The sequence below is a fragment of the Solanum lycopersicum genome, chromosome 3, assembly GCF_036512215.1.
Source record: "Solanum lycopersicum chromosome 3, SLM_r2.1".
Taxonomy (NCBI): domain Eukaryota; kingdom Viridiplantae; phylum Streptophyta; class Magnoliopsida; order Solanales; family Solanaceae; genus Solanum; species Solanum lycopersicum.
Window position 1 is genome coordinate 32,385,915 of NC_090802.1, and position 72,089 is coordinate 32,458,003.

Sequence of the window (72,089 nt, forward strand, 5' to 3'; positions counted from 1 at the left end):
CCCGTGCTATTTTCATTTCTTCATCAGTCTCAATATCTGTATCTACAGTTTCTTTCTCTTTTGGTCTCATCAAGTCATTGAAGTCAACTTACTTTAGAGAATCTACATATGTCCACAGATTTACAACCTCGACTTGTAAAGCTGAGATTTCAGATGGCCTATTATGTCTAGTTTTGCATGTTGTAACTGTCAGGGTTAAGGCGAGTACTGAGGCTTGAACTGGAGTAATTCCAGCAGCTATCTCTCTCTCGACCATTTCTGGGACTGACTTCTCCATCTTAGATGCCCTTATCTTAGCTGATTTGGCTAAACGCCCCATTTTCAAGATCATTCGTTGAGTGATTCAGATTTGCTCGCTGGGTGTGGAAGACCCTGGATCTTGTGAAGAGGAAGAAGGAGCAGAGGTAACCCAACAAAGGGTTAGGATAATTTTCGCAAGGAGTGGTTTTGAAAATTAATCGAAAAATAAAATTTAGTTCTAATTAGTCATAGTAATAATCATCATTGAAACTAAACATGCTAGTCTAAAGGGGTGAAGCAAGCGTCAATTATCAATGGGGGTGTTTGGAATCGAAATTTATAGCTAAAAACAGTAAAAAAAAACACGAGATACTACTAGGAGACGGGATTTTTGGAATGTGATAGGAATACGGGACATACTAAATTATTGGGTACATGCTTTTGATGATGAATTTGTTGAAACATTTGTGACTAGGCTAGACTATAACGGAGGTAAATTCTCTCTCGGGCAACTTACCCCGAATAAAATGGGTTTCTCTCTAACACTCATTTTCCACATTAAACATAGCCTCCGCCTTGGCCTATTCACTCTCTCGAGCAGTGTGTGTGGAAAATGACTAGGGTTCTCTCTCTCGAGCTGAATCTCATGCCGACATGATACCACCTACTGTCAATTTAGTAGTCCTATTTTTACGACCTCTCTCTCGAGCAGACTAAAAACACGATGGTGAAATTGTATTTGAAACTACAACCCCATTAATTTTAGGCATAACTACTAAACGAAATCACATTTAAAAAACAAATAAACCATCAACAAGCAAGACCCAACAGATAATCTAACCATATTCACAAAATCACACCCAAAGAATTGGGGTTTTATCTTGACATGTAAAAGAGATGGAAATTTATACCAAAATGAGTTTGCATTCAAATGGGGAAAGAATATTTAAGTCTTGTTACAAACCAAAAGTGAAGAATCTAAGAGACCCAAGCCCAAATTCTTAGAGATGAAACCCTTTGAATCTTCAAGTTCTTCAAAACCCTCTTCAAATATAGAATTCAAAAATAAAAGCAAAGTTTGAAAATAACTGTTCAATACTATGAAAAACTATATTAAGCTAAAAATAATAATAGGTATTTATAGTTTACAAAAGTTGTGTTGCGAAGGACCATTCGGTGCAGTTAGTTGGGATCGCCGATCAACTTAGTGATCCGCCCTTTGATAGCTTCATCGTCATCTTGTGCTAGCCTACAACATCTTCGTGTTTGGATCATTGGGCAACAAAGTACTGCTTTGCGGAACTACTCGGCGACATATCGGTTGCTTCTTTTGCTCCACTGATTTGCTCCTTTCCTTCAGGTTTCAGCTCACTGGAACAAAAGGCAAGGATGGGACCTTTTGGCGACACACCGAATGGGTTCGACGATCCTCAGGTCTTCACTTCTTCATTTTGTCAACTGCCTTCATTCCTTTTAGCTCGATTGTGTCCATGTTTTGTCTCCAAGTTTATATACCTAAAACTTAAGGTATTTTATCAGTTTTTGAGACAAACTATGCACTTAAAAGACACTAAACCTATCAAAATAGAGTCCTAAATGAGTTTAAATTGGGGACTCATCATGATCACTATTATCTACCTTCTTATGTGTTTACTTTACCCACAGCATTCTATATAAATTGGCGGTGCCGAAATGGGACTTTTTTGCGTTCAGGTGGAAGTTGATCTTAGTTAGTTCTTAAGTATATTTAATTGCTTATACATAGTCGGTCTAACGTACTGATTACTTTGGTTTGTACTCACCTTTTACTTCTATTGTCCCTTTGATGTAGATCCTAGTCAGGGTGAGCCTCGTACTGGTTGATTGGATTCCAGCGGGGTTTCTTCTTTCGAAGTTGTGGTGAGGCCCTGTTTCCGGATCATTGTTAGTCTCCCTCTTTTTTTTGAAGTCTTTAACGTACTTTTCAAAGGCTTGAGATGTATTTCATATTTGATATGTATTTAGATGTTCTTTGTACTTATGCTACTAGGTTTAGGGACATCCTTTGTTACTTTTTATCATTTATAGTCTTACTTCCCTTTAGAAGTCTAGTATGCGTATTTCTTTAGGCTACACTCCTTTCTTTGGGGTTCTAGGGGTGTGTGTCTTCATGGACTCAACTTTTAGATCGTGACGATTCACACCTCAGCGACATGTGTATACAGATAATATTGCAAAAGGTGAGACTGACAAGTCCATTTGCACAGATTTTGTTGTTGAGATAAGCCTTAGCATTTTCATGGAGGTTGTCATTCCTACACTATCTATTTTATAACATATTTATTCCTTTTTAAAATTTACTAATCTGACAGCTAAACTCATGTAAATCTAATCAATACTCCACAATATTATTATAAAATTTAGACGAGAAAATTAATATTTGAGTGATCATTGAACTAATAGAATGATCATGGATTCTCATTGGAGTATTCCTCTCAAGTTATTCATTGTTATTTAATTCCTTTAGAGTACACATAATTGCATTGTGCTTATATAACTGGGTTAGGGAATAGATAATTGGTTCCCCCGACAGGTGATATTAGTGGTGTCAATCACATCTAGGGGTATCATGGTTTGTCAAAAAATCCACCCCTTCTTTACATGTAATTCAATCATATGATTGAAGTACAACCATACGTGACAAAAGAACACAAAAGATATAATCAATTTTATATGCATCTCAATCAAAAGGGAAAGACATAAATTCCCCTTGAACTTGTTCAGAAAAGTCATTTATCCACTTAAAGTATGATGATGAACTATTACACAATGAATCTTGTTTAAAGTAAAATTATCATCCTCTTTCAAAGACAATGTCAGTTTGTGTGAAAATGTGTTATACACACGTTTTAAAACGTAAATAACTTTAATATTTTTTAAACCATTTTTGTTAATATTTTCTTAAACTTTTGCAGAAAGTAGAAACCTTGGCTTTCTTCCTCCTCTCACCTTACATTTCTTTCTTTTTAAGATTCACTTCTTCTTTCTTCTTCATTATTCAAAAATTAAAGGGAAAACAAGAAATTTGAAGAGAGAACATGAAACGATAAGAAAATTATGAAGTATAGCAATGTTGGCATCGACGATAGGCGGTGGGCAACACCATTGTTGCCGGTGGGACAAATAAAATCTTTCAGATTTGTAGAAGTTATTTTGAAATCTTGATAAGTATGAATGAAAAATCATCATTTCATTAGTATTCTATGTGTAAAATCAAATATGCTATTGATCGCTTGAGACAAAAATAACATTATGATGGTTATAGTTAGTGCCCTGACAAGAACAAAGAAGACAAAGGTAGAAAATTATTCTTCGACAGATTTTTGAAAAAATGTAGGCAATGTAGTCAGGAATTTTATGCATAAATGTCATAGGATTTTCAATAGAAGTCATTGTCTTTCTCATATATTTTTCCCAGCCCAATGAATCCTTCGATAAGTTCAAATAAAAATCATGAATTTAAGTTAAAATTATTAACTTTTCGATGAAAATCAACATCCTACCTACTATTTTTTACTGTTTTTAAGAGTTCCTTCTTAAGATGGAGTGATGGAAATTTGAAGAAACCATTAATGACAGATTTTGTGAAGAACTTCAAAGAATAATAATTTAAAAATGTAAAAGCTTTAAAGAAATTGAATCACCAATAAAAAGAACAAAAATGACATAATTGGCATATTAGAAATTATAGTACTTAATTATATAATGACCAATAAAATATCATCACGTGTTTAATTGTCATTTAACATAAGTTTTCTTCTTCTTACTTATGAAAGGTGAGGACACTTTCTAGTCATGTCAGCTTCTAAAGGGTATTAATATCACTTTGAATAAGATTAAATGTGTAATAGATCATCACAATAATTTAAGCATATAACTGACTTTTCGAAACAAGTTCAGAAGGAAATTCATGTCTTTCCTCCAATAAAAATGACCGAACTTTTATATTTGCAAGTATACAAACATATCATGTAAAAACATCTTCAGCCAAGACCATACGTTCAAACACAAATGTCTGAAGTTATCAAACTTTACCAGACATTTTTCCCGAAAAAGGTAAACTAGCAAAAAGTTATGAAGCCAGTATCAGCTAAACGGCAACACTAAAAGTGGATATTTGTGCACTTCTCCCAAGAAATTTGTCTCGCACTGACAATGAATGGGCCAAATAGTTGAGGTAAAACAGTAAAATCACATCTTTCAACTAATAAAGATAAAAAAGAAAAATAGTCAAGATGGTGATCATGTATAGTCAATTTGTACGGTCAAGTCCTGTATTCCTAATTCATGGTATAGGTCATGCACATATTGCAAAACAGGCCAATCGTCAACTCCCTCCTTTACCTGTTCAACAATTTAACCATAATAGAGTGAGCTTTGGGAAGGCATAAAGTAGACAAGCAAGCACATCTTTCAAATTAGCATAAAACAAGTAATTTGTTCAGTATAATGGGAGTGTATGCAGGTTGGGATGTGGCACACAATAAAGTTAAGTGATCACCTGCAATGCAATTGATCCAATAACATGACCAGGCACAAGTTCCCAGAAACGAGCTTGAGATACTTCTGAAACGTCTTCACGAGATGAAACCTGAGCACATGAGAAACTAAAATATCAATGAGAAATGATGCATAATGTGAAGAAGATAATGGTGTATCATTGTGTCCTCAGCCACGACCCTAAAGCCATTACACCATTGTTTTCTTTTTGAAAAAAAATAATGTTAACAATTCATTAAAGTATCAGCACAAGAAAAACAAAAGCCTGTCAAGAAGAGTTATAAAAATCACCCTAATCAACAAAACCTTGCAGGAATTCTATGATTTGGAGTATGGATTCACTATCATTTACAGGATATCCAATCATATATATATATATATATATATATATATAAAAGAGAACCCTTGGCCCGCCTACGTGGCGCCACCACAAACAAGGATTCCCCTTTAAATTTATCTATTACCAAAAGTAGTCTTCTCCTTTCACGAAAAGTTGTGACTTTTATGAAAAGTTGCGACCTTCAGGAAGAGTTGGGACTTTTATGAAAAGTTGCGACTTTTATGAAAAATTGTGACTTCTATGTAAGGTCGCGACCTTTCCCAAGAGTTGTTAACTTTTCCAACGAGTTGTGACTTGCACTTTGTGTAGTATAAATTGAGGGATTTTCTGTCACTATTTTTTGTAGGTTTTTTTCATTGTAAGGTAGTCGAATTTAAATATATTACTTATGCTTCTTACGAAGTTTGTTTCATTCCTTAAATTTTTCTTCCTACTACTTCATGGAGATTAGTCTTTACTACAAGTCATAGTTATTCATGTAACCGTGACAATTTCTTTTTACCATTTTTGTGACCTTTTTTAAACTCTGTTAAAAATTTCAGCAAGGATAATTGAAAATCGATCATCTCTTTCTTCCTTTCCTACAGATTTCTTCATATAAACAAAAAAAAGGGTTCTAATCGCAATGTCACATTTCTACTCTAGCACCTCTCAATCCACAACTCATAAAGTTGCTGAAATGGTTCAATTCATTATATTTGGTTCTTTAATAACAACTTTTATTTCTACCACTATTATTTGTAGGTTTTTTTGGCTATAGGTGAGTCGAATTTAAATACATTAATTAAGCTTCTTATGAAGTATGTTTCATTCCAAAAAATTTTATTCCTCCTATTTAATGAAGCTTAATTTTTTACTGTAAGTCATAGAAATTCATGTATCTATTGCAATTTCTTTTTTTTTAATTTGGTGACTGTTTTTTGAACTCTGTTAAAAATACCAATGAGAATGATTGAAAATTTATCTTCTATTTTGTCTCTTTCTATAGTTTTATTCGTATACTTTTTTGAAAAATTTGTAGTGGATTGTGTTATATTTGATAGCACAAAACAATAAATATATGATAACTATTACGCAACCAAAGTTGAAGTTTGTTAAAAGAACCAAACAAATTGTTCTCTTCTTTGCCACATTTAGTAAATTATTTTGATTTCTCATTCTTAGGTGTAAACATTTTATATGCCATTGCACCCTTCCTAGAATATTAGTATAGAGATAATTAGTTCACTTCTTTTATTGCAAGTTAACTAATTTGTCGTATTCCTTTGTCTCTTCTTTTTAGGCATAATAAGAGATCAAGTTTTCTTGAAACTAACAAATGTCTAAAATACACTATAACAAAAATATTTTTTATCGGCAATGAATATGCACAGTAACGAAGAGTACTAGAGTCTTTACCTACATAATTAATTGTTATTAGATTCAATGTTGTTATGGACTTTTTCTAAGGGACATTTGTAATTGTCGCTAAAGATCATTTTTGTCGTAGTGACAACTCTTTCTTTTGATAAAGTTTTTTTTTTTGTTTTTTTTAATAAAGAAGTAATAACTCTTTCTTTTGGCTTCTTTCAATTAAATTTTTGAACGGTAAACTTGGATACATACAGACAGATATACTAATTGTTCACTTGTCATCTGAACCCCTGAACTCATCAAAACACAATATTTTAAACACTATTTTTGACTTGGCATCCTATGTGGCAGTTAAATACCAAAGAGCATGTAACACACACCTAGTGGGAGCGTGAGGTCCTTGGAAAAGGGTCTAACAGTCACAATATGGGATTTATGAAGCCATTATCTTCCTATTTGCATCTAACACCATTGTTGCACAAAATTTAAGGTTTTCTTGACCTCTTTTTCGATCTTTTTCCCCCAAATTTCTTCTCTACTGTTTCGTGTTATTATACAACTCTCTTTCTTATGAAACACGCCATGGAAGGCATAACACTACTACCAAAATATCTTCCACTAACATTAGGCACAAAAATGCAAAATCCCCCAAAAAAATTCAACAAAATCAATGAAATCGATTAAAACCCAAAACCAAACAAAGACACAAATAGAGATCAAATCCAAACTAAACAACAAATAAATTTGAAAATAAATTGAAAAAACTACCTAGATATATTGAAAATCAAACAAAAAAAACTCAAATAATTTTTGACATTGACCCCGTGTTTCCATTCTAAACCAAACCCAAACTTATTGCCTTCTTTTCATCGTCCTCACCTTCTCCGACCAAAGTGTCTTCGTTCTCACCATCTCTGACAAGCTTCAACCAACAACTATAAATGAGAACCAACCAAAACAACAACAAAAACCCAAAACCAACTCCGCCAGTTGTGAAAATTAGAAGCAATTAGACCACCCAATAGACACCCACTTTTTCTTAGCGCCACCGATCACCACCAAAATCTCAATCCAACATAACCCAAAATTAACTCTAAATCACCAACGAAATTGTGAATAATCAAAAATCGTGTCAATATTTTTTACTTCGATCAAAAGAGTAGAGATTGGAAAAAGGAAAAAGGTAAGTGAATAGAAAATTCCTTTTGTCACTTTCACCCAACCTAGCTACATATTCTCCTTGCGGCACTAGAAGTAGCATGTCACCGTGTGTTAGGCCTGATATTATGTATTCTATGTAGCTTGATATTTCCCAGTTGGTTATGAAGATAAGAAAAAGTGAGATTGTAGGGATAGAGACAGCGATGACAAAGAGAAACAAAAATTGGAAAGAGAAAGTGTAGATATATTAATCAAATATAATAAAAGAAAAAATGACATAGAGTGACCATATATACACGTGTCATTTTATAATCATACATGTCATTTTTTAATTATTTTTAAAATTATGTGTCAGGCGTTTGTGATACACACAGTTGAGTAGTCAAAGACGTGTTAAAAATACTGTGTTTTACTGAGTTCAGGGGTTCAAATAACAAAAGAGCAAGTATATAGCAGTTTAAGATTTTGGATTTCTTTAAGATAAAATGATCTTGACAATGTAGTGTATATATCGAAAATCCAAATATTACCGAATGATCAATGCAAGCTTATGAACATAGTTCAATCTCGTGCGGAGCACGGGAAATTTTCCTAGTACTCTATTAAAAGAAAAAGACAAACTAATATACACTTCAATTTTATTCTCTATGTGGAGTTCTTTGTATTCTCAAAACACCAGTGTATAGGCTCTTTTCCACCTTAGTTGGTAGAGGAAATAGGGAGATCACTTAAGTTGGAAGAGAATCCAACACTTTGTTTAGTAAGACCACTCTGCCTCCAAGCGAAATGTATTGTCTTTCATTTAGTCAGTCTCTCAACACGTCATTCAGTCACCCCATCACATATCTCCAAAGCTAGGCCAAGATACTTAGTTGGCAGACTGCCAATTTCACACGCCAAAGTACCTGCCAACCTATACAATTGAGGCATCACAGTGACAAAAAAGAGTTGACTTTTCCTCTGATGGACAAGAAGACGTGACACTGCTTCAAAAACAGTGAGATCAGTCTGATGTCTCAGTTACTCAACTTCAGCGTCACAAAAGATAAGACAGTCATGCATATAGCAAATGAGAAACATCCATCCCACATCCAGCTCTGTTGGATGTCATAAAACTCCTAATCTGTCCATTTGCCTTAGGCCTCTTCATCTTGTCATGGAGTCTTTGAGTTTGAGCCCCACGAGCATCGTTAATTATTTTTTGTAATAATACGCACAAAGGCTTAGGTTAGTCGAGCTGGTTGGTCTTAAGGCTTATTTTGCTACTTCCATTGTTAGGATTAAAAAAAAGCGAGGGCATATCCAAGCCTTAGTCCCCTCCTTGAAAGAAAGAATCCTTCAGGTGAGTAATTTATCAACACTGAAAACCTTACGAAAATGATGCAGAACATTACCCATTTCAGCCACTTACTCTCAATCCGCATCACACCATTGTTAAAGCCAGTAATCCAGCTAACTCCATCTCACACCAAAACTCATAATGTTTGTCTTTTTTTTATTTTACAAGAGAGCTAACACATCGAATAAGATTTATTCGCAAGACAATACTGCCTGACAATGTCAAAAGTTCCCTTGCATTCCAAGGCATAATAGCCACCACACCAAAAACTTACAAGCCATACTCCCGTCTCAAACATTGTTAGCTAATAACATTGGGGGTGTCAAAAATGAACCAAAGCATATATAACCTGCCCAACCCGCCCAGAATAAGGGTTGGGCTCAAGATAATTTTAATTGGATTCAATCTCAACTCATTCAGGCCTAACCTTTAAGAGAATCCTCAAGCAAATTTGGAGGATCAAAGTGCCACACAAAGTGGCGTGCTTTAAATGGCTACTAGCCAATGAAGCAGTTTTGACATTGAATAATGTAGCCAAGAGAGGGATCTCTCTTTGCAACAGATGTTCCTTATGTGGTAAGGCTAATGAGACAGTGAGACATCTCTTCTTACATTGCAACTTTATTGAGCAATCTCAGAGGCATATCTTGGTGTATGCCTAGCAAGATTGATGAGACTCTATTCAGTTGGGAGATGGATGGAGTTGGGGCTACAAACAGAGAAAGATGGAGGATGATCCCTGCTAGTATTTGGTGGAATATATGGAGGGAGAGAAACAAGAGATGTTTTGAGAATAGGAAAAACCTACAGGAAGTAAAGCTTAAGTGTAATTTGTTGTTCTGCTTTTGGTGTGCAAATGTCTACTCCAATGAAACTGAGTCAATCATAGATGTTTTAGGATCCATTTAGATTTGGTTAAGTTTTTGGATAGATTATACTTCCTTTCTGCATTTGTGAATGTGGTTTTTCAGTACTACCTAAGTACTAATTGAAATACAAACGTCACCACTTTCAAAAAAAATTCTCAATTGAGCCCAATTCAATCTCCAATTTCCACCCATTTTAAAACTTTTTACTAAGATATGTTCCTATAATAAAGGTATGAAGTATTATCTATTTAACATCTTTTAAGATTTATCTATCCATTTGTTACTTTTCTTAGAAAAAGATCTTGAGCTAAAATTCGAATTGTGATTATAAAAGTTAAATATCACTATGTTAAAATTGAGATTAATCGGATCAAATTGGGCGTGGGAAGACCCAACCCGTTTTTTTAGCCCATTTGAACCCAACCCATTTGAGCCCAAAGTAAACTTGGGCGGGTCAAAGACCCAACCCGATTTTATTTCAATCCATTTTAATATCTTCAATTTCAACCCAACCCGCCCATTTGACACCCCTAAATATCACAAAGAAGTACACATCGCGGGTGGGGGGGAAGAATGGGGGGCTACACAGCATGTTGCCCATCTTCACCAGTGTTGCCAAAGCCTCAATTGCACCACAATTGAGCCCTTTAGAGCATAGCATGCACACTTACAAGCCAGCTTTATCTTGAAAAGAGCAATGTTAACCAATAAATAAGGTAACTAGTTAATTTTTAAATCCTTTTGTCCACATTTTATTTGGGCTTGTGGTAGCTCCTTTTAGTACATATATATTTTCTTTATTTGCATCTTACTCCGTTGAAACCTGCACTTGATTTGTGTTTTTCACTTGAACTCCAACATACTTTAGTGTTTTCCCTTTTCTGCTTTGAGAACACTGAACTTCACAACCAACACTATAACCAGTCACCTCAAACATGAGATGATTACCTGCCTGATTCTATACAATCAACAACCCCAACCATAACATGAGGAGCTTACAGGGTTTGGCAAAATTTTCATATTCAATTGAAATGGTTTGTGCATCAAACACAAAATTAATAATTTTCAAAAATAATATTTTAAGAAAAAATCGATAATGATACCACATAAATTACCTGCCTCCAGCATTTGCTCCAGGCTGAAGATGGGATCCTTGGTGGAGCCATTTGGAGCAAGATGCCACCAGTAGTTCTAAAAAGTGGCATGACGAGGAAAAAGACAGTGGCAGAAACCAGTCCCAAACATAAGACTTCGGCATTCTTTACTCTGAAAGAAAAAAAAAACAAGAAGCCAGCCAGTAAACAAGTTTGCTTCTTTATTGAGGCCACGCCATGAATTTTCATAAAGCAAAGAATTTTTTTACCCAAGTGTTAACAACCAGGAAGCCAGGATGAGGCCTGCACTGATAAATAAAAAGGAAGAACTGTGTAAGATCTAAGAATCCGGGAGAAACAGTTAAATAGTGAGAAGCAAAACAGGTGATAAGATAGCATCTGAATCAAGGACCCAGTTCATCTAACGAGCTAAACGAAGGTAATCACTTACCTGCGAATGGAATCAGCTAGCACATGCAAGCAGACAGAGTGATAATTCATATCTTCAGCTTTCCGATAGACTGCTGACAAAATAGCATATCAGGAATCTTCAACAAACCCCAACAAAAGTAAAGACAGTTTAAGTAGCTCAACTAGCAAAGGCTTCTTAAATCATAATATATAAAATTGAATCAAGCAATATCAGCAGACACATTGTGGAACATGAAAGGGTTCAATCCCAGTTTGTATTGAACCATTGCAGAGCTACCCACTACCTGTGTCAGTGAGAGGTAGCAGGTATCCCCGTATATTACTCAAATTGCATGCAAATACGTAACAGCACCGTTGTAAAAAAAAAAACATGGGCAGATTGAAACGAGTGAATCTTGAAATTTCTCCCAATATGCTTGCTCAACGGATTATCACATTATTGTTAATCATACACTACTACTATATTTTTGGAATTTTATAATTATGACATTTCAGATAATAATGAAGTGTAAAACTGTTAAAAAAAAAACTCAACCATAAGTTAAAATCAAATTAAAAAAATAGATGTTAGACGCCCATTTTCTTCCTCCTACAACCTAAAATAGGTAATGAAGTCTTCAACAATGATTTCTTCTATCTCTCCTGAATATTGCGTCAAGGACTAACCTAAATCTAGTAATGGGCCATTAACTACATCAGGCAGTAAGGACTGAGGAATTTTCCACTATTCACCTTTTTTTTTATATATTTTTATCAGTAAAAGATTTTTAATCCTTTATCCTAAGCTTGCCTGGTGAAGCTTCTGGATATTTGTACAAGGAAAAGGGGGAACCCCCATCCTAATCACAAAATAGGTTACCAGGAAGCTTAAGCTATCGGTGACAGAAGTATCACTCTGTTTATGCGGACCGTGTGAATCAAATATTGTATTGATGATTCACACGGTTTTCTACTATATGTAGTTCAATTTCATTGTTTTTACTTAATTCGTAAGTTAAAAGAGAAGAAAAAAAGTCTTCTTTTTTCATTGTCCAAGAATGTTTTTAATGTATTGAACAATAATTTGTTGAATTGAGAAAAGGAGTATTTGGTTTCCTGTAGTCATTCATTCTGGTGTTGGTTTTCTTTTATGGCAAGTACAGTTTTATATGATTTAGACATCTCGAGTCAAAAAGGATTTGAAACTTGACTTTCAAGTTGTACTCCATTTAACCATGCCTTGCCTTTCCTCATAGAATACCATCATCTGCACGGACTCTTCACTTTTGATGCCACACTCGTGTTGGATTCTCCAAAAATACACTACATTTGGAGAATCCGCCATGCACGCGTTGACATTTTGAAGAGTCCGAGCAACATAGAGCATCATTAAAAGTGCTCCCTGGGTCTTTATTAATAGAGATTTCATTAGGTACTTCAAGAAGAGCCCTAGATAACAAATGTAATCCCAAAAGGTGGGTCCCTACCTTGTGAAGTTAGAGAGATTGTTTACGATAGACGCACTGCTCAAGTGAAGCATAATAAAATCAAGTAGGTAAAGGAAGATACAGTAGTGAAGCCATCATGCTGAACATAATGGAGCAGAGAACAATAGCAACAACACATAATACAAATAATCGAAGCAGAGGAAACAACAATTAATAATAAAATCGAGGGACAAGATAGTATAAGAGTAATAATAACATATATTTCTAAGAGAAACTAGAAAAAATTCAATTACCTACAAATCTTCTGTCCTAATCCTTGACATCCATATACTCTTAGCTATGGTCATGACCTGACAAGCAGCAATTCCTTTCTATTTACATCTCCCCAATATTTCTTAGCAAGGGTCATGATCTTGACAAGCAGTGTGTCAGATCGTCTAATTACATCTTCCCAATATACCTCTACCTCTCATCATAGCCTTCATAGCCAACCTCTCGCACCTCCTCACTAAGACATTAGTGCATTTCCTTCACACGCCTCTCCTCTTCACACGCCTAAACCATCTTAGTCTCACCTCCCAATCTTGTCCACCACAGGGGACCACTCCTACTTTGTCCCAAAAATCTTTGTTCCTAATCCAATCTCTCCAAGTATACCCACACATCCATCTCAATATACTCATTTCTACTTCTTCCATCTTCTTGACGTGTGAGTTCTTTATAGGTCAACATTCACCCCATACAACATAGTGGGTCTAATAACCAACTTTATAAAACTTACCTTTAAGATAAGGTAACACACTCTTATCACAAAAGGCATGGATGTGACCCTCCATTTCAACCACTTTGCTCCAATACAGTATGTAACATCATCGTTGATCTCCCTATTTTCTTGGATTATAGACCCAAAATACTTGAACTTCCTCTCTAGGAGATTACTTGTGTATGAATCCTCACTTCCACATCTTCTAGTGAGCTATGCCACTGAACATGTACTCTATTTTGTACCTGCTCAACCTGAACCCTTTAGAATCCATGGTCTGTCAAAAAACCTCCAGCCGATTGTTAGCTCTGCTGTGAGTTCCATTAATCAATACTATGTCATCTGCAAATGGCATACACTATGGCACCTTCCCCTGGATATGGCGCATTAATTCATCCATCACCAAAGCAAATAGAAACGGGCTAAGAATTGATCCTGGTGCAACCACATCAGGAGTGGGAAGTGCTTTGGGTGTCCGCACTGTCCACACTCCAGTCTTGGCTCCATCATGCATGTCCTAAATCGTCCAAATGTAAATTTTAGGTATACCAGCCTCCAAAGATCTCAATAGAACCCCTCGGGGACTGTCATATGCTTTTCGAGGTTAATAAATACCATATGCAAGTCTCTCTTCCTCTCCCTATACTGTTGAGAGTATTTTAGAATTTTGGCATCCTTGATCTTATCTTTCCAATCAACTTATATACTTTTTGCTATATAGATAAGATCTTAAATTGAGACAAGTGCTACCTTTATCCTTTAGGCATCTTTGAAGCTTGGTCAAAGGATCTTGTATTGTGGCCAGAGTGAAGCAAACAAATGTTCATACCTTATCTGCTCCTTGCAATGAGTAACAACCATGCTCGACTTCCAAAAGTAAATGAAAACTTGTGTTACATGAGCTCTTGTTTGATAGGAGTATTTGTGTCCAATAGGTGTATTAAATGGGCATGGAAAGACACTAAAAGTTGAAGGTACCATACAGAACTTATCCCAGACACATTGTAGCATGGAGGGTAGGAAATGGTTAAAGGAGCAGCATGACTAGTGTCAAAACTCAAAACTAGGTCATGTCACTAACTGAACCTACTAAGCAAATAAAGATGACATTCATAATCCAATCACAACAGCCAAAGCACAGCAGCAACAGGATGGCCACTTCAATAAATAGAATGATGGTGTTAACACGTCGACTTTGCTCTCCCTCTCTCTCACACACACACACATTAAGGAGGAGAGACCAAAAGAATTGATTTTGACTGTAATGAAGATGCTTACCAAGATTAATACGTGCATAATTCCGGAAGAACCAAACACCGATGAGATTCACCAGCAAGTTAGTGACAGCTGAGACGATCAAGTAATGCCTACATGCAGACTTCATTCAGGCACGGTACAATAAAATTAACAGTGATAATGTATAGAAACCTTCAAAAAGCAGCAAAAAGTCTGCCATAAAATGCAGAGTGATACAAGAACTTAATTTGCTGAGCTATCATTTGGCTCTTTGAACTTATAAACCAAAGATCAACATTGAGATTATGCATGTCATTCATATTCACTAAGAAAGAGACTTAGTTCAAGAGTGACTGTAGATTTTTTCATATCCAGAAAATATCTTATTTTTTAAGGCTCATTCAAAAAAAAAACCCGAGTACAGAAATATAAGCTAACAAACAAGAAGGGTGACCATCTCAATATAGCTTGCTTTTTCTAAGTTTTGAAGGATTCAGACAGACGCAAGCCCTATGAATCAAGTAAAAAGCCTATCCCTTAAAGAGTATAGAACAGTAATTGATCAAACTTAAACCACCATCCTCAATCAAACAACAATAGAACCTAATTATTTGACAAGTGTGATGATTTTGCATCAAAGGACACCTACTTATTTTCATTAAATAAGCTGATAATATTGGCACAAAGGTCATGATCTCACAAAAGATGGTAATCAACTAAATCTCAGGCAACTCTAATTTTTTTTTGATGAGGACAACTACTAAAAAATTTTCCTAACACTTTTGGGACACTTACTTGTGCTCGGATTCATCTTGTATAAAGGCATGAAGTGCTTCCACAGCCAAGGAGAATGACATGAACAATAGAAACAGCTGCCTACATACGCAATACATGAAGAGCATGCCATGTTAACCCAGATAAATGCAATTGAGTGAAAGCACCCACAAGCACACAATCAGCACCAAACCAAACAATCTAAAGAAGCAGTGCACATTTCGGAGATGACAAATGAAAATGGTCATTATGTCTCTCTCCTTATGGGTGGGTAGGTGTGACAATATAAGAAATATCATAATGGTTTATTGTCTACTTGAATAAGGTTTTAGAAGTACGCAAATAGATTAGACTATGAAATTTTTTCCTAAAACAAATATACAAACACATGCATATATGTAATGTGTGTGTGTGTGTCTAAACACGGTCACCATCTTTCATGTGGCACAATTTGATTGTTTTTAAGATACTACAGAAAAATAAGATCAGAGCTATACTTTGGAACATCAAATCTCTATAAAATCTAACAAGTCTAGCACATCTAGGAAATTAAAAACACAGTTTCCATTCTTCCAATAGTATAAATTAACACTTCCCAGCATAGATTGACTTCCAGCACCCAAATACACCTCTAAACTTCTCAGACATCACACATTGAAAAACAAAAACATAAACAAGGTCCAAATCTGAAAGGTATATGACAATGCAGAAAAAGATGATCAACAGCTTCAAAGGAGTTTTCACATAGATAGAATCTGCTACAAATACTAAAGCATCTCCTTATCAATTTATCCTGAGCCAAGCATGCTTCATAAGCCACCACCCAACCAAAGTAGGTCACTTTAGCTGGTGCAAAAGCCTTCCTAATTAGCTTCCAAGGCCAATTAGTTCCCAACTCAGAAACAATTTTTATGAGTTCTCTGTAGTAAGAATTCAAAATGACCACTCCATTCTTATTAACATTATAACATAATTCATCTTCCTCTTCTGATTAATCTAAACTGAATGCATTTATTAAAAAAATAAGCCCACTTCTTGCATTTCTCAATCAAAGAAAAAATTTTCTAAGCAGGAGGCTCCAACCAGTTCGATTGAATACATCAGAAATTAGAACATGTGATAGTTACCATACTATAGAGACAAGGATCTTGCTCCTAAGAAAGTCCTAAGCCATCCCAATTCTCTTCTAACACCCTAATGTTTTGCCACATTCTAATCCCAATATTGCTATTTGTAGAACTCCCCCAAAGACTAGTTGGTCGTCTCCATACATTTACCATAAGGAGTTTCCACATACGAGAGCCCAGAACCCCTCTTCCATATTTAATCTCCATCAGTCTTGCGTGGAGCTATCTTCCTATCATTGAATCAACATAGTCATTTGCATAACAGATTTTGGTTGTAGACATTTATATTTACTTACTCCTAAACCTACTTCCTCCTTATGCCTTATCATTGTACTACTCCAATCTGACCAAATAAAACCTCTTCTTATCTGCATTTCCTTCCACAAGAACTGCCTTTTAATATTATCAATTTTCTTCTCTACACTGAAAGAAATGCATATTATTTTTTATTTTTTTTGATGAAGTAATTAGTTCTATTGCAGACATCAAGTAGATGCATAATAGTTAAAAAAGCTTAGTAGCAAAAGGTCAGCTCTCCTTTACATTGTTAATTGAGAATCAGAGAGCATGACATGGTTCAGAAATGAATCAGGGCAATCTAGAGGGGATAAATAAACCCAACTGTACAAAAACATGAGGCAGTTAGCTTTTAAAGATGTAGGTAGTTGATATTCCATCAAAGCATCTTCTATTCCTTTCGTTCCAGATACTCCAAAAAATGGCTGCAGGTATCATCTTCCAGATTCTCTTGACGGTGCTATCAACTTTCCAGCAACCCCAGCTTATCATAAAATCCCTGATATTCTGAGGCATGACCCATTTGATGCGAAAAAGAGCTAAAAACATACTCCACAAGTTTGCTGCTATTTGACATTGAATAGGTGGTTGTGTGTTTCTGCTTCCTTCATGCACATATAACATCTGGTAGCCATCTGAAACTTCCCTCTACTCAAGTTGTCTTGGGTCAAGGAAGCTCCATGGAGTGCAGTCCAACTGAAGCAACTAATCTTAGGAGGCAATTTGATCTTCCATATAAGTTTCCAAGGTCAGTGGTCTGATTGCATTTCGTGGGCCTAGAAGCTTGAAAGTTGCTTTAACTGAGAACTTCCCACCCCTTTTTTCTCCCTAGTTGAGGTGTTTCACTGTTAATTGCAACACTGTGAAGTGCTGCTAATAGGCTGACCAACTCTTCCATTTCCCTGTTCCTTCTGAGGATGATGTTCAAAGAATTCCCTTCTCTGTATTGCTGAATAGTAGAGTTAAGCTCCCTTGCTATCTGGAACATGTTAGGATAAGCAACCATTAAGGAGGAGTTGCCTATCCATTTGTCTCTCCAAAAATTGATATGTTGTCCATTCCCTGCAATTAAGTGTTTGTGTTGAGAGAACTCCCATAATTTGCTTATACTACTCCAAACACCAACTCCATATGGCGCTGTTGAAACATTAGAACACCAGTGGTTTAGTGCTCCATGTTTAGCAATAATCACATCCTTCCAAAGGCTATGCTCCTCCTGAGTGTATCTCCACAACCACTTCATAAGTAGGCATTTGTTGTGAGTGCTAAGTCTCTAATGCCCAAACCGCCTAACGTTTTTGGTAACAAGACTATTGGCCACTTGACCAAATGGAATTTATGGCTTTTGTTATTCCCTTCCATAGAAAATTCCTTCTGGTTTTGTCCAGTTGCTTCAAAGCCTTACTAGATATGGGATGTAGTGACATACTATATGTTGGGATACTATCAAGTACACTGTTTATCAATGTAAGTCTGCCACCCATAGAGGGGTAGCAAGCCTTTTTTCAAACTTTTCAATCATTCCACTCCAGATGCCTTCCGCCTTGTATTTAGCCCCCAATGGAAGGCCTACGTAAGTGGTTAGGAAAATTCCAATTCTACAACCCAATATGTCTCCTCAAAGTCCGCACCTCATTAACAGGATAGATCACACTCTTGAGCATGTTCATATGGAGACCTGAAACAACTACAAATATGAGTAGCGTAATGTTTAGGTATAGGATCTGCTCTCTGTCAGCCCCACAAAAGTTCAATGTATCATCAGCCTAAAGCAAATGTGAGATGTTAACTACTCTATCCCTTCCTATATCAAAATCTTTGAGCCAGCAGTTGTTTGGCTTTGTTCAACATCCTACTCAACCCTTCCACAACTAGGATGAACAAAAAAGGTGAAAGAGGATCACCTTGCCTTAGGCCTCTCTGTGCAGAGAAAAAGCCTACTGGGCTTCTGTTGATTAGAATTGAATACTTCACTGTGGAAATGTTGAACTTAATCCATTTAATCCACCTATCACCAAACCCTATCTGCCTGAGAATAGATATGAGATAAGACCAATTCAAATGGTCAAAGGCTTTCTCAACATCTAATTTGCAAAGTAGTCCAGCATTCCCCTGTTTCAATTGCCAATCAAGCACCTCATTTGCTATGAGTGAGTCATCAATGATTTGCCTCCCTTTGATGAAGGCATTTTGTTGGTTTGAGACTAGTTTCCCCATGATTGTCTTCAATCTATTTGCGAGGACTTTTGCAATGATCTTGTATATGCTTCCAATTAGACTGATAGGTCTATAATCCCTTAGTTCGCTTGCCCCCCCCCCCCCCCCCCACTTTTTTTAGGAATAAGTGATATGAATGAAGCATTTCAAGACTTAATATCCAGCAATGTTGATGGTAGTGTTGCATAGCTGCTAATATATCTGTCTTGATAAACTCCCAAGAGCTCTGGAAGAAAGCCATAGTAAAACCATCAGGCACGGGGGCTTTATCAAAGGCACTTGATTTAATGGTTGCTAGTACTTCCTCCTCTCCGAAAGCTGCTTCTAAGTTACTGCTTTCCTCCACTGTGATGGAGGCAATTCCTTCTAATATGATTGTAGGCCTTCACTCTTCTTGTTCAGTGTACACTCCTTCAAAGAACTCTAGTGTCTCCTTTTTAATTGTCTCCTTATCTTCAATGACCACATAGTCTACCAGAAGTTTGTCTATGCAATTCGATCTTCTATTAGAATTAGCAATCTTCTGAAAGTATTTGGTGTTCCTATCCCCTTCCTTGAGCCAGAGGCACCTGGATTTTTGCCTCCATGAGGTCTCCTCTATCTTGGCTAACTGTTGTATCTCAGCTAGCAGGCTTGTCATTTGACTAGCCTCTACAGTGCTCAATTGTTTGCCTTCAGTGTTTTGTTCCAAGATCATACATATCAGGGGGCATGATTTCTTTATATATATATTAGTTTTGTTATGTTCTTTTTTATTTAGTTATTTTACTTATCGGTGCAAGGTTTATTTTGATACTTTTCAACAATACTGCTTCACTTCTTGTTGTTTTTCTGTGCTTCTTGCTCTCAAGAAAAATGGGTGTAACTCAATAGTTACAAACAATATGCATGCCATCTCCATGATTTTATCTATATCTATATCTATCTATCTAGAATATCCCCAACTTAAAACACCTAATGTTGTATATTTTTTTATATTATATTATATTTATTTATTTATATTTTATTACATTATATAAAAATTAGGCACTTTAGCACATTAAAGGGTTGTGACTTTTCAAAAGAGTTGCTACTTTTACGAAGAGTTGTGACCTATCCAAGGATATGTGACTTTTCTGATACGGCATAATAAGCACATGTTCACACTACCCTTTGTTGGCTATAAATAGAGGGGTTCCTCACATTTTTGAACTACAATTTTTTTCTAAATTTTCTGTTCTTAAAAAACCCAATTTAATACATCTTTTCTATTTCAAATTCACATTATATTTATTTATGTATTTATATTATATTATATATAAAACATACACCTTTTTACATTGAAGGGTTGTGACTTTTCCAAAGGGTTAGTGATTTTTAAAAGAGTTGTGACTTTTCTAATAAGGCATAATAAGCACATGTTCATTCCATCTTTTGTTGGCTATAAATAGAAGGATTCCCTCACATTTTTAAACTACAAATTTTCTATTTTTTCTAATCTTCTTCTTAAAACACCCAATTTAGTACATATACTATATTTCATTTTGTACTTATTTATTTATATCAATATAATATTATATTAAAAACAGACACCTTTTTACATTGAAGGGTTGTGAATTTTTTTATTATATTTCTAATGAATTGTGACATTTCCGAAAGATTATGACTTTTTTGAAGAGTTATGACTCATCTGATAAGGTGCAATAAGCACGTGTTCATACTACCTTTGTTGGCTATAAATGAAAGGGTTTCCTCACATTTTAAAACAACAAATTTTCTAATTTTCTGTTCTTCTCTTCTTAAAAATTCAAGTGTGATTTGCAGTTGTTGAGTGAGTTTGAAGTTCAATGGAAGTTGAACATCCCTAATTTGAATGTTAAATTACTATACCCACAACTAAAAAAACTCAATTTAGTAAATCTGTTATATTTTATATTTATATCACATCATAAGTAGGAATTCCAACAATAACTAAGCAATGAATTATGGAAGGTATATTTAAAAGGTGCAGAAATTTTACGAGTGACTTTATTTATTTTTACACATCACAATTAATTTTGGAAAAAGAAAAAAGTTTTCTTTTAAAAAAAAAAAGATAAATGTAATTGGAGGTCATACAGAGGTGTCATGTCACCTTATCTAAATCTAAGTTTTATATTATAAAAAATAGATATAGATATTTTGGGATATTGATTTCACCACTTTCAGCGTGCACACACTTAGTAATCATTGCTTACATTCATTATTCATGGAAACGTATACTTGATTATTTCATTTATAATCTTTTACTTAATGTTGGTTAATAATATTGACATTATTTTTAAAAATAGAGTACTACGTGGTTTGACATTCACTAGCAATGCATGTGCATCAAAACTAGTTACCTTAAAAGCACAAAGGTCCTTAGAGATGTTGATTGAACTTTTTGCCCTTCATTAAAAGTCTATACAATAGACATACTTGTCATTTACTATTTTCCTCAAATTATTATCTATATCTATAAAATTTAATTCAAACTCTTGACCTAATAAATTTTAGTAACTAATGCTTTCGTTATTTGACAGATCATAAAATTAAGGATTTCAATCAATTTAGAAATTTGTAGAAATGCTTTCCTTGCTTGAATTAAATATCACGACTTAAATACCTATGTCGTCTTCTTCTTCACTCATGTTATTTCATTGCTTCTTTTCTATTCTTTTTTATTTTTTTATTTGAATCAACAAGTTTAATAGATAAGCTCTCACAATTTGATGCTTTTCTCCTAACTAAAATACCTCACATACTACTTAATTTTTTTCAACTAGAAATAAATTTTATTTGATATTTACTTTATGTAAAATAAATTATTATCATTTTTCTTTAATTCTAATATGTTTGCTTTCAATTTTACATATACATATACTTTCGGAAGCTGACCACTTCATTTATGTATTAATTAAAGCATTGTAGATGACAAAAATGCATGCAAAATTAATTAAATGAAAAGAGTACATTAGTAAAGGCAACTTGTAGACAATAATAAAACTGTAATAATGATAATGTAATCAAAATGACAGAAGAGAACATAAACCAACACTATTATTTGTAAGAAGCTGCCAGTGAGATACAAATACTAAAAGAATTCATCACAATTGCATCTTCAGAAGTTATGTAATAATATTTATTCCATCATTTAGACGAATATAACATCAATTTTAATGTTAGTTATTATTTTCAAGAATTTTTATACATTCATTGCTTGACGTGGATAGTATGTGACTTTGTTGCTCGGAGTCTTTCAAATAGTCGACGGGTGCCTGTCAAATCTTCAAAAAGTACTGTATTTTTAAAGGATTTGATAGGGGTGCAGCATCACTTTTGGAGAGTCCGAGCAACTTAGGTATGTGATACACATGTTCTACACGCGTACACAGAACTAGTAATATAAAATCTCTCTCAATAATAGCTCCTTTATGTCCTTCAATGTAGAGAGCTAAGCAATACGAGAGCTACAATTTATGTGATTCTAAAAATATCTACTGCAGCTATCATATAAAGGTGCCGAAAGACACTTTTCATGGAAGAAGTGGAAGTACAATGTATAAGGAAAAAAAGTTGAGATTGTTCCATGTACTTACAGCATTGGTGAATGCAGACAAAACCTCTAACCTTCTATACCTGAGAACAATAGCAACAACAACATAATTAAACTTAGTAAAACTAAATGTTCAACTGAACATACTAGTTATGAGGGGTTGGAAAATTAGACTAATTGTGAACAATTTTCTTAATTGTGGAAGTTGGACAAACTACAGAAATATACTTAATTGGCTTAACCTATAAATTTTGATTGTGTTTCAAATTTTTCCAGAAGCTATTGAATTCACAAACTGATAAAAACAAGAGGTACTTTTTGCCCTTCCTATTTTACTTTTTCTTTTGTATGATTCTTTAATGACTAAACCTAAATTGCTTTTCCCTTGATAACCACCGAAACTCCTTTAACAAATTTTTCGTTAAAATACTTCCCCATCACATAAGAAATGTATGTATCTGCCCATTTGACAAATGCACTGACAAGTCACAAACTTCAATCACGAACAAGAAAAAAGAGTAATAAACAGGTAAGGAGAAAATGTTTAACCAAAAAAAACAAAGAATTTCCTAGGAGATTAGAGTTTAAACCTCACCCATAAGTGTAAACACGATCAGGCTTTTCTCTAGAAGCATCCATTGCAAATAAGGAAAATGTCAAAAGGCCACAACCAAAGGTCAAATGAAATGCGTCTGATACCAACCCTGATATTAATCAAGAGTCAAATTAAATTTCATAAGAGAAAACAAACAAGAAGTGAATAAGCAGAAAAAAAAAGAAATACAGATTGATAGAATTAGGATAATCAGGTGTCATTCGATGTTCTTAGGATAAGTGGGAAAAAGTAATTTAATTTGGTGAAGCAATTTGATATGCAACAATTTGATTTCACATTGCATGTCCAAACGGGCCCTTAGAATAACTCAATTTAGCACTCACTTGAAGACTCATAAAATCAGAAGTAGCTTTAGACAATAATCCAAACATCTTTTGCCAGAACAATCAATTCCATGAGCTTATCCTACTATGAGATAGCAACATATGAGCGGTTAATAGTGGAACAAGAGGTTGATTGTGTTCTATGTCAACTTTAGTAATATGAAACTTTCCGGATGGTTGACAAATAACAACAATGTTAGCATGATATCCAATTCTATTTTCTATCTGTGCATCGTCTCCACGAAAACATTCTTCGAAACATAACTTCTTTTTTACGTCACATAAATCAATTTTCTTTTCATATTTATGTACTCTTTAGAAGTACTGAGTACTAAAACCATTTCCTCTTGCATAATCATTATAAAAGTTAACTCTATCCTCATCATTGCCTAATTCAAGTCCAAGATTAGGCTCAAAATCAATATGCTCTTTTCAAAGAAAAAGAATCAATATGCTCTTAGACTTATTTTGTAGAACTTTTCTTTGGGTGCAGTATCATACATGCTTATCAAAGTTATATATTAAACATCAAAGAAACACAGATTGATACTTTGTACTGTATAGTACCAAAAGAATAAGAACTGTTTTGGGTGCAGTATCATACATGCTTCTCAAGGCTATCCATTAATCATCAAAAAAAGCATCAAAGAAACACAGATTAATACTTTGTACTGTATAGTACCAAAATAAAAATATAAAAAAAAATACATATTGAACAATCAAACTAAGTTCAAAAACAAAAAATAATTATTACTCACTTAATGAATACACACATTCACCCTATGTCCAAAAACAAGCTTAGAAATAAATCATGACTTCATATCACATGTCCAAACGCAAGCTAAGAAATATTAAAAGAATTATCATTGCACTGAACAACAAAAAGCTATGAAGAAAGAAGGAGAAGCAGTGTAGGTTCTCTACTTTTTGGTCAACTATTCGAATACAGGTTTGTCCATCATTAATAAGATTATTTACCTTGTCTAAGAAAAAAATGAAACAGAGAGAAGCAGATAATATATTTCCACAATTTAATTCGGATAAGGAGCATACAAGGACATAATGACAAAGAAAATGTGCGATGCCACATGCCAAAATCATGGAAAAAGAAGATGGGTTATGTCATACAAAAAGAAGATGAAAAGTCCCCTTGACTGAACATAAAGCACAAGAAAGCTCAAGAACAAAATTTGAACTCAACTAACCAAATTGGTTCAACAAGCTTATTATAGCACTACTGATAATGCAAATCATTTCAATCAGGTATATCTCATTTGATTTTTCAATTCAATTGTACAATAACATATAAACAATTATTTAGTTATTTAACAAATTATTTGCTTAATTTACTTTTTTGATTGTTTTATTTCGCTTGTTTGTTTATTCATTTGTTGCAAGGTTTCAGCATGTCAAAGAAACATTATTGACCATTCTGATTAAAGTGCCCCCCCCCCCAAATCATAGAGGTATCTTCTCTTTTGATGGCTTATTTAGCCTTACCCAAATGTTGACGGTAATACTAAGGCATTCATTTGATAGGTACTCTGCCATCAGTATACTTGGGCATGCCTTTGGGGGCAAAGTCTGGAGCCATATACATTTGGAACCCAATAGTGGAGAAATGTGAAAAGAAACTAGTCAGATGGAGATCACAATACCTCTCCTTGGGAGGTAGATTAACACTGATAAACTCTGTTCTGGATGCTCTACCTACATTATGCTATCTATCTTCCATATTCCCCAGTCAGTTGTTCAGAGGTTGGACAAAATTAGAAGAAACTTCTTGTGGTAAGGAAATAAGGAAAGAAAAGGTTTTCACTTAGTCAAGTGGAAGAACATCATCATAAGTAAGATGCAAGGTGGATTAGGTATCAAGAATCTCAAAAACCATAGCAAAGCTCTTAAGGTGAAATGGTTATGGAGGTATCATCAGGAGGACCAAGCACTATGGTATAGGGTGATCAACCACAAGTATGAGGAGCTAAATAAATGGGTAACCAAAGAGGTAAATACCCACTATGGGATTAGTCTTTGAAAATCCATCCGAATATTTTGGCCCTTTCTCAGTAACCAGTCAACTGTCAAGGTACAAAATGGCAGAAAAAACAGTTTCTGGTTGGATAAATGGTTGGGTGGTATGAGCCTCAAAGATCGTTACCCTGACATCTTTACACTGGCTCAACACCAACAGAAAATTGTCGCTGAAATGTGGACACAAGGCTGGGATCTGATTTTCAGAAGAAATTTGAATGACTGGGAAATTCCCAGAATACTTGAATTGCTTAAGGTTCTGGAGAGTTTTCAAGGTACACAAACAGGCGAGGATTATTTATGGTGGCAGGGGCACAACAAAGGTAGTTACAAGGTGAAAGAAGGATACAAACAGATAATTACTAGTTGCATCAAGACTTCAAATGGCCTTGGAAGCAAATTTGGAGGATCAAAGTGTCACACAAAGTGGCATGCTTTACATGACTACTAGCCAAGGAGGCAATCTTGACATTGGATAATGTGACCAAGAGAGGAATCTCTCTATGTAATAGATGTTCCTTGTGTGGGAAGGCTAATGAGACAGTGAGACATCTCTTCTTACATTGCAACTTTGCTGGGCAACTGTGGCAGATTCCTTAATCTCAAAGGCATATCTTGGCGTATACCTAGCAAGATTGATGAAACTCTATTCGGTTGGGAGATGGCTGGAGTTGGGGCTACAAAAAGAGAAAGATGGCAGATGACCCCTGCTAGTATTTGGTGGACTATATGGAGGGAGAGAAACGAGAGATGTTTTGAGAATAAGAACAACAACCTGCAGGAAGTTAAGCTTAAGTGTATTTTATTGTTCTGCTTTTGGTGTACAAATGTCCACTCCAATGAAACTGAGTCAATCATAAATGTTTTAATATCCATTTAAATTTGGTTCAGTTGGATAGATTATACTTACTTTCTGCTTTTGTAAATGTGGTTTTTCAATACTACCTAAGTACTCTATGAAATACAAATGTTACAGTTTCAAAAAAAATTAAGGCATTCATTCATAAAGAAAATTGTTGACAAGACAATTAGTCATTGACTATTATTTGCTACATTTACAGGAACCTATTGGTTTATGTGCTTTTCAACATTTACAAAAAATCTTATTCTCTTACTCATGCCCAGGTTAATATTAAGTGAAATTTCATTACTAATTTTTACAAGGAGCTTCATTTTATCATTATTGTAGACAGTATCAGTTCAAGGGGTCAAGAACTGCTTTTTCTTCAAGATAATAATGTGTTTTGATCTATTCCAAAAGTTAACTTGTCGAACTTTTTTGTCTTTATGCTTGATATTTTGGTATATGATCTTACGAATATTATGGTATATACTTTACTCCTGTCACCAGCCATAACTATTTCTTTAAGTAGGACAAAACAAACATGCACATAGTCCGCTGATTCTCTATTTTATTAATTCAGACTATTACTTAAATTCTCCATAACTCAACTTCAATATAAATACTATTTACATTTCAAACACTGCTCTCGTCATTGCTAGATATATATATATACTGCTTAGTTGTTATTGCTCAAAGATATATATTGTTGCATCACGTAAACACTATCCTGTTGCTGTGGCATGCTACGTTAATGGGCTTAAAGCACATCTCAGTTATCTAAGGCTGTTGATGATCACTGGAGCAAAAAGCAAAGTCCCTGGTAAAGGAACTTCTTTTCTACCCTATTACTATCTCTTTCCTTTGATCAAATTAAGTTTTGGAGTAAGACAAAAAAACACATTGTTCAACATATACAAAAAAAAAAAAAAAAAAACAGATTTCAACACATTCAGAGAATCAGCTAGGATACTAAACAAGAAACTAAAGGTTCCATACCTACTCGGCCAGATAAAAGGCCAATACACAACTCGGCGGTAGAATAAGCTACATTTAGTGAAATCAACATAAACAATCTCCTCATCTGCTTATTCCCAGACATAACACCTCGGAAAACCGATGACAGAGACGAGGAATCCCTAAATTTAATATCGGAACCATGGGATGCATAGATATTAGGAGGAATATTAATGCTGGAAACAGTTCGAGAGAGCAAAGGTTTTTTAGAGTCATTGGAGATTATTGATATAGGCGTATGTGACTCGGCCGATTGGTGAAAGGAACTTTGCCGTGAAAATGCAAATCTACGATCGCTGCCGTCGAAATCAAAATCGCCACTCCACGGATTAGGAGAGTCGGGTTCCAATTTCCGGTGATGGAACGACTGCGTATTCATGTCCTTCCTCTTCTATTGCAAAAAAAGGCAATCCATTTTCATTATTCCAAAAGATAATATAGGGTTTTATTATGATGGCACAGATGATGAAGATGGTCAATACACATTTTAAAAGAAATATATATATATCAAGAATATTTATGACAAAATTAGTCAAATGACATTTAATTTAACTACACATTTTAATTTCAAGAATATATATTTCTATCATGATCAAACTACAGAAATCACATATTTTTAAGGTAAAATTACTATTTATTTCTTAAAAGTTTATAATTACAAAAATTTGTCAAACGGATATAATAATATAAGCGTTGATACATTAAAAATAGGATCTGATACATTAATAGCGAAAAATCAAAACGCTAATACATTAAAAAGAAGGTCGGATACATTACTGGAGGGTTCGGATACATTTATGGCCAAAAAAATCCAAACGTTAATACATTAAAAAGAGGATGGATACATTAGTGGAGGATCGGATACATTAATTTCATTTTTTACTTATATTTTAGAAATTTATAAAATTTATAGGACATAATGATGATAAATAAATTAAACGATGAGATTTTTGTAATTATTCAAAGTTATATATACCTCTTAATTGACATAGTTCTTTTAACATTAAAGTGAATTTTTTTTATGAACCTATTAAGCATAATGACTTCCAAATTTATGTCATAAAAAATAACAAAAGTTTTCTTGTTTCATGAAAAGAATATTATGCAATTGAATTTTAAGAAAATTGCATTCTGTATTTACTTAAATTGGATATATTTATAATCAAAAATATCTTTGAGAAAAATGAATCTCTAAGGAAAGGTGAAAAGTTAGTTCTGTCTTGTACGATGTATGCTCTTTAACTGATTCATACGGGAAGAATGGATGGCTTAGAAGTATCACTTCTTATCTTTATATAATTTTTTAATTGATATTATTTGTGCTTCTCTTACCCGTATTAATTAATTTATCTACATTTAATTAGTTAATGAGCTATTGAATTCTATAGTTTATTTGTATTTGTATTAGCTAAGAGATTGGCTATTGAAAGAAATAAGTTACAACTTATATAAAAGATGAAATGTGAAAATAACTTTTAAAAGAAATTGGCGAGCATGGCATGCCATTTGAGAAGAAAGGGGTTATAATGTATCAAATGTAGTATTAAAAGTTAAAAGGTTTAATGGATGTAAATAAGATGTAAGTGATAATTGTTTGAGTAACCATGAGTGTTTATACTTAAAAATGAAAGCAAATGTCTCATCATAAATAAATAAATAATTTAAGAAGAAAAAAGACGTACAAAAATAATGAAAAATTATGTTCTTCCGATGAGAACTTGATCATGCCATCTCGCAAAGATTTGCATTTGTCTTGATTTTCAGATTTTAAAGTTAGAAAAAAGGTCCAAAAAATTGAAAAAAGAAATAAAAGATAAATAAGGTTTTGAGTCTAAGGTCTTATTTGTTTGCACTTAATGGAGGTTTAAGTCTTAATAGTTTGGATATTAGGCATTAAGTGTCCGTTTGGATTGACTTAAAAAATGTAGCTTTTAAAAAGTAACTTCTAAAATGCTAAAACACATTTTTAAAATAAGTAGTTATGTGTTTGGATTTAAGGGTTACAGTTTAAAAAAAGTTGTTGATGTGTTCGACAAATAAATGTTGGTAAACATTTTTTTTATCATAATATCTGAAATACTTATAAAGTTGTAACATGATAAAAATTTATTTAATTTAAGGTTTTTATACTTAAAAAAACTAAAACAAAATTAATTTATATTTTACATCCATAAGTTATAGTATTTCCGATCATTCACATATTTCTTTATCATCACAAATTATTTATAAGAGGAATATAAATTTATTATTCAAGTTCATTTTATCTACAAAACTAATAATAATAATAATAATAATAATGATAATAATAATGATAATAATGATAATAAAAAATAAAAATAAAAATAACAATAAAAAAATAAAAAAATAAAAAAAAATAATGACAATAAAAGAATTAAGGGCAAAAAAGTAATATACTTGGTCAACATACAATGACTTTTAAGTTGGAAAAAAAAAAGCACCCCTCACTTGAGCATGTTTGGTTCAGCTTAAAAGCTGGTTTTTGACTTATTTAGTTGTTTGGCAATACTCAAAATAACTTATTTTAAGTTTAAAAAAAATTATTTTAAGCCAAAAGTTAAAAGTTGGGGTAGGGGTGCTTATTTTTTTTTAGCTTATAAGCTGTTTTATGTTGACCACATTTTTACCTTTTTGCTCTTAATATTTTTATACAATCTCCAAATTACTCACAGAACCCTAACATCTCTTTCTTCCATTTTTCCCTTTTCACGTTTGGTATAGCTGCTGAACTTCTTCCTGTTCTTCCAATTTGAAGTGAAGATAAACCTTGAAGTATGTTTTTTCGATTAATTTTTTATTAGCTTTCTTCCTTTTCTCTCGATTGATGCCGATAATATGTTGAAAAATCGAAATCAGCTCAAAAAATTCTCGATCTATGCTGATAATGTTTTTTGATTTGCTTAATTTACTCACTTTTGGCGTGTGGTTTGTCATACATATGATTTCTGAGATATTCTATTTCGTAACTGATTTATTTTTGAGATATTCTGTTTTGTGTTTTTGTTATAATTTTTTTTCCTGTGTAATTGATTTTTAACTAATTGTTAGCTAAAATCATAAGTTTGAATGCTCTTTTTTCTTAAGTTATTAGCTTAAGAAGGAAAATGCAGTAAATCTAGTTTAATGTTATACTAATGAGTAGATTTTAGTTCACAACCCATAGGGAAGATGATATTGTACTCCTTATCTACCACATAAGCTAGTTTTATGGAAACAAAACTGAAATTCGGATTGAGAGTTGTATAATAACAAGACATTGTTTGAGAGTAGTATAATAAACTCATGCTTCAATATATCATCTTGGCCACATTTGGATTTGCCTTTTCCTCCTATTCTTGGAAATCATAAATGCATGTTTGTACATTTGTTAATACAGAACTTGTGTAGGATCATAAATGCATGCTTGTATAAAACTCATGCAGGTTTTGCTATCCATTTTTTTTTGTGTAGGGAATATGTATATATATGTTGATTGTGTGTACTATATATTTTTTAGCCATATAAAATTATGGGAAGTAGTTATTTTAAATTTTCTTATCAATTTCATCTTCAAATCAATTACACCATATCTGAAACACAAACTAATGCTAAGTGGCTCATCTCAAATTTATAGAGTTATGTGAATTAGAGATTAGGAAAGGAAATAAACCAAACACTCATTTATCTAAAGATGGATGGAAAAATACGATTAAAGTATTCTATGAAAAAAAGAAAAGACGTTATACAAAAATACAAATGAAAAATCATTGGGATGACATGAAAGCTGAGTGGACTCTTTTTAAGCAATTGATGAGAGGAGATACAGGTATAAGATGGGATGCTACTAAAAATACAATTATGTTAATAAAGAAGTATGTGGATGATAGACAATTACTATTACTAATGAATGAAAATAAAATAAATCTTAAATCTTTCAAGTGATCTATTCAAATTATATATTATTAAAATGTAAAATAAGTTGCACATATAACTTAAATAAAAATTTATATTCCTCTGTGATAGTAAAGAAATATGTGAATGATAGACAATTATTATTATCTATGGATGAAACTGAAATAAATCTTAAATCGTTCTTTGATCTATTCAAATTATATATCTTTAAAATCTATAATAAGTTTATATTCCTCTTATATATAATTTGTGATGAGAAAGAAATATGTGAATGATAGCAAAATATAATTATTTATGGTTGTAAAATATAAATTAATTAACTTTTATTATGTTAACAACTTTTAAGGGTATTTCAGACATTTTGATTTAAAAAGCTGTTTATCAACACTTATTTGCCAAACACATCAACAACTTTTTTTTAACGTCAGCACTTTTATCCAAACGCATAAGTGCTTATTTTAAAAATAAGTTTCAGCACTTTCAAAAGTATTTTTTAAAGCTGCTTTTATCAAGACCATCCAAACGGGCCCTTAACTTTTAGCTTATGACTTAAAATAAGTCATTTTTGACTTAAAATAAGTTACTTTGAAAATTGTTCAACACTCTAATAAATCAAAAACTAACTTTTAAGTTTGTTTGACCAGCTTAAAAGCTCATCCAAACAGGCTCTAAGTGTTGATTCTTCTACTTAAACAAAATGTCTAAATGGAAAGGCTATGAATGAATCGATACGTGACAGTTTCATAGGCTTTATTTGTATCTGAATATTAAGATATGCATTAAGATTAAGATATCATAATCTAAATGCACATTTGAATATTAAGATGGAGTGGGTTTAAACACTAAATTATTAAGATTGTCTATTTTCAATATCTAAATGTGCATAGTTTTCTGTAAAATAAGGAATTAAACACTATATCAATAAAAGTTATAATTCAAACCAAGATAACTTCTTCCAAAAAATTGTTTCAGTTAATGATTATAACCCACCCCAGAAAAAAATGATTTATTTGTCAAACAATTTTTTCTCAAGAAACAATGATAACTTCTTCTAAATAAGTTTTGAGAACAAACAAATTGTGATAAGAAGAGTTCTTCATAAATATCAATTCATCCAAGAATATTGTATATATTAAAAATATTAGACAAATACTTGTAAGAGATTATGAAAACTTACTTACTAAAAAAAAATATTTTATTGATAAAGGAGAGGAACAAACTTGAAACTTGCTTAGAAGAGAAGTAAGGAAGAGGAGAATTTGTTTATGAAAGAATGTTTATTATTTTAATAGAGTCTGAATGGTATTAAGACTTTGTTATAAATCTGATTTATTCAAACTCGTTAAGACACATTAAGAGGTTTTTATAAAAAGAAGCAAATGGACTTAATCAATAGGATATGAACGATTAAGATTCACACCTCCATTAAATGCAAAACAAATGAGGCCTCATTAAAACTCTTTTAAAGACACTTTTGTTATCGAAAAAAAATTGTCCTTCATATTTTTTTCTAAAAAAAGTTTCAATTCCCTATCCTTCTACAACTTTACTAGTTATCCAAATTATTTTGATTAAACTTTTATTTTTTGTAGTTGCTTGTTTAATCAATAATTGATAAAAAAATTATTGTAAAGGTTTTATTTAGGAAAAAAGGTCCGAAAAAATACTCCAACTTTGGTCGCAATTGTTGTAACAATCACAAACTTTGAAAAGAACCTATTACCCTGGGACTGTTTAATAGTGCATTTTAAATATAAATATACATGCCCAGCTGGACCGGTGTGTGAATACACAAGGCAAGGGCGCGTAGGGCACGGGATAATTTTTTTGAGTGAATCAATAGTTGCCACGTATTAATTCAGTCATTAATATTTACCCATTTCTTTTTACCAATTTATAATTCTAATTTATAAGTTATTTTACCCACTTCCTCTTTCACTCAAACACAAATCTGAAAGATCACCATTGTAGGGATTAAAAGGTAAGCTTAGCTTAATGTAATGACCCTCCAGGTCATTTATGTGTTTATATCTTCTTTTCGTTGTTTAGAGCGTTCTTGTAGAGATCACATGTCATTTATGACTTCCTAGCACCATTGTTTGGTTGTCTGGTTGTTCCTTTGAATTTTATGCATGTTTTTCTATTTTCGAGCTTTTGAAACTTGAGAAGTTGATTTCAATCATACCTGATAGATTGTGTGCCGCTACCAGTCAACAGACCAAGTACCTTAACTGAACCAGAAAGATATTTCAAAGTAAATAACAATAATAACACAACACAAGCAGTTTACGTGGAAACCTCCTTGCTCAAGGGGGGTAAAATCACGATCTGTTCCACATGATTTTCAACTGCTTTTCTAATCTTTCTCAAGCAAAGTGAACCCAGTTTCAACTAATGTAAGAAAAAGTTATTAATCTCACGATCAAATAATCTACCTTGAAAAGCCTAAGCAGATACAACACTACCAACTAAGTCATTACTCCTAGATAACTTAGACTTTTTCTAAGCGGATACAACGCCGTGCACTAAAACACCGAACTCTAAATGATTTAGATTTTCCTAAGGCAGATACAACACTGTCTACTAAATCATTTACCTCTAACTAATTTAGAATGTACCACCAAACAAATCTGATTCCTTTATAGATGTAGGATCAGACTTACAATATATGTTCAGAAGAATAAATCCTAAGACCACAAATCTTGCAGATTTATCTGGTTCGAGTTTGATCTTGAGGATAAATCTTCACTTTTCCATTAGCTTTTGCAAGATTTATTGAGAGTTTCTTCAAGTTGCGAAAACTGAGATTCTGACTATTGGACATTCGATTAATGAAGAATAGTCACAACCGTCGAGAACACGCCATTGGTTGAGGTCTTTGTCCTTTCTGCCACACTTGGAGACTATGCACCAACCAACTGTACTTTTTCGAGCCTGGCAGTGAGGAGTATGTCACACCAAAGGTCCCTTTACAGGTCCCTAGGTTTGTCAAACAATCAGCTGAAGACTGTGCACCAACCATTTGTTCCTTTTCCAGCCTGGCATTGGAGAGAATATGTTGCACTATGGACCAGGTACCTTCACAAGGTCCCTGATTTTGTCAAATCATCAAACTACAAATAACATTTTCCCCTTTTTGATGAGGACAAACCATACACTAGTTCCTGCATTTCTCCCCCTGTCGAGTAGACACACTCCCTATTCATCTATTGTTTTCATCCCCCTGTCGAGTAGATACATTCCCTATTCATCTATTGTTTTCTTCCCCTCATCACTCACATCTTGTTTGCAATCATCACATTAAGCACCACGTGAGCAATCCCAATTGATTCCCACTTTTGACATCATAAAAAAGAAGTGTAGTAAACCAACAGAATAAGCAAGATTGATAAGCAAGATCACAACCAAATACAACACCAACATAGTTATTAAGACAAGAGGCAATAGACATTAACCACAACAAAACAGGAATCCGTTTCATAAGAACAAGAGCTAAAATTCAATACATTTAAATAAATTTATATCTGAGAACCCCAGATATTGTCCACAAAAAAAAGACACAAGAAGGACTATGAGGAAGGAGGTAGATGAGAGAGGGAGTTTATAACAAGAGTGAGCATGGAGTTTGCAGCATCATTATCCTTAATCATCTTTACCTTAAGAGCAACAACCTTTGCCATGAGCTCATCACTCTGCTTCTGTAGCTCCTTGGCAACCCCAGTACCAGGTCCCTCTATTTGTGCTTTGAGCAGTTCTACCTTTAGAAGAGCAATTTCAGTTTCTTTATTGCTCACAGGCACAATCATCTTCTCTAGCTCATTCTTCAAATGGTATTGTTCCATAATCAACAGAGATATCTTGCTCAGCAGACCAGCTTTTCCTTCAATGCACTCACATTCGACCAGACTAGTTAGAGTAAAGGTTTGTTTGGTTGTGCAAATCTTACCCGTTCCTACAGAAATATGGAAATTGTGAAATAATTTCTTCAAAAAGTAGCCATACCCCATGTCGTTCTTGCCCTTGCATTCGATCACAGTTTTGTACAAGTGCTTCATTATGAGAGCAGAAAGATCTATGGGCTAAAATTTGCTTAGTGTCTCCATGAGGTATAGATTAATTAAAGTAGCAACAATTCTCTTTTCTTCCGGGAAGGAGTACTTTGTCAACAAACTCGAATAACAACTGATACTCTCCTTTCATGACATTTTTCTGAACCCACCCAGACGAGTGTTAGGGTTCTTGGTGCATTTCTTCACAAAGTCTGGGTGCAAGTTTCTCCAACCAAGGACTTGATCCCTCCTCTGGGTACATCGATTATTTGACCCAAAAGGTCCTCATCAAGTATAGATGCTTATCTCCGACTCTGGAGGTGATGTTGCCATCCTCTGCAAATTTATGCTGCGATAGAATTATCTAACTTCCACCTCATGCATAAAGGTGACTTGGTTTAAAACAAGTGAATCCAAGATTGAATTTCTACCAGATCATATAAGAAGTTCATTCCTGGTTTGTGGATGATGTCCATGTCGAATACCCTTCCACCCAGCATACTTTGTACACGTAGCGACGATGATCTGCTTGATTCATGTGTAATCCTTTTTGATGTTTCCCTTTTCTTTTGGAATCTTTTCCCTTTCTCTTTTCCGAAACAACCTTTTTTCCCACAGAAGTCTTAGATTTCCCTTGGTTTTGTCCCTTACTATCCCTCCTGGATAGTTTTTTTTTCTCTCAGGAACTTCCCTCATAGATTCTTCTTCAGAACCCTCTTCAGATACTTCCACCGCTTGTCAACTGGAATTTCAAAGGCTGCCTCACCAGATTTTCTTCTCCTTCAATTCTCAGTAGTAGCCAACTCGCTCCATTTCATAGCGTCACCCATAAGTTTTTGAGTGACTTCTTTGGTGGAGGGCCTTTTTCTAGGTGTATCTTAATCACCTTTTCCTTCCCTTTGGTGGATATTGGAACCATTCTCTTCTGAAGCATCCACTTGAGTGGACATTATCCTCATAATTGTTAGTGGAATCGATGAAGAGTAGCCACCGATCTCAGGAGTTCGATCAAACATCGGTCGAGATCCATCAAGTAAATCTTCCACACCCTGGTCATCTCTTTCATTCAGAACATCTTCCCTCATTCGAATTAAACTTTCCACAACTAAGTTCTCAATAGCAGCAAGAATATTAGACTCCGACGACTTCGTCTTGGGAAGGTCTCCCTAAAAAAGATGGTCAGAGAGCATCTCAGAACAGGGACCAGGTTGATATGAGGGTGCTCATCTATTATTGTAGAAAGAGGAAAGAGGGTTAGGAACACTCGTTCTACCAATGTTGACCGAATAAATGTTCTATATTCTGGACGGAGACAAGGCGACAGAAGAGGTGTAAAACGCCACTGGGTCTATCTTATTTAGAGAGTCTAGCATTTTATTTGAGGAGGATGGAGATTGAGACATGTAATTTGAGAAAAGACACTGGAAATACAAGAGAGATGTTTTTTTAAATGTGAGGAAATGGAGTAAAGAAAAGTCTATATGAAAAGAATTTGAAATGATGTGTCAGGTCTTGAATAGACGCATCGCTTGGACTTAAAGCGATGAGAGAACAGTCAGAAGGGACAACGACTGACACATGGAGATCTCAATGGTTCTCATTAGACAGTTTAAAACAGATGTAAAGAATGCTAACCTTGGGAGGGACGTGGTCCTAAACTATAAGTGAAATACGGATGGCTCTGGCCATTCTCTGCTCATGCTCTTTCCATGGGTGTAAACTTACAATAGGTACATAAATGATCTCACTTAAACAATGCAGTAAATTTTATTAGGACACCTGCCCTCCATATCATAGCCGAAACAAGGAGGAGGCCTCTTGATGAGATTTGGTTAGTGCATGTTCATCATTCCCAACTTCAGCCTGTTGCTCTTAAATGGATCCTTGATAAGAGCTTTGGGAAAGATATACACAATCTAATCTTTAGTTCTATAGTATTTCATGATGATGTTCCCTTCCTCAACATTATCTCTCAAAAAGTGATGCCTAACATTAATGTACTTTGTTCTTTTGTGTTGGACTGCATTCTTTCCCATGTTAACTGCTCTGGTATTGTCACATATGAGAGGAAGGGTGTTGATGTGGACTCTGAAATCCTCCAACTATTGCTTGATCTAAAGAAGTGTGGCACAATAAGAAGCAACAAGTACATATTCAACCTCAACTATTGAGAGAGCTATGGAGTTTTGGCTTTTAGTTCCCCAAGAGATGAGTACGGATCCAAGAAAATGTGCCATTGCATAAGTGTTCTTTTTGTCCACCTGATACCCTGCAAAATCAACATCTGAATATCCTACCAGTTCAAGAGAATCGCCAGGTTCCTGTTTTCTTGAGATACCTCAGGATCCGCTTAGCTGCCTTTAGATGTGATTCCTTGGGGCACGCTTTGAATCGTGCACACATTCCTATGCCTAAGACAATGTCTGACCTGTTTGCTGTCAAATACAATAAAGATCCAATAATGCTTATGTACATGATTTAACTAACCAATGATCAACCTCATCTGCTCCCATTTTTCAGTTTATACCCATGGGGGATCAATTGGCTTGGAATCCACCATATGAAACTTCTTAGCAGCTTCTTTGTGTACTTATCCTGACAAATTGAGGTGACGCCTGAGGTTTACTTGATCTGCATACCTAACAACAAGTTCAACTCTCCCATTATGCTCATCTAGAACTTATTTCCCATGAGAGTGGCAAATTCTTCACACATATATTCAGAGGTAGCTCGAAAGATGATATCATCCATATACACTTGGATGATGAGCAATTCTTGTTCTCTTTTCATAAAAAACAAGGTGTTGTCAATTTTGCCCCTCTTGAAACTTCTTCAGTAGAAATTTTGACAGCCTTTCATACCATGCTCTAGGTACCTGCTTCATCCCATACAAAGCTTTGTTGAGTTTGAACACATGATTTGGAAGATTAGTATCCTAAAATCTAGATGGTTGTTTAACATATACTTCTTCCTTCAGATCTCCATTCAAAAAGGCACTTTTAAAATCCACCTGGAACAACTCTAAACCCATGAATGTTGCAAATGCTATGAGGATTCTAATAGCCTCCATTCTAGAAACAGGGGAAAATGTCTCATCATAGTCAATGCTTTCTTTATTTATTATAACCTTGAACAACCAGTCTGGACTGGTGATAACCCCACTTTCATCAAGCTTATTTCTTAACACCCACTTGGTCCCTATGATGGTTCTATCAGCGAGTCTTGGGACCAGGTACCACACATTGCTTCGCTCGAACAGATGTAGTTCATCTTGCATAGAGTTGACCCAAACAACATCTATCAAGGCTTCTTTCACATTTTTAGGCTCAATAGTAGAAAAGAAGGTTGAGAATGCAACAAAATTCCTTACTTTTGACCTAGTTCACATTATAGTATTCTATAGAGAAATGAGATTTTCAAGGGGGTGAGATAAACTATGCTTCCATCCAGATTTAGAACCCAGGGTTGTGGTTGATCCATCTGTTTTTCTTCATCTTCAGAATCACCATTCACAGGAAGATACGTTTCCTGTTGACTAGCATGATTGGAAGGACCAAGTCCTATTGTAGGCTAGTTATTCTCTTTCACCTTCTTAGTTAAACTACGATCAACAACATCGAATTCCAGGTTCACCTCAACTTCAGGCCTATTAAATTCATTGTTCCATAACTTGAATAGCTCCAATAAATCATCATCATCCTTCATCACTATGTTCTTCAGATCACCACTTTCATCAAAGACCACATGAACACTTTCCTCAATACATAGTGTTTTTTTTGTTGAAATACCCTACAAAGACACCTTCATCGCTTTTGGGATCTAACTTACCCAGATCATCCTTGTCATTGTTTAGCACAAAGCACTTGCACCCAAGCACTTGCACCCAATAGGCCTCATATATCTTAGCTTTGGTTTCTTGCCGTTGAGTATCTCATAAGGTGTGTTGTTCATGAGAGACCTAATCAAACATCTGTTGGTAATATAACAAGCAGTATTAACTACTTTAGCCCAAAATGTTTTTAGGGAGATCTGACTTAATGAGCATGAGCATGGTTTGGAAATGTCTAATAGAGTTCTGTTCTTCTTTTCCACCACACCATTTTGTTGAGGTGTTCTGTGCATTGAGAAGTTATTGTTGATACCATTTTATGCATAAAAGACATCAAGCTTCACATTTTCAAACTCAATCCATGGTCGAACCTGATCCTAAAAATCAAGCAATTGAGCATGGTTCGAATCATTTTGAAAAACATCATAAGCACATCAGCGTCTCAGAATTTAACTTGAGAAACATAGTCCACGTGAATCTTGAGTAGTCATCCACAACCACCGGGACGTAATTCTTTTTGCTTCGAATCTGGATTTTCACAAGTCCACACAGATCCATATGTATTAACTCAAAAATCCATGAAAACTAACCTGCTTCTTTGATTTGAATGAGGATCTAGTTTGTTTCCCTTTAACATATGCATCACACTTTTGATTGTCACTGAACTTCAACTTTGGCAGACCACGGACCAGGTCCCTGTAAACCAGTTTGTTCAGTAGAGAATATCTCACATGACCTAGTCTCCTATGACATAAGTCAACATTTTCAATTTGAGCACTTAGGCATGTCAGATCGTCTCCATGAGTTGTTTCTAGTTCTGCCACATACACGTTTTTCCTCCTTTTAGCCGTCAGAATCACCCTTTTTGTAGACAAAAAGGTGACAATGCATTTGTCCAACAAAAACTTGACTTCATTTCCCGTATCACATATCTGGGAAACACTAAGGAGACTATACTTTAACCCGCTTACATAGAACACATTTTCAATGGACTCTTCAAGTGATTTCCAACTTTTCCAACTCCATGAATATACCCTTTTTTCCATCCCAAAAGAGACACATCCACCTTGAAGTGCCTTGAGTGAAAGGAATATTTTGGGGTTTCCGGTCATGTGGTTAAAGCATCCACTTTCCATATAACAACACTTGCTGCTTCTTCCTTCACTCACTTGCAAGATCAATTACTTATTAGACTTGGGAAACCACTTCAATATGAGTTCCCAATAAACCGATGAAGGTGTAATAAGGGTGTTTTTTGCCCAATGGGTTAGATTTGCTCTTTTCATGTTCGATTCCTTACGAACATGAGCATGTCCTCTTATTTTAGAAATTTATTGTCTAGAAGAGTTGATAGTGGGACCTGGTCCTCCTTGCTGAGCCTTTTTTCTGTCTAGAGTAGACAAAGAATTTCTCTTGTGAAGCCTTCCATCCAGTACAGTCCCTCTTTAGATGGCCATTTCGACCACAACAAAGACACAGTAAGTTGTTTGAGACATATAATATTTGTTATGGGAGTTGTAAGGAGGATTAATGTTCAGACTACCTAACCCCTTTCTGTTGTAGTTGTTTTGACTAGTGATGTTTGAGAGCAGTTTGGTGGAGCTGGTCCATTTCAATGAAACTTGAAGTCCTTAATTAAGAAGGACTAGGTCCATCACCATATGATCATTCTTCTCCAAGGCTAGGGCAAGTCTGGTCTCAACAGTATTCAGATTGCTTTCTAACTCTACTTGCAGGTTAGTATCTTCTCCTTTTCCTTTTCCAAATTTCTTTATCATTAGATCTCTCCCTCCATGTTTTCTCACAATCTTTTGAAGTCTCTTGGTGAGATAGGTCATGTAATCCTCTTCACTAGATACTTCACTTGATGAAATTTTGAGGAAAAGACTTATCCTTTTTGGCTTCCTTCTTAGAGATATCTTGATTTTTGTTTTTATCTCGCGGGTTTTTAGATTTTCGATAAGAGCATCCATTGTCAAAAGTTTTAGATCCTTAGCCTTAGTAATAGGTTCCACTTTGCTTTCCCATGACTTGGGAAGGACTCGAATCTCTTTCGTCACCTTTTTGCTATTGCTGATAGGTTCACCCAGACTTTGTAGCTCATCGGTTATGAAGGAGAATTTTGTGTGCATATCATGAATAGTTTCTCCCTCCTTCATTGTGAAATTATCATATTGGGTGGTCAACATGTCCATCTTCGATTCTTTCACATGCTTCGTGCCCTCATGGAGCAGTCCTCAAGCAGTCCCCAATTTCTTTCGCTGATTCGCATGTCGAAATCTGAATGTATTCTTCATCACCAATCCCACAAACCAACAACTTCTTTGCTTTATAGACTTTCTCAATCTTCTTTTTGTTTGCTTCATTGTACTGTTGCCAAGTTATCAGAACAACTTTTGTTATTTCACCATCCTTTACTTCAGTAGTTGGAATAAAGGGTCTATTCAACACTTTCCTGTAGTTCGTTGTCTTTAACCATCAGATAATTTTGCATCCTTGTTTTCCACCAGCTATAGAACTGGCCATTGAAACGTGGTGGTCGTGGTGATGGTTGTCCTTCTTCTAGGTTCACCGAATCAGCCATTCTTTGACATGAGTATCTCTCTTGGGGTTAACCAGCTAGAGAGCATACCAATTGATAGAATGTGTGCGTCGTCCCTTGACTGAACCAGAAAGATATTACAAAGTAAATAACAATAATAACACAACACAAGCAGCTTACGTGTAATCTAAGTGAATTTGAGAAAATATATCAAATTAGATCAATTTAATGTCAGAAACGAGTTGAAAAATTTATCAGGTGTCATCAGGGCAGGGCCTGGCGCACCGCGCCCCATCTAAGCTAGAGGGCCTGGGGTGGCGCCCATGTAGTGCACTTGAATGTGGCCTCTAATGTTGAGGCCTTGCAAGGTGCTCCCAGGATGCATCTGAATCAACATTTTTCGCCATTAAGTGTTTTAACACTTCCTAATGATTCTAAATACTCTAAATTACTTCTAATCATATTGAAATCATCCAGCAACATGAATTACAACCTTGAATCCACCATAACTTCAAATTCAAGGGAAGTTTAGAGTCAAGTCTAGAAAGTTCTTAGAGTCCTTTCAAGAAGTCTTTTGCAAATACTTTTTAAACTTTGTTTGTGACTTAAATATCTGGTTGAGTAAGGAGTAAATATAAGAAGAAGAAGTTCATTTCACGTTTCATAAGTGTTTCAAAAACGTTTTAATGTTGCTTAAGACTTAAATTTGAGTTTAGTTTAAAGTAAAGTGAATTTTTTTCTTCAAAGAAATATATGGGGACTGGGTATTCCCAAAGAAGTATAAAAATATTTTCACATTTAAAAAGAAGGTAAACTAATATTTCCAAAAAGCCTTCGGGCTAGTTTTCAGAAATGAGTAATAGCTTTCTAGATGAAGCAAGCAAGGAAACTGGGATTTCCAAGATAGCATTTGAGCTTTTTTTTTGAGCAATAATCTTTAATCATAAAAACAATATGTTTTAATAACATAAGAGCCAATATATTTCGGAGTAGTATTGAGCACCGAATTTGGGATGAGCACGAGTTCTGATAACTCATATCTCCATAAAATCATGTAGCTGCCATGGTAAGAAAAGGGTTATAATTTTTAGATGAACCTTTTTCACATTAGATTAGTGGATCCATTAGACATTTCAGGTCTTATACCTTTGTCCGGGTATAGCATGCGCTGGCAGCATGAGGTTAATCATTGTATCGTCACTATAACTCTTGAATGATGGTTTTCGGTTAGAGAAACTCCCATAGAAGTTAAATATATTTATTTATATTTATATATCAGTTTTTTGTATTTTACATTCATCTCATAGTTAATTGTATCCTTGTATATATTCTGAGTTTACAACATGTTTTAGAATAACTTTTCTTTATATTGCACTTGATTTTAAATTGCTTTACATTGAAATGAGTTAGTTATATTGAATTATGTTATTCATGAGTTTAATAGAGCCAGGGTAAGTGTTCCTTCTAACTCTTTTCAAACTTAAGTTGTTTTAGTATTCCAACTCTCATACCCGCACATTCAATGTACTGATGACCTGCATCGTATTATAATGCAGATGCAGGCAACGAGGATCAACATCTAGCGCACCTTTGATTCAGTAGAAATCTAGAGTTAGTTTGTGAGCCTCCTTGTATTCTGGAGGACATCTTTTATTTCTTTCTAGTTAGTTCATTAGGATGTTATGGGGTTTGTCCCAACATCTATCTTAATCATTTTAGAGGCTTCATAGACAGTTAGTAGTTCATTGGTCTTTGCATTATGATTCTTATGTTAAAGACTTGGGTTGCCATTTTGGACAAGCTAAATGTTTAAATCTTTAAAACATTTCGAGTTATCTTATGATTTAGATTTGTTCAGTTCTTTTATCATTAAGTTATTGATTGTTGTCTTTCGCCGATTTAAGTAAGTCAGCCAACGGTCTACTCGAAGTCTGCAATTGAGTGTTGTCCATGCCAGAGTCTAGGCTGAGGCGTAACAAACTTGGTATCTGAGCACAGAGTTCAAGAATCCTAGGGAGTCTATGAAGTTGTGTTTGTAGAGTCCTTATTATTGGTGTGAAGCGCGCCCTATCTATAATTAGGAAACTGCAACATTTAGGAATTTCTTCACTTCTTTTATAATCCTTTCGTGTGTTAGAGGTTATCTCTAAAAAGTTTCCCTCTAACTCGTTTGCGCGTGTTTAAGATAATCATGCCTTCACAAAGAGTAGCTAGAGGTCATCCAACTAGAAGGAGTGTGAAACCTCATGAACAAGAGTTACCCAATGCACCTCAAGTGAAACCTCAAGGGAAAGCCACCAACACTATGTTCCATGAGGCAATTAGGATTATGAGTCAGGCTATGACTAATCAGTTGGTTAGAAAAAATGAGATCAACAAGAAGGGGTTCACGCTTCGAGGATTTGTGAGTTCTTGAGCATAAATTCCCTAATGTTTCACTGGTTCGAGCACTACTTGCGAGAGTTGAGGTGATGCATGTTGTTGATATTGAGAGAGTTGAACTAGTTTATTTTCAACTCAAAGGTATTGCGAGAACTTGGCATGATCAAAGGAAAGAGGTTAGACATGAAGATGCACTGCTTGCGAGTTGGACTTTCCTAGAGAAGGCTTTCTTGGGGTGTTTCTTTCCCCAAGAGCTGAAAGAGGCCATGGTATGTGAGTTCCTCACACATAAGTAGGATTATCTAAGTGTGCGTGAGGATGGGTTGAAGTTCATCCAACTATCTCGTTATGGTCTACAAAATGATTAAGGACATGATGAGTAGGATGAGTTTGTTTCTTGCGGGTATAGGTCTTTCTTCAAGCAAAGAGGGTCGGGAAATAAAGCTTATTGGGGACATGGACATTTTGAGGTTGATGATCTATGTGGAGAAGGTTGAGAAGGAAAAGCTAAGGGATAGAGAGGAGTTCAAGAACATGAGAGCTAAGACAAGAAAAGAGTCCGGGCAACAAAAGATAATGCCAACCATTCATCCTTCAAACAGAAACAGAAGGGTCCTTCTCTATCATCTGCTGGTGCACCTGCACTTAAGAATAAGAGTGAGTAATATGGTCAAAATTCCAGAGTTAAACCTGCATATTCACAGGGTAGTGTGGCACAAGGGGGTAAGCCTCCTGCCTGCGCCAAGTGTGGTAAAAACCACTTTGGTGTTTGTCCTGAGGGCTCCACTAGTTGTTTCAAGTGCACTCAGATGGGGCCTTTCATGAGAGAGAGTCCAAAGAATAAGCAGGGAAGTGGTAATGGGGGCAATATAACCCAGTATTCATCAGTTGCTCCAACTGGCAGGGTTTCACCTAGAGGAGCTAGTTCTGGTACTGGCAGAGGAACAAATTGCTTGTATTCTCTCAACAATATCCATGAGCAGAAGGATTCACCAGATGTTTTCACTGGTATGATTTAAGTCTTTAACTTTACTATTTATGCTTTGATAGACCCAACAACGAGTTTATCTTTTGTAACTCCATATGTTGCAATGAACTTTGATATTATTCTTAAGCAACTTAGTGAACAATTCAGTGTTTCCACACCTGCTAGTGAATCCATTCTAGTTGAGAGAGAGTCTATCATGATTATCCCATTTCTGTCAATTACTAGAGTACCATGGCTGATTTAGTTGAGTTATACATGGTAGGGTTTGATGTAGTTCTTGGTATGGACTTGCTTTTCATGCCTGTTATGGCTTAGTTAATGAATAACTCGAGTAGTAAAGTTTCAATTTCCAAATGATCCAATCTTAGAGCAGAAAAACAGTTCAAGGGGTGTGTATATCACTTAGTTCGAGTAAATGACTCAAGTGTTGAGGTACATCCCATTCAATCAGTTTCAATAGTAAAAGAGTTTCTAGATGTCTTTCCAAATAATCTTCCCCGAGTTCCTCTTGAGAGAGAGATAGACTTCGGTATAGATCTTCCTCCAGATACACGTCCTATCTCTATTCTGCCATATATAATGGCACCAACATAGTTGAAAGAACAATTGAATTTTTTTTTAGAAAAGGCTAAACTCGACCAAGTGTCTCACCTTGGGGCGCTCTGATCTTGTTTGTGAGAAAGAAATATGGTTCCCTTAGGATGTGTATAGATTATCATTAATTGAACAAGGTTACTATCTGATATACCGTGGTTTCACGGTATTATTAATACTTTTCCCTTAAGTTTAGTGTGTCCAAAAGCCTTTTTGTGCTAATTTTTATATAAGTTTCTTTTTATTTTGCAGGAAATCTATCCAAAGCTGAATGCGGAGACCACCTACGGAGCTTATGACGGTCCGTAGGTGGTTGCATAGTGCAGCTGCTGAAGGAACATGGGGAAGTCTGACCAAGTGTGGGGTTACGAAGCTTGTAACGGTCCGTCGTGTCTATGACGTTCTGTTCTGCAGGTTCGTCATGAAGTTCAGAGAAGTAATCCCAGTACCCATATTCCAAGAGTTGAAGTGTTTTGGAATGAAGACCCTCGACGGACCATTGTGCCTATGACGGTCCGTCATACTTGCCGTCGAGGGTAATGAAGAAGAGCAGCAGAAGAAATAGCATAAGTATGGGACGACGGAGTCCATGACGGTCCGTAGTGACGATGACGATCCGTCGCGAGGTCCGTCGACCCAGCCGCGTTTTGGCAGATTTCCAGCAAATAGAGTCCTTGTTTAATTAGGTTTTTATTTTTTATAAATAGTTCGAAAAACCTCCTTTTTGAGGTTAGACTCTTAGATTGTTAGACATCGTATTAGTAAACATTGTATTGTTAGAATTTTGATTATCATTCGACTTTTTGTGAGATTATTAATTATTTTGAGATTCTTGCAAGTGATTTTTGTTGATTAATCAAGCAAACTTTCGGATTTTACTCTTTCTCATTGAAGTAAGTACATGAATTCTTATTTAATATATTTGAATATTGTGATTATGACTATGAGTAACTAAACTCCATAACTAGGGTTTTGAGAACCATAGGCAAATAATGAGATAAAACCTAACTAAAATAACAATTCTAAAATGGTGTCTTGCATGTATTAATAATTCTTTCTGTTAGAAGACTTTTTAACGGATGGCCAACGTTAGAACTCGCCTTAATGCTACTTGCCGGACCAAGGAGGTAGATAATAGGAAAAGAATTATCAACATAGATTTAGTGTATACTATATAATAGGCTAGTATTGATTGGTACGATGTAATAACTTAGTCAAATATCGAATACGATGCTTAATATGAGGTAAAGATAAGGGTTAGGATAGCAACACACGTAGCCGGACCAAGGTGCGGAGTGAGATTTTCAAGATGCCGGACCAAGGATTTAGAAATACATAGCTTATCACTTTGCATGCAAGATACTAGGAAAGAATTGTTATAGTTAGAATTATCAAGTTATGAACCTGTGGGGAACACGTAAACCCTAGTTCCTTTGATTAATTGATTAAACTCCAACATCCAAAGCTGTTAAGTGTCTCTTTCATTTGAGTTAGTTATTTTCACTCATTTAGAAATAGAAACTCCCCTTTTATTGTTTTTACTTTCCAAGGAAGTCATTGACCAAACAATAGTAATAACAGGTTGAAGTTAAGTCTAGACTATTTTCCTCGTGGGAACGATCCCAACCTCACTAGTTGGGTTATTTACTTGACACGACCGCTTTACTTCTCATTTGAGAAGTAAGTTAGAGCGTATCAAATTTTGGCGCCGGGGAAAGTAGCTTTTAGATTAACTTGAACTTATTACTATAGTTTAGTTGATATTTTCTTGATTTTACTTTGTTTATTGTTTTTGATTTTTTTCAGAACTATCCTCCTTGTATGCCAAATGCACGGAGAGGAAGAGAACCATTGTTTCCCTACGATCGCGAATTAGAGCGTACACTGCGCAATATGAATCGAAACTTGGGAATAAATGATGATGATCCAAACCAGAACATCCGAGCTCTGGTTGATGTTCATGGTCAGGTTTTACCCGATGCTCATGGTGAACACCAACGGAGTGGACAAAATCCCGCTCCACGGCCCCAAGCATACTACAGAGGCTATGATAACATAGCAGACTCCGATGGGCCACTAGTTTTGCCTCCTCTACCCACATGCCAAACTTTTGTGGTAACTAGTAGCCTGATGCAAATGCTTACTTCTAGAGGTTTGTTTTCAGGGCTACCCTCTGAGGATCCACATGCCCATATAGCTAAGGTAAGGGCAGTGTGTAAAAGTGTGTAGGGAGGTTTGATTTGGATTTAGATCTAATAGGGCTCAGAGTGTTTCCTCTCTCACTGATGGGAGAGGCTGCTATATGGTTCATTGAGCTCCCATACAACTCAATCTTTACTTGGAACCAACTAAGGGATGTTTTCTTAGCACCGCTACTATCCGGCCTCCAAGAAACTAATCCACAAAGACAGAGTGAATAACTTTGTGGCACTACCAGGAGAGTCAGTTAGTAGTTCTTGGGATAGATTCACCTCATTCTTGAGAAGTGTTCCAAATCACCGTATAGATGATGAGTCACTGAAGGAATACTTCTATCGGGTACTGGATGATAATAATAAAGCGGTGTTGGACACTATAGCAGGTGGATCTTATGGGGAATGTCCTTATGCTGAGATTGCTGAAAAATTAGAGAAAATCTCCCGGAATAACAAAGCTTGGAGTACTAGGAAGTCTGATACAGGGAGAAACACCTTCGCAGTGTAGTCCACTCACAACCCAGCCACAGATGAGAATCGTGAAGAAATGGCTCAGATGAGAACTGAGCTTGGGTTGGTACTAAAACATGTCACTGGGGGGTGCAGAAAAGATTAATACAGTCAACTACTTGGCTAAACCACCACCTCCTAATGATGAATGCTATTATGCGGAGGACACTTATGCAGTAAATGAGCAAACGGTGGGTTTCCGACCAAGTGCCCAAGGCTCAAATCAGGATAATTGGCGCCAAGGTCAAGGGAACTAAGGTTGGAACTATGGTAACTATAACCGTGAGGGTCATTATGTCCGAGATGGTAACTACAACCGCGACAACAACTTCAACAGGGGTAACTACGGTAACAGAAATAATAGGAATGGGCCCTATGTCCCTCCTCAAAATCGTGAAGTTACTCCTAGGGATGGTGGAGATAGTATGGAGCGAGTTGAGGATATGTTGCACAAAATGATGAGGAGGTTCGATGCTAGTGATGAGAACATTAAAGAGTTAAGGTGTGATTTAGCTAGTACTGGGCAAAAAGTTGATACACATGCAATATCGATTAAACAGATCGAGTTGCAAATGTCCCAATTATCTGCGACAGTGAACACACGGCAACTAGGAACTCTTCCTAGCAACACTGTCCAAAATCCAAAAAATGATGCGCACTGTATGTCGATCACTACTCGGGGTGGTAAGCAAACCATTGACTCACCTATGCCGTCTGATAAGGAAAATGTGAGAAAGTATGATGATAAGGTGGTAAAGGGTAGTGTTGAGAAAGAAGAGAGCAATGTAAAAGATGCACAAGTCCCTATGAAGGTAATTCCCATGCCTATACCACCACCACCCTTCCCTCAGAGATTAGTGAAAAAGACCGAGGATGGTAAATATCGGCATTTTATAACAATGCTAAAGCAGCTCTCTATCAATGTCCCTTTGGTAGAAGTTCTAGTACAAATGCCCGGTTATGCCAAGTTTATGAAAGATCTGGTCATAAAGAAAAGATCGGTCACTTTTGAGGATGATGATAGACTGCAGCATTGTAGTGCTATTGCTACAAGATCCCTCGTACAAAAGAAAGAAGATCCGGGTGCGTTCACTATTCCTTGTACAGTTGGGTCATTACATTTTTTGAAAGCATTATGTGATCTGGGGGCAAGCATAAATCTCATGCTCCTCTCGATCTACAAGATGTTGGGTTTGGGTGACCCAAAACCCACCGCGATGCGGTTACTGATGGCTGATCGGACAGTGAAACAGCCTATAGGGATACTCCATGATGTGCTAGTAAAAGTGGAGTCATTCATCTTTCGGGATAATTTTATTATTATTGATTGCGAAGTCAATTTTGAAGTGCCTATTATTCTTGGGAGGCTATTCCTTGCTACAGGTAGAGCCTTAGTTAATATGGAAAAGGGGCAGATAAAATTTCGGTTGAACAATGAAGAAGCGACCTTCAACGTATGTAGGACTATGAGGCAGAGTGGTGAGCTCCAATCAGTATCCGCCATATCCCACAAAGAAAAGATGAAGAAGGAGAATGAACGAAAAACTGCAAAACAAGAGTTTAGGGTTGGGGATTTGGTGCTTGTAGACAGTTCTGGGTCGCCTTGTCTTCCAGGCAAGCTCAAGTCTAAATGGACTGGCCCTTACTTGATTACCCAAGTATTCCCTCATGGAGCAGTTGAGTTAAAAGCCAAGGAGGGAGTGCGGTTTAAAATGAATAGAGATCGAATAAAACTATATTTTGGGCATAAAGCATCGGGGATGAAGTGATAGAGGCATACCATCTTGATGAAGTCTGAGTAATCAAGTGTCCCCAGTAGTGCCGCAACATTAAATCAGGCGCTTGTTGGGAGGCAACCCAACATTTATAATCTTTTTAGTAATGGTAGCATTTTTCTACTAATGGGTTTTTAAATTTGCAGGCACATCACCAGGAAATTCTGCAGAAAATTACTCTGCAGCAGTCATTGACTGATACATCGACGGACCATTGCGCTTGCGGCGGACCGTCGTATGCCCCTGTCGTACCAGGTACATCTTTCTGTTATTTTCAAGCTAGGGCACACATGACGGAACTACGACGGGTCGTCACAGCTGTGACGGACCGTCGTCGGCGAGGCGTACCCGACCCGACCCGGTTGGAGTTTATTATAAAATTTCACCATTTAAACTCCCCAACCCCTCATTTCACCCCATTTCTTCATTATTCCTCCCATTTCCCTCTCTTTTCAACTTCCACAATCTCTCCCTCTATCAACCGATCATTGCCCCCCCCACAATTTTCCAATGCCCTAAAAGTGATAATCTACTAGTCGGAGTTGCTGTTGTGGGTGTCTTCCTGGTCACTGAGTGGTTAAGTCAGTTAACAAGATAAGAGTCGGAAAATTGAAATAAGAACTGTCAAGTGATTCTTGAATGCTTCTAAGGTATGTGTCTCTAATTTCTACTCATTTATCTTGGATTTTTGTTTATTAATTAGTATTAGCTTAGTTGTTCTTGATATGTTCATTTCTTTTATATAAGATTCTGTTTAACCTAGGTTACAAATGTTCGAGATTACCATGTTTCCAACCCTAGACATAGGTGCTTTCACATTACTAGTTTCCTAGGTAGTTGGGTTAGACAAATGTAGGTCCAAAACACTACAAGTTTGATTTGGGTTCATTGGGGATGAATGGGGTACACCAGTTCTATCACTGATCTACAGAACAAGACCCTGATGACGGACTGTCGTAGGGTCCGTTCCAAAATCCCTAACACCCCACTGCCCATTTTTTTCCAAGTGTCCCCCAACAGACACATGTGACGGACCGACGTCTTCACGACGGTCTGTCTTGCACAACCGTTCTGATTGTTAGAGACCCTGTTTCTGAGGGTCTCTCACTTTTTCTAAGTGTCCTTTAACGAACACATGTGACGGACCGTCGTACCCACGACGGTCTGTTTTGCATGACCGTTATGATGGTCAGAGACCCCTCTCCTAAGGGTCTCTCACTTTTTCTAAGTGTCTTTCAACGGACACATGTGACGGACCGTCGTTCCCACGATGGTCTGTCCTGCATAACTGTTATGACGGTCAGAGACCCTTCTCCTAAGGGTCTCTCATTTTTTTCTAAGTGTCCTCTGACAAACACCTACGACGGACCATCGTACCTGTGACGGTCTGTCCTGCACATACCGTCATACTAGTTAGAGACTCTCCTTCAGGGTTCTCCATATATACATAGTCTAAGTAAGACACGACGGACCTCATGACGGTCCGTCATAGTCACGACGAGATGTCACCAGGCCTGTACTATAGCAATGACATACTATTTTTCATTTTTTTAGTATGGTTTTGCTTGTATTGTTTAACACTACGCATACTAATATTGATCCTTTACAGGTACTATCTACTATGGCACCCAAGCAAGATCGAATAAACGCACGCGGGCGATCGAAGTCTGTCACCCCGTTTGCGCGCATGGTCATTGGCTCAGATGATGAGCGTGACCCCGAGTATGTGCCCCCAGGCACTTCCACCCCTTCCCATGCTGCACGTGCTCCCAAAGCCACACCCAAAAAGGTGGCGTCCGGCGTAGTCACTGCCTCCCAGTCTGATGAGGAGCACACACTGACCGGCACACCCTCTGGGTCAGCCACAAATGAAGACAAAGCGTCTGGTCCTTAGGAGTATCGTGGTCAGAGAAAGCCTCCGGCTCTGCTGAGGTTCTCGCACCCGCCACCGCTGCAGTGTCGGCCTCGTCTGATGAGGCTGACAGTTCGGAATCCACATCAGGTTCACCAGCTCAGGCCCCCACCCCAGCCACTGACCAGCCCAACCGATGGTGTGTTGATGGGCAATTTCAAGTCTACTCCGACGCCAAGTTCCTGACTGATAAAGGAGTGATGACTCGAACATTCACCTTGGAGAGGCGGGTCCTTACAGGGAGTCTCCCGACGATGCCTGAGATCCACAACCTCTTTACCAGGCATCTCCTGGAGTGGACAGCACGTCCGTTAGGCCATTACAGTGAAAAAATGGTCCGAGAGTTCTACGCATCCTACGTAGCAAATCTCCGATCACAGATAGATAGGCGGGCTGCCCCCGCCAAATAGGTCCCACTGGAGTAGGTCCGAGTACGGGGCGTGCAGTTTGACATTTCCCTGCCTGCTATCTGCTGGTTTTTATATGGCGATGGTGTTGATGCTACTCAGACCCCTCTCACTGCCGAGTTTGACTACCGCTGGCAGATTGTTAAAGATGGCCAATTCCTGCGAACCATCGCTGAGAGAGACCACCAAGAGGTGGATGGCCCTGCACCTGTTAGTTGATGGAGAGGGTGCCGACTGGGTGACTGAGCCAAAGGGGGCCATCAAGAAGGCCAACGTCACTTTCACGACGAAGTTCTTGTGGCTAATTGTCCGCCACTGCCTTTCCCCCTACAGCCGCTGATAATATCGTTACATGGGATCAAGCAGTGTTGATTGCGGCGATGATAGCCGGGTTCGAGGTGGATTTCGCGTGGTTTCTACAGGCAGTCATGCACGAGAGGGCTTTCAAGGTCACAACTACTTACCCTTTCCCGTGCATGATCTTTTCTCTCTGCAGGTCCGCAGATGTGCCTATATGGCACATAGATCAGCTCAAGACCCTGCAGGGCACTATTGACATCGCCCTCATCAGAGATGAGGACAATGAGTTGGCTCCACGCAGAGGGCCCCGTCCAGAGCTGCCCTCACTTGCTGATACGCTAGCCCAGGCCTGCACGGCTACACTGGCGGCGTCCACTGACACTACCCCGGTTGAGTCTATCCCGGGTAGTAGCACTTCTCCGAGCTCCTCTCGCACAACCCCTCTACCGGCATTGGTCCTGCTTGCTAGGGTCCAAAAATTAGAGGCGCAAATGGCTACACTTCTGCATCATATCCAGTCGTGGATGCAAAAGTCTATTATTGAGTCAGAAGAGCGCCTCGAGCGGAAAATGGTCCAGTATACAGAGCGGAAGATCGCTGAGGTTCACCAGCGCTTGGACGCCTTTGAGTTGAGGGTGCTAACCCGTCCAGCCCCTCCAGTGGACGTGTCGACTCTTCAGGCTGTAGTTGATAGCCTTCGCACAGTTATTGACATGATCTTAGAGGCTAGGGTGCCTGAGTGTGAGGCCCCTTCTGTCAACCCAAGCCCTATTTGCCACTTCAGAGATTCCACCACCTCTCCTTCGAGAACATTCTAAGAGGCGTAGGGGTCGAGCAGAGGAGATGCGCAAGCACGGAAGAAGGAGCGCCGAGAGATGGAGGCTGCGAGGAGAGCCTCACTTGCTGAGAGGAGGCGCACCAGATGAGAGCATCAGAGTTAGCGGCTGGGGCGTCTAGCTCCTAAACTGTGGAGATAGTAGGAGGTACTACTGATGGTGCGGTTGTTGCTGAGGACACCACTGAGGGTGTCCAGATTGCAGAGGACGTGGGTTTCGAGGAACTGGAACCACCAGCTTGCTGATCGACAGCACTTTGCGCCACAGGTTTGCTTCACCTACCACTCTAGTATTTAAATTTTTATGCATTGGGGACAATTGCATGTTTTTTTTGTTGGGGGTGGGGTAAATGGAAAGTGAGTGTTAGGGTGAAGTTTGAGTAGCCCAATTCACTATCCTCTTTTGGGGTTTTCTTGCCTGTGTTCTTTTTCCCCAAAAAGACTGATTACTTTTTCTGTTGAATTGGCATGTCTATATCTTTTGTACATAGTTTAATTCTGGAGCATGATGGCTAAATGATATCCTGATAAATTAGAAAATGATGCATGACTAGGCATAATAACTGATAAATGTGTAACTCTAAGCATGACATAGAGGTACACCATTGCATTACCCTAAGTCTAAAATTCGAACTAGGTGTCTAATAATCTGGTATAGTGATGAGATGCCAAGTGAGTGTGAGGAAGATTTGAATAGTCCACTATTGATACTAAGCTAGAACTTTCCTGGTTAGTCCTGCTAAAAGTAAGTTGTAATAGACAATTAGGAAAGGATCATAGGCCCTTATTCAATATAACCCATTTCTAGCCTAAATAAAAGAAACCAAATGAAATTTATCCTTCTTTGATCCAAATGATCTAAGCTTAAATTAGACCTTTCTTTTTAACCCCAACTGATCTTTTCTGGGAACAATGTGTTGGCCCTGGTCCCTCCTTGGACATATGCACCTCAGCTTATGCCAAAAGCATAAGTTGAGGGTGGCTAATGCAGTAAACAGCCTTCGTTATGGCCCTGACCCAAATTTGGGTATTGTGTACCTTAACTCATGGAAAAGCCATGAGTTGAGGGTGGCTATTATGAGGAATGCTCTGGAAAGTGGGGTTGAAAGAACAAAGAGAGAGAAAGAACAAAAGTAAAGTGACTCAAGAATTAGTCGAAAGAAAAAGAAAAATATACAAGAAATACAAGCAAGAAAAGAAGAGAGTCACTTACACAAATGAAGTTAGAAGAGAAATAGCAAGGTGAAAGAATATGAGAAACTGGGCGAGATAAAATGATAGAAAGTGGAAGGTTTAGCCGATATGTCAAGGAGGGCAAAAAGTCACTAAAGTATACCTAAATATACCCTACCTGACCCTGAGCCTATGTTACTAGCTAAAAAAATCCTATCGTGATCCTAAGGGTTGTATAGCGAACTTAAGGCAGTGAAAATAAGGGCAAGCTTATGGCAATAGGTATGAATGAGTGTGACTTTGTTCTGAGAGCGAGTGTTGAAAAGTAATCCTTATACTGAAACTGAAACCATTGTGTGAAAAAGGAGGATTTTTTTTAAAGTGAGGACATTAGTTGCAATACCAGAATTGTTAGCACCTCGGTGAAAAATTGAAGAGGATAGGTGGTAGTGCATGGTGAGTCTGTGTCATGTTCTGATCCCACATAATTCAAGCCTAATAGTGATAGCATGCATAGATTTGATGAGATTAATTAGGATTGATAGCCAAATGATTGCAAAGGATAAAACATAGATACTATTGTACAAAGATTTTGTATTGAGTCATAGTGCGTCGCTTGAGGACAAACAATGAATTTAAGTTGAGGGTGTTGATATACCGTGGTTTCACGGTATTATTAATACTTTTTCCTTAAGTTTAGTGTGTCCAAAAGCCTTTTTCTGCTAATTTTATATAAGTTTCTTTTTATTTTGCAGGAAATCTGTCCAAAGTTGAATGCGGAGATTTTGAGCGAAGAAATGCAGAAGAGACCACCTATGGAGATTATGACGGTCCGTCGTGCTTGTGAAGGTCCGTAGGTGGCAGCGTAGTGCAGCTGCTGAAGGAAGGTGGGGAAGTCTTACCAAGTGTGGGGTTACGAAGCTTGTGATGGTCCGTCGTGTCTATGACGGTCCGTCCTGCAGGTTCGTCATGAAGTTCATAGAAGTAATCCCAGTACCCATATTCCAAGAGTTGAAGTGTTTTGGAATGAAGACCCTCAACGGACCGTTGTGCCTATGACAGTCCATCATACTTGCTGTCGAGGGTAATAAAGAAGAGCAACAAAAGAAATTGCATAAGTATGGGACGACGGAGTCCATGACGGTCCATCGTGACCACAACAAAAGAAATTGCATAAGTATGGGACGACGGAGTCCATGACGGTCCATCGTGACCATGATAATCCGTCGCGAGGTCTGTCGACCCAGCCGCGTTTTGGCAGATTTCCAGCAAATAGAGTCCTTGTTTAATTAGGTTTTTATTTTTTATAAATAGTTCGAAAAAACTCATTTTTGAGGTTAGACTCTTAGATTGTTAGACACCGTATTAGTAAACATTGTATTGTTAGACGTTTGATTATCATTAGACTTTTTGTGAGATTATTGGTTACTTTGAGATTCTTGCAAGTGATATTTGGTGATTAATCAAGTAAACTTTCGTATTTTACTCTTTCACATTGTAGTAAGTACATGAATTCTTATTTAATATATTTGAATATTGTGATTATGACTATGAGTAACTAAACTCCATAACTAGGGTTGTGGGAACCATAGGCAAATAATGAGATAAAACCTAACTAAAATAATAATTCTAGAATGGTGTCTTGCATGTATTAATAATTCTTTCGCTTAGAAGTCTTTTTAACGGATGGACAACGTTAGAACTCGCCTCAATGCTACTTGCCGGACCAAGGAGGTAGATAATAGGAAAAGAATTTTCAACATAGATTTAGTGTATACTATCTAATAGGCTAGTATTGATTGGTACGAGGTAATAACTTAGTTAAATATCGAATACGATGCTTAATATGAGGTAAAGATAAGCGTTAGGATAGCAACACACATAGCCGGACCAAGGTGCGGAGTGAGATTTTCTAGATGCCGGACCAAGGATTTAGAAATAAATAACTTATCACTTTGCATGCAAGATACTAGGAAAGAATTGTTATAGTTAGAATTATCAAGTTATGAACCTGTGGGGAACACGTAAACCCTAGTTCCTTTGATTAATTGATTAAACTCCAACATTCAAAGCTGTTAAGTGTCTCTTTCAATTGCGTTAGTTATTTTCACTCATTTAGAAATAGAAACCCCCCTTTTATTGTTTTTACTTTCCAAGGAAGTCATTGACCAAACAATAATATAAACAGGTTGAAGTTAAGTCTAGACTATTTTCCTCGTGGGAACGATCCCAACCTCACTAGTTGGGTTATTTACTTGACACGACCGCTTTACTTCTTATTTGAGAAGTAAGTTTGAGCGTATCACTATCAAGCATAATTACCCTCTTTCTAGAACTAATGATCTTTCGATCAACTTTAGGGTGCTTCTTGTTTATCCAAAATTGACCTTAGATCAGGCTACCACCAGTTAAGAGTAAGGGAATGTGACATTCCAAAGACAACTTTCAGAACGAGATATGGTCATTATGAGTTTTTGGTCATGTCCTTTGGTTTGACCAATGCGCCCGCAACATTCATGGATCTTATGAATAGAGTATTCAAACCTTATTTAGATATGTTTTTTATCGTCTTAATTGATTATATACTAATCTATTAAAGGAATGAAGAAGATCATACTAGTCCTCTTAGAATAGTTCTTCAGACTTGAGAGGATAGAGAGTTGTATGCAAAGTTATCTTAGTGTGAGTTTTAGCTTGAGTATGTGTCATTCTTGGGTCACATAGTCTCTGGTGATGGTATTATAGTTGATATCTAGAAAATGGAGGTAGTATAGAATTGGCGTAGACCCACATCTCCAACTGATATTAGGAGTTTCTTAGGTTTGGTGGCTACTATGGGAGATTTGTAGAAGGTTTTTAGTCTATTTCAACTCCTTTGACCAAGTTGACTCAGAAAATAGTGAAATTTAAATGGTCTGAATCTTGTGAGAAAAACTTTCAGGAGTTGAAGATGAGGTTGACTACTGACCTAGTTTTGACCTATCAGAAGGTACTCAATGTTTTGTGGTTTATTGTGATACATCTAGAGTAGGTTTGGGTTGTGTGTTAATGTAGAATGACAAAGTTTTAGCTTATGCCTCCAGATAGTTGAAAGTTCATGAGAAGAATTACCCTATTCATGACTTAGACTTAGTTGAGGTAGTTTTTTACTTAAAGATATGGCATTAGTATTTGTGTGGTGTTCATGCTTATATATTCAGTGACCATAAGGGCCTACAGTATGTGTTCACTCAGAAAGAGCTTAATCTTAGACAAAAGAGGCGGTTAGAATTACTCAAAGACTCTGACATGAGCATTATTTACCTACCAGGTAAGGCTAATGTTGTTGCTGATGCCTTAAAAAGGTTGTATATGAGTTATACCACCTATCTTAAGGAAGAGAAGAAGGAACTAGCAATAGACGTGCATAGGTTTGCACGCTTAGGACTCAGACTTATTGATTCCAATAAAGGAGGAGCAGTGGTGACAAATAGGTCTAAGTCATCATTAGTGTCAGAAGTGAAAGAAAAACAAGACAAAAATCCCATTTGTTTGAGTTGAAGGAAAATATTCAGAAGGAAAGAGTATTAGCTTTTGAACAAGGGGGACATGGTGTATTGAGATATGAAGGTAGATTGTCTGTACCTATGGTGGATGGAATCCAAGAGAGGATCATGAAGGAAACTCATATCTCTAGATATTCCATTCATATGGGTTTCACAAAGATGTACCGCAAATTGAGAGAAGTATATTAGTGGAATTGTGTTGACACCCAATTTGGACTCTCCCCGATATGAATTAGTCATCGAGCTTCTTAAATTCAAACTTTTTGAAATAATTAACTATATAAAATACAAATTATTTTCAACGTTATTTTTATGTAATTTTTCATCTTTTTTGAAATTTCAGACAATATATATATTCTATGTAATTGCATATTTCATAAAATATTCGAAAATCGTCTCAAAAGATTTTTACTTAATGCTTTGTTAAAATTAATTTTGGATAAGTTAGTAGTTTATATGTTATATTTAAGTTAATTATTTATCTTGTTAAAATTAAGCAGCTCGTTCATTAATTAGTGTCAATTCAATTTATTTAAATTTTATCCAAATTTTCTAACTGACTGAATTTGGCTAAATTAACTATCCTTCAAACCCACTCAAAGACAAGATTTTGGGCTCATTCAGAACTTACAATAGCCCATCATAGCACTTTCAGAATTGAGCCCAATTCCGCTGTTCTCGAAATGACCCAACCCATCCCTCCTCTTCCTCACAAAAAGAAACCCAAAAGCTTACATCAATAATACACGGTCTTCTTCACGCGCAAAGTGAAGCAAACCAATTGAAATTGCGACCTCCGGCGCGTCGTTCTCCCCCCTCTCTCTGCTTGTACTGAATTTTTCCAGGTGTCGTGATCTCTTCGCATCTTCGTCCTTTGCTCAGAACTGGACGGACTCAATTCTTTTTCCGTTTGGAATTTGTACTCAATTGGGTCAACATCTTATCCACAAAAAAATTTAAAATTTCAAATTGGAAATCACCCTAAAATTCTACCCCCCAAACTAACTCTAGATGTTACCTCTATAAAAACATCTTTTCTTCTCTGTAAAGGGAGATTTTTTTGGGGGATCCTTTTATTTGAGTTGGAAGATTTTTAGAGCAAAGAAATACAGAGAGAGTTGAGAAAAGGGGAGAAATTCTTTTTATGAGGAGTTGAATTTTTCATGTGAAACAGAAACACCAAAAAAGAAACAAATATATATATATATATATATATATATATATATAAATACGTTCAAACAGAGAAAACATTGTTTCGATTGAAACATCATATTCTTGAATTGATTTGTGTTCGGTTTACCTGAGTTTTTCATTTGAGACTCGAGAGTTTATTTGGGTTTTCTTGTTGTTGTTCGTGTCGGTGGTCGTGTAGAGAAGATCACAAGTCCCCTGTCCTTCTAAGTCTCACTTCAATGCTCGGAAGAAGGTAAAAATCCCATCTGTCTCGTTTTGTCTCATGTTTCTGTTATTTGAGTTCTTGGTATCTTAATACTATGTTTAGCATATATCGATTCCAATAGTCACTTTTATCGCCCATTAAAAAAAGGATCTGCTGTTAGCTGATGCTGTTGTTTTCTCCTCGTCTATTTACTTGAATGTCATCAAATATGTATACCTCTATTTTCATCGTCTTTAAGATGTTGTTGATGTTATTGAATTTACAAGACGATTATTGAAGCTTAGGATTGATTAGTATGAAAATTGTATATTGTTTGGCCTATTGTTTGTTGGACATGAAAATTCATTTTCTCTATTTGCAAATTTCATTACTGTATTATTGTTTAATATGTCGTGTTTGACTTGAGTTTATGTCCCTTTTCTATCTAAATTTCCGCCAATGGTGCGTAGATTAGTTATTTTTTGAGTAGTAAAAGGTGAGACATAAACCAACTCTTTCTAGTTGTTGTGTTTCTTTCTATGAGTAGTTGCGACATGAACAATATTAACTATATGTGTTTGATTTATTTACTGTGATTTGGAATAGAAAATAGTGATCATCGAGATGTTAGATTTTGATTTTCCTGTGGCAGTAGCTCTTCATGTCAAAATTATTCACTTTTCCATCTAAACTTTTATGCAATACTTTTAGCTAGTCTTTGTTAATCATCCTCTTTTTATATGTTCTTTTATTGAGATATTCTTCGTCTAATTTGGTCGTATGTATTAAGTTTGCTTTTTTTATCTGCTATTTGTGTAGACATTTCCTAATTTGAGTTTAAATTAGAAGTCTAGTAAATTTTGAAATATTTCCTTCCATTTGTGTGTGGTTATGTGGTTTTCCCCTTTTAGTCATATTTTCTTTGTTATTATTTGTTGAGAGCGATTATTCCTTTGCTAATCTAGTTTTCTTTTCTTCTGCTTGCGGCGAAACTTTCCTGAGTTAACTATGAACTCTTATCTCCCTTTTGAATTCCGAGAGAAGGCCGTAAATGCTCAAACTTCTCTTTCTAAGTCAACCAGTCACTACAAAAAGGCATACATGTCTCACATTGAATGAAACCAAAGTAGAGGAAGAGGGAGAGAGTGGGCCATAAAGGCTCAAATTTATTTTCTAAATCTTTGTCTTGTTTTATTTATTTATTATTATTGTTAGAATTTTAGGACATGTGAATATTAGGTCAAAGTCTCCAAAATGAAATGGGTCCAAATACCGGTCCAGGCAGACAGAAACTGGATTTGGACCCAACTCTCTCTCTCTCTTTCTTTTTAATTTTCGTCTATTTGCTTGTTGATATGTGCTTTTAGTTCTAAGTTAGAAATTTTTTAAATCCCCGCAATACGTCACCTCATTTTAATCTCTTAAATCAATCAAGTATATAAACTTAAAATATATTTCGCAAATCTTAATAGTAAAATTTAATACTTCATTTTCAAAAACAACTCTAAATAATTTTTATCTTAAAATTAAGTCAAATATTTATCCAAAAAAGTAGTTGTCGGATAACCGCAAGTAAGAGGACGTCTTAGATGCTTTAAAAACCATCCTAAGACGTTAATAAGAATCCCTAAACCTTTAAAATATCTTTCAATTTGATTTCCTGTTTCAATCAAATGGAAGAACAATTATTTTGATTTTTTCTCATAAAATTAAGTGACGCCCCCAAACAAGTGTAAAAAACTAATAAAATATATTTCTTTCTAATAAAACAAATGGTATGAAGAAGGGTATTGCTGAATTTGTTGTCAAGTACCCAAACTGCCAACGAGTTAAAGTAGAGCACCGAAGGAATGGAGGTTTGGATTAGAATATAGAACATCCAAAATGGAACTGGAAGATGATCAATATGGATTTCATCACAGGTTTACCCAGATCTCTCAAGAAGCATGATTCTATTTGGGTGATTGTCGATAAAATGACAAAATCAACTCACTTTTTGCCAGTAAAGACTACCCATTCAACAGAGGATTATGCTATGTTGTACATTCAATAGGTGGTAAGACTTCATGGAGTTTAGGTTTCCATTATTTCATATAGAGGTGCATAATTTATTGCACAGTTCTAGAAGTCTTTTTAGAAAGGTTTGGGTTCAAAGGTGAACATAAGTATTGCCTTTCATCCTCAGACCGACGGCAAGCAAAGCCTTCTATTCAGACTGTAGAGGATATGTTAAGTGTATGCATTATTGATTTCAAAGAGAATTAAGATGATCACCTACCTCTCATTGAGTTTGCTTACAACAACAGTTACCACTCTATCATCCAAGTGGATCCTTATGAAGCTCTTTATGGGAGGAGATGCAGATCTCCTATTGGATGATTTGAAGTTGGTGAAACAGGGTTGATAGGACCATATTTAGTTCACAAAGGTACGGAGAAGGTTAAGGAGATCTCGGAGATATTGAATACGACACAAAGTCATCAATAATCCTACACTGATGTTAGAATTAGGCCGTTAGAGTTTGAATTAAATGATTGGGTATATCTAAAAGTTTCACCCATGAAAGGTGTTATGAGATTTGGTAAGAAGGGAAGCTCAGTCCCCTGTATATTGGACCTTATCGCATAGCCAAGTGGATTAGCAAGTAGCTTATGAGTTAGAGCTACCCCAAGAGTTAGCAGCAGATCATCCGATGTTTCACATTTGTATGTTGAAGAAGTGCATGGGCAATCCTTCATTGATCGTTCCAACTGAAAATATTTGGATCAAGGATAGTCTATCTTATGAAGAAATTCCTATTGATATTTTAGATTGCCAAGTTCGCTAGCTAAGAAAAAAAAAGGTAGAATCAAACAATGTCCTTTGGAAGAACCAATTTTTTGAAGAAGCTTCTTGGGAAGCTGAATAGGAAATGAAGAAGAGATATCCACATCTCTTTGAATCCGGAGAAAATTCATACCAAGGTACTAATTTTCTTCTTAGTGCTCTTTAAGTTATGAGTAAGCATGTTATTGTTGAAATTGCTTGTTTGGTGTTTGAAATTGAAGTTACTGACCAATGTTCCCAAATGGAAGATATTGTGACATCTCACAACTAGAAACAACTACAAATGAGTTTAAAATATTAGAATACTTATTTTTGGAGAGAAGCAGAAAATCTGGAAAATTTGTCTAAGTTAGGAAAGTGAGTTTTGGTCATTTTCAAACGACCATAACTTCCAGCTCAGGATGAGTGAGGAGTAGTTCCATATATGGTTGGCAATCTCTTAGAATAATCTTTTGAGTTTGTGCTATTTCGTTATAGTATGACAAAATTATGCCTTTCGAAAGTTGGGCGGTTCGGTTAAGAAAATTCCAATCAAGATTTGGGGAGGGAAAGGTTGTATTTTCTTATCTAATTTAATTAATTTGTTTTAGGAATTAAATTGGGGCAAAAAACGACTTTATTCAAGTTAGGAAAAAGAGAAATCATACTATGGCTTTGAGAAGAGAGAAACAAAGAGAAAAGAGGAGAGAAATCAAGAATTGCCAAGAATGCTCTAGCTTTGCGTGTGGATTTTGTCGGGAGTGATCCCTAAAAAGGTATGTGGGTCTATATCAACGTTGGATTCGTTCATCCACATTCCAAGCATGTTTGTTTTAGCGTGTTTTCATCCTAAAAGATTTGGAATTTGAATGTAGTTCTTAAATTGCTTTCATTCTTGAACATGAGTTGAGATTTAGGAGTTTATTTGATGATCTAAGTGTTGTTTCTTGAATTCATTGGGTTAGATAATTGTATATATAATGTGAGTACATGAAATCTAAGTGAATTGTAGAAAAGAAATCAAATTAGAACGATTTAAGGTCAGAAAACGAGTTGAAAAATTCTTCAGGCATCACCTGGGCAGGGCCAGGCACCACACGCCCCATCTGCACCAGAGGGACTTGGGCGGCGCACATGTAGTGCACTAGAATGTGGTCTCTGAACTTGAGGCCTGGCGCGACGAGCCCAAATTAGCGTTTTTTGCTAGTTTTTGTAATTCAGTTCGATTAAGACTTTCTAAAGTGTAATAACACTTCCTAATGATTCTAACTTCTATAAATGACTTCTAATAATATGGAAATCATCCAGAAAAATAAATTACAACCTTTAATCCATAACTCCAAATTCAATGGAAGTTTACAGCCAAGTTTAGAAAGTTCTTAATGTCCTTTCAAGAAGTCTTTTAAAAATGCTTTTTAAACTTTCTTTTAAGACTTAAAGATCAGGTTGAGTAAGGACTAAAGATAAGAAGAAGAAGTTCATTTCAAGTTTCATAAGTCTTTCAAAAATGTTTTAATGTCGTTTAAGACTTAAGTTGGAGTTTAGTTTAGAGTAAGGCGAAGTCTTTTCTTCAAAGCAGTATACGGAGACTAAGTATTCCCAAAGAAGTGTAAAAATGTTTTCACATTTAAAAAGAAGGGAAACTGATATCTCCAAAGAGACTTCGGGCTAGTTTTCAAAAAAGACTATGAGCTTTCTAAATGATCAAGCTAGGGAAACTGAGATTTCCAAGATAGACTTTGACCTATGTTTTTTAGCACTAATCTCAAATCACTGAAGTAGTATCTTAATAGCATAAGAGACAATATATTTTGAGAGTAGTATTGAAAACCGAATTGGGGACGATCATGAGTTCAGATAACTCACATTTCCATAAACCATGTTATCACCATAGGTAGAAAAGGTTCGTACTTTTTAGATGAACCCTTTTCACAATAAACTAGTGGATCCATTAGGTAGGTTAGGTCTTATACCTTTGGCTGGGTATATGATGTGCTCGCAGTGTGAGGTAGATCATTGTATCATTACTATAGCTCTTGAGTGATAGTTGCCGGTTAGAAAAAATCCCATAGAAGTTAAATGTATTTGTATATACACACATCCGTTTATTTGTATTTTAACATACATTCAGAGTTCACAACATGTTTTCAAACAAATTTTTTGTTATATTGCACTTTCTTTTAAATTGATTTATATTGAAACGAGTGAGCTATATTGATTTGTGATATTCATGAGTTAAACAGAGCCAAGGTAAATGTCCTTTCTTACTCTTTTTAAGCTTAAGTTGCTTTAGCATTCCAACTTTCATACTCATACAGTCAATGTATTGATACCAGTTGGCCTGCATCGTATCATGATATAGACGCAGTTAACGAGGATCGACATCCACTGCACCGTTGAATGTTTAAATCTTTAAAACATTCCTAGTTATCTTAAGATTCAGTTTAGTTGAGTTCTTTAATAATTAAGTTATTGATTGTTGTTTTCGATGAGTTAAGTAAGTCAGGCCTAGGGTCCTCTCGAGGCCAGCAATGGTCATTGCGTATTGGACACACCTTGGGTCATAAGCTACATTTTCAATCCTCCTAGATAATCTATAAGGTCAAATATACAAGGACTAAGTTTCCTCCTATTACCAAACCTGATAACACCCTTTATGGGTGAACCTTTAAATATACCTAATGATCTCTCTAACTCCCTTCTTCTAACATCATTGCAGAATTTCAGATGACTCTACGTCGTTTCAAGCCTCTCTTGAATCACTTTCACCTTCTTCATACCTTGATAAACTAATTTTGTTCCTATTAATCGAGCTTCATCAACTTTAAACCTTCCAATATGAGATTTGAATCTTCTTCCATGAAGAGCTTCATACAGAGTTATTTGGATGCTCGAGTGGTAACTATGGTTGTAAGAAAACTTAATTATAGGTGGATGATTATCCCCATTTCCTTTGAATCAATCATGTATGCCCTCAACATATCCTGTAGGGTCTGAATAGTGCGCTCTGCTTGCTTATCCGTATGAGGATGAAAGGCAGTACTTAAGTTCAACTTTGAACCTAAACCTTTCTGAAAAGATTTCAAGAATTGTGCACCTCAATCTGAATAGTGGAGACCAGAACTCTATACAGTCTAACTAATTTTTGAAGATACAACTTAGCAAATCTTCTGCTGAATGATTAGTCTTTACCGGCAAAAAGTGGGCTGATTTTGTCATTCTGTCGCCAATCACTCAAATAGAATCATGCTTCTTGGGAGACCTTCATAAACGTGTGATAAAATCCATACTAATTATCTTCGACTTCCATTCTGGAAGTTCTATTTTGACCCAAACCACCATGACTTTGGTGCTCTGTTTTAACTTGTTGGCAATTTGGGCACTTCGCAACAAATTAAACAATGCCCTTCTTCATACCACTCCACCAATATGCTTCTCCTAAATCACGATACATTTTTGTGGAACCCGAATATATGGAATATTTGGAGGTATAAAATTTCTTGTGTACATTTACCTTCAGTCAATTACTTTTTATTATTCTGTTGAACTAACTTACAGGGTTTGTCGACTATCTCACTTAGACAGTCGACTGGAGTAATATTTTAATTCACCCCCCTCTTGACTTTCAATTGGTATAAGAGCAGGTCTCATAGCTTCAGTGTTAATTACACGTGAGCAAAGATCAAATAACACACTACCAGGTCCCTGTCGCTTTACTCCAAGATGGACACTCATGGCATTGACCACTATACTTCAATGTACAACACTACTTTAATTGGAAATTTAGATTCAGAATCTTCGTCTCCTCAAATAACAATCAAGAATGAATAGTTATCAAAAAGGGCCCAAAGCCCATTCCAGGATTAACTAAAAAATGGCACTGAAAAACCTTTTGATCCCGAATCTTTCGACATTACCAAGGAACAACAAGAGGTAATTGAAACTAATGCTAGAGCTATAAGTTTGATATATTGTGCAGTAAGCGGAGAAGAATATGACAAAATATCAACTTTCGAAACTGCAAAAGAGATGTATGACAAACTTGAAGTAAATTATGAAGGAACCACTAAAGTAAAGGAGGATCGAATCATCTCACTCATATATGAATAGGACTTATTCAAAATGACTGATGATGAAAATTTTGAATCTATGTTTTCAAGATTGAGTAAAATTGTGTGTGAACTAAAATTATTCACAATGGTTTTCTCAAATTCTCTTCAAGTAAGTAAACTTGTTAGGAGCCTTCCAAAGGCTTGGGAAACTAAAGCAGCCATTCTTAAAGATGGAGATCTATAAAATATAACATATGATGAGCTTCGGGGAAACTTAATGGCGTATGAATAAAATCATATCGATCGGTACAACAAGGATGACAAAAATAAAGTTGTTGCATTACTGCTAAGACACCTTAAATAAATGAAGAGGTCAATGAAAATCAAGACGAAAGAATGACACTCATAACTCGTGGAGTAAGACAAATGCTTAGGCATAGTAGACAAATACCTCAACAGGATTTTAAGAGCAATGATTTCAAAAGAAACGATGATAGATTCTACTACTGTAGAGAACAAAGACGATGATGATGAAATGGAAAATTTATGTTTCATGGCATTGGGTGAAACCAGAGAGGTAAGATCATTTAATTGTCCAAATTTCAATTATTTACAAAATACTTTGGATATGGTTACTGACAATTGCAGAAAGTTATCCATGAATACAATAAACTAGCCCAAGAAAAGAAAAACTGGCAGATTCTTCCTTAAGCAAGTCAGATCGAAGTTGACTCACTAATAGAAGAATTGTAGGAGACAAAAATGCAAATAAATAGCATCAAAAAATCCCCAAGTCACAGTTCAGTTTGATCTAATAGAATAATGAAGTACAGAAGAAAATATCTGAGTTACAGCTCAAACAGATCAAAACAATCGTCTTCTAACTCTGGCCTCTCTGTCAAAATCACTTGTTACAAATGTGGTGACATTGGTCATATATATTTTAATTGTAGAAAGTTCTCCTCTGGAAAATGGATTTGGATACCAAAAGGTTCTAATCATCAAGGACCCAAAAATACTTGGGTACCTCAAAAAAACTAATCTCATTGTTTTGCAGGAGCAATCAAGGAAAACCTACAAAAAGGGAATGTGGATACTTGATAGTGGATGCTCTAGACATATGTGCCCAAAGAAAGAAAACTTCAAAACAATTCAAAGAATAGCTATAGTATGTGTTAGATTTGGAGATAATACCAAAGGAGAAGTTACAGGAATTGGAACTATCAGATTAAACTCATTGTGTAATCTAGTCGAACTATACTTAGTTGAAGAACTCAAAAATAATTTTCTTAGCATCAGTCAACAATGTGATGCTGGATTCAAAGTCACCTTTAATACATCAAGCTGCATCATTAATCATCCTGAGAAAAAGCTAACTCTTATAAGAGATCGAGTAAACAATATATATATTTTAAATAATGTTGATTTCTCGTCTCTCACATGTCTAACTGCAGTTGAAAGTGATCCATCGTTATGGCATCAAAATCTTGGACACACAAGTATGCCTGCCTTGAAAAAATTGTCTAAACTTGAATAAGTTATCGGTCTACAAAAAATAAAATTAGAAAAAGACCACATATGTGATGTGTCACGACCGGAATCTAGACCCCAGATGAGACCGGCGTCGTTGACCTCTCAGAGGTCGCAGACTAACCTACATACATATAACTTACTTCATCTAGGTTAATTTTAGCAGAAAATTTGACCTTTTTTTTTCTTATTTCATGAAAAACATATTATACTTTACATCATAGGCGTTCACAAATCAATCATCTAATATAGGTATAATCAAATGAAAGAAGCAGTTCATAACTGCACTAAACGTATTCGTGCCAAAACGGCACCAATACAAAGTCTGAAATAACACACTAGTGGAACATGCTCCACTATATAAAGCCTACATCAAAGCTAGATAATAACGGTAGACATCCTCGAAAACATGAGGGACTGCCAAGTCCGGATGTAAGCTCCACGTCCGGATAGCTGCAATGTCGTACCGTAAGATATAACGTGCACCTGTGCCTGCACCTAAAAGTAGATATTTTATGGGATTATTACACACTTGTACTAAGTATGGGTATATGAAAGCACACACCAAGGACATGCATGAGTAAGAATAACTCTTTCAAAACAACATGATTTGTGGAAGGTCAAGTCAGTGGACTTGCCAAATTGGATTAGGAAAGTGATACTCTCAAACTTACTTCTTAAATAAGAAGTAAAGCGGTCGTATCAAGTAAAGAACCCAACTAATGAGGTCAGGATCATTCCCACGAGGAAAATAGTTCAGACTTAACTTCAATCTATTATTACTATTATTTAGTCAATTATTTCCTTAGAAAACATAGACAATAAAAGGGGGGGGGGTTTATTTCTAAATGAATGAAAATAATTAGCTAAATTAAAGGAGACAACTAACAGATTCAAATGTTGGAGTTTAATCAGTTAATAAAAGTAACTAGGGTTTACGTGTTCCCCACAGGTTCCTAATTTGATAATTCTAACTATAACAATTCTTTCCTAGTATCTTGCATGGAAACTGATAAGTTATGTATTTCTAAATTCTTGGTCCGGCATCTAGAAAATTTCACTCCGCACCTTGGTCCGGCAATTTGTGTTGCTATACTAACCCTTATCTATGCCTTATATTAAGCATTGTATTCGATATTTGACTAAGTTAATACCTCGTGCCAATCAATACTGGCCTATTAGATAGTATACACTTATATATGTTGATAATTCTTTTCCTATTATCTACCTCTTTGGTCCGACAAGTAGCATTAAGGCGAGTTCTAACGTTGCCATCCGCTAAAAAGACTTCTAAGCGAAAGAATTATCAATACATGCAAGACACTATTCTAGAATTGTTATTTTAGTTAGATTTTATCTTATTATTCACCCATGGTTCCCACAACCCTAGTTATGGAGTTTAGTTGCCCATAGTCATAATCACAATATTCATATATATGATAAAAGAATTCATGCACTTACTTCAGATGAGAAAGAATAAAATCCAGAAATTTACTTGATTATTCGTCAAAATCACCAACAATCAACTCCAGAGAAAAGTGTAATAATAAAACATAATCTCCTCACAAAAAATCTAACATAAAAGTGTCTAATAACTAAGAGTCTAACTGTATGAGAGTCCAACCCCAAAAACGAGGCTCTTACAACTATTTATACAAAACAAAAACCTAATAAAAGAAGGACACTAATTGATGGAAATCTGTCAAAACGCGGCTGGGTCGACGGACCTCGCGACGGGTTGTAATGGTCACGATGAGCCGTCATGGACTCCGTCGTCCCATACTTTGTAAATTCTTCTACTGCTCTCTTCATTACCATCGACGGCAGGTATGAAGGATCATCACAGGCACAACGGTTCGTCGAGGGTCTTTGTTCCGTAACACTTAAACTCTTTGGAATTTGGGTACTGAGACTACTTCTATGATCATCACGACGAACCAGCAGGACGGATGGTCATGGCTACGACGGTCCGTCACGCAATTCATAACCCCAAACTTGGTCAGACTTGCCCATCTTCCTTCAGCAGCTTCACTACGATGCTACCTACGAACCGTCACAGGCACGACGGACCGTCACAAGCTCCGTAGGTGGTACTTTTCTGCATTTCTTGCTAAAAAACCTCTGCGTTCATTTTATACAAATTTTCTGCAAATAAAGAGAAACTTACATAAAAATTAATACAAAAAGGCTTTTGTACACACACTAAACTTAAGGAGAAAAACATTAAAAACACCGTGAAACCACAATATATCAACATCCTCAACTTAAATTTGTTGTTTGTCGTCAAGAGGTGCACTATGACTCACTACAAAATCTTTGTACAATAGTATCCATGTTTTATCTCTCGTAATCCTTTGGCTATCAATCCCAATCAATCTCATCATATTTATGCATTTTATCAATATTAGGCTTGAATTATGTGAAATCAAACCATGACACAGACTCACCACGCACTGACACCTATCCTCTTCAATTTATCACCGAGGTGCTAATATTTCCGGTATTGCAACTTGTGTCCTCACTTCAAAACAACATCCTCATTTTTGACACAATGATTTCAGTTTGAGTATCAGGATTACTTTTCAACACTCACTCTCAGAACAAATTCACAACTCATTCATACATATTGCCATAAGTTTGCCCTTATTTTCACTACTTTAAGTTCACTATACAACTTTTAATCATTTTATTTCGCCCAGTTTCTCATATTCTTTCACCTTGCTATTTTCCCTTCTTTCTTCATTTGTGTAAGTGACTCACTTCTTTTCTTGCTTGTATTTATTGTATTTTTCTTTAATTTCACTTTTCTTTCAACTGATTCTTGAGTCACTTTACTTTTGTTCTTTCTCTCTCTTTGTTCTTTCAACCCCACTTTCCAGAGCATTCCTCATAATAGCTACCCTCAACTCATGACTTTTTCATGATTCAAAGTACATAATACCCAAAGTTGTGTCAAGGCCATAAAAAGGTTGTTTACTGCATTAGCCACCCTCAACTTATGCTTTTGGCATAAGCTCTGGTGCACATGTCCAATGAGGGACTAGGGCCAACACATTATTCCCAGAAAAGATCAGTTGGGGTGAAAAAGAAAGGTCTAGTTTAAGCTCAAATAATTTGGATCAAATAAGGATTAATTTCATTTAGTTTTTTTATTTAGGCTAAAAATGGGTTATATTGAACAAGGACCTATGATCCTTTCCTAATTGTGTATTACAGCTTACTTTTAGCTGGACTAACCAGGCAAGTTCTAGCTCAGTACAAATAGTGGATTATTCAAATCTTCCTCACACTCACTTGACATCTCATTACTCTACCATATTATCATACACCTAGTTCAAATTTTAGACTTAGGGTCATGCAGTGGTGTATCTCTATGTCATGCTTAGAGCCACACATTGATCAATTACTATGCCTAGTCATGCATCATTTTCATTTCATCAGGATATCATTTTAGCCTTTATGCTTAAGAGATAAACTATGTACACAAGATATAGACATGTCGGTTCAACAGTAAAATTAATCAGTCTCTTGGAGAAATATAACACAAGCAAGAAAACCCAAAAAAGATAGTGAATTGGGATACTCAGACTTCACCCTAGCACTCACTTTCCATTTACCCCACCCCCAACAAAAAGACATGCAATTGTCCCCAATTCATAAAAAGTTGAAATACGAGAGTGGTAGGTGAAGCAAACCTGGGGCACAAAGTGCCGATGATCAGCAAGCTGGTGGGTCCGGTTCCCCGGAACCCACTACCTTTGTAATCTGGACACCCTCAGTAGTGTCC

At 36.1% G+C, this 72,089-nt stretch overlaps 2 protein-coding genes across 8 annotated transcripts; one reads left to right on the forward strand and one right to left on the reverse strand.

Moving 5' to 3' along the window:
* Window positions 1-1,144: 1,144 nt before the first annotated feature.
* On the reverse strand, window positions 1,145-28,066 carry LOC101268361 (metal tolerance protein C2). Of its 7 annotated transcripts, none has more exons than XR_002027326.3 (10): window positions 27,575-28,066; window positions 23,360-23,468; window positions 22,808-22,847; window positions 15,589-15,665; window positions 14,836-14,924; window positions 11,387-11,459; window positions 11,205-11,243; window positions 10,957-11,107; window positions 4,781-4,886; window positions 1,145-1,755 (listed from the first exon to the last, which is right to left on the reverse strand). XR_002027326.3 is itself a non-coding variant. In XM_019212878.3 (10 exons), the coding sequence occupies exons 1-10, from the start codon at window positions 27,969-27,971 to the stop codon at window positions 1,714-1,716; spliced, it is 1,107 nt and encodes a 368-aa protein (XP_019068423.1). In that variant the 5' UTR covers window positions 27,972-28,066; the 3' UTR covers window positions 1,145-1,713. The 7 variants fall into 7 exon arrangements, 4 of the variants coding, with proteins under 4 accessions (XP_019068423.1, XP_069151039.1, XP_010317909.1 ...); XM_019212878.3 differs by having other exon boundaries at window positions 4,781-4,870; XM_069294938.1 differs by having other exon boundaries at window positions 4,781-4,870; window positions 11,387-11,456; window positions 27,575-28,065.
* A 16,597-nt stretch (window positions 28,067-44,663) lies between these two features.
* On the forward strand, window positions 44,664-45,535 carry LOC101249248 (uncharacterized). The gene is made up of 3 exons (XM_004234844.2): window positions 44,664-44,915; window positions 45,008-45,311; window positions 45,354-45,535. The coding sequence occupies exons 1-3, from the start codon at window positions 44,664-44,666 to the stop codon at window positions 45,533-45,535; spliced, it is 738 nt and encodes a 245-aa protein (XP_004234892.2).
* Window positions 45,536-72,089: the final 26,554 nt, after the last annotated feature.

What these genes read in the sequence shown, in the direction of transcription:
- LOC101268361 (XM_010319606.4), bottom strand. Translation starts at nt 27,971, where the DNA reads ATGAATACGCAGTCGTTCCATCACCGGAAATTGGAACCCGACTCTCCT. An exon ending in GATCGTGTTTACACTTATGG is followed by an intron (nt 22,848 to 23,359) that starts GTGAGGTTTAAA and finishes TATTGTTCTCAG; the next exon opens with GTATAGAAGGTTAGAGGTTT. An exon ending in TTGGATCAATTGCATTGCAG is followed by an intron (nt 4,624 to 4,780) that starts GTGATCACTTAA and finishes ATTGTTGAACAG; the next exon opens with GTAAAGGAGGGAGTTGACGA.
- LOC101249248 (XM_004234844.2), top strand. Translation starts at nt 44,664, where the DNA reads ATGATTAAGGACATGATGAGTAGGATGAGTTTGTTTCTTGCGGGTATA. An exon ending in CTTCAAACAGAAACAGAAGG is followed by an intron (nt 44,916 to 45,007) that starts GTCCTTCTCTAT and finishes GCATATTCACAG; the next exon opens with GGTAGTGTGGCACAAGGGGG. An exon ending in TTCACCAGATGTTTTCACTG is followed by an intron (nt 45,312 to 45,353) that starts GTATGATTTAAG and finishes ATGCTTTGATAG; the next exon opens with ACCCAACAACGAGTTTATCT.